At 37.5% G+C, this 71,706-nt stretch overlaps 3 protein-coding genes across 3 annotated transcripts; 1 reads left to right on the top strand and 2 right to left on the bottom strand.

The window, feature by feature from the left end:
• Nucleotides 1-19,118: 19,118 nt before the first annotated feature.
• Nucleotides 19,119-50,594, top strand: B4GALT6 (beta-1,4-galactosyltransferase 6). The gene is made up of 9 exons (XM_059859814.1): nucleotides 19,119-19,721; nucleotides 35,202-35,318; nucleotides 35,675-35,788; nucleotides 39,956-40,080; nucleotides 40,576-40,692; nucleotides 41,515-41,702; nucleotides 43,910-44,032; nucleotides 44,815-44,916; nucleotides 46,178-50,594. The coding sequence occupies exons 1-9, from the start codon at nucleotides 19,607-19,609 to the stop codon at nucleotides 46,323-46,325; spliced, it is 1,149 nt and encodes a 382-aa protein (XP_059715797.1). The 5' UTR covers nucleotides 19,119-19,606; the 3' UTR covers nucleotides 46,326-50,594.
• Nucleotides 50,595-50,932: 338 nt separating this feature from the next.
• On the bottom strand, nucleotides 50,933-57,376 carry LOC132334090 (transthyretin-like). Its single transcript, XM_059859828.1, has 4 exons — nucleotides 57,240-57,376; nucleotides 55,462-55,592; nucleotides 52,765-52,900; nucleotides 50,933-51,083 (listed from the first exon to the last, which is right to left on the bottom strand). The coding sequence occupies exons 1-4, from the start codon at nucleotides 57,306-57,308 to the stop codon at nucleotides 50,976-50,978; spliced, it is 444 nt and encodes a 147-aa protein (XP_059715811.1). The 5' UTR covers nucleotides 57,309-57,376; the 3' UTR covers nucleotides 50,933-50,975.
• Nucleotides 57,377-59,344: 1,968 nt separating this feature from the next.
• On the bottom strand, nucleotides 59,345-67,224 carry LOC132330997 (transthyretin). Its single transcript, XM_059853948.1, has 4 exons — nucleotides 67,109-67,224; nucleotides 66,217-66,356; nucleotides 61,529-61,664; nucleotides 59,345-59,607 (listed from the first exon to the last, which is right to left on the bottom strand). Exons 1-4 carry the CDS (start codon nucleotides 67,175-67,177, stop codon nucleotides 59,500-59,502), a joined length of 453 nt encoding a protein of 150 aa, XP_059709931.1. The 5' UTR covers nucleotides 67,178-67,224; the 3' UTR covers nucleotides 59,345-59,499.
• Nucleotides 67,225-71,706: the final 4,482 nt, after the last annotated feature.

Raw genomic sequence — 71,706 nt, 5'->3', positions numbered from 1 at the left:
CCATGCAAGTGATCAGGAGAGTCCTTTAATATGCAAATTATAATATCTGTAACCTGGAAGGAAAGAACATACTAGATACTTATTTTAAATAATCTCCAAATTATGAGTCTAATTCTTTAAAAAGAAATGACAACATTCTAATTAAAAATACATGTCTTTTTGTTCTAGAAAATTTCTAGGGTAATTTCAGAAGATGCTGAAAGTCTGAATGTTGTCGTGGCATATGCCAGACATTGTACTCCACTAATAACCAGCACTCAGCCTGATGGGAATAGGGAAACACAAAAGACTGTGAATCAGTGCTTCTAAAAATAGCCCAGGCTACCCCTTTCCTCCTCAAAAGAAATATAAAACCTTGAAAAAGATGAGGCTGAGAACAAGGTGAAGTAGCTGAATGGAGAAAAGCAGCTTTTGCAAAAACACACCACTTTTCTAGAAAGTGGTTCTTTTCTGCCTGCCTTGCTTGCCGTAAAATAAGTAGCCTCTGCTGATTTAATTGCTGGAGTAGGGTTGAAATGGTAAGTGAAGTCATATAAACCTAGAAAGATGCAGAAAATCACAGAAAATAAAAAGTTTTGTTTAGCTGAAATTGATTTATATAGAAAATTTTCTCTGCAGTGCTCTCATCTAAGAGATAATGCTGAGGAACAACTCTTGCTCCAGATGGGCATCTGTAGCTGAAGTTCATTTTCTGTCTCATAGACATTGAGGGTTGATTACTGAGTGACCATTCAAGCTCAGGACACACTGAAGTTTTAGTTCCCTATGAACAGATGAGCATATAAAATTATGTTTAAGAGCTTGCACTGTGTGACTGCCTTAAAATGCATCTTATAAAATTTTGTCAGTTAAAAAAATTAATTTCCTCTTTTATTTCAAGGCTACAGTTGATCAGTCTTTGATGTGATTTTCCTCTGCCTAATACATGAGGGTGTGTTTGTCCATTTACCATTCAGCTTGTGCAATACTTCCTCTTCATTCCACATGTGGCCTAATTGCTCACTGGCCACAGACTGAAGAAAGGAGGAAGATTGTGCAAGCAGGGTAACAGAACCTGGTTCCCTTCCCAACGTCAGCTGAAAGGGACTTTCCTTCAGAGGTTAAATAGATCCACTTCACATGGAGGGAGTTATTATTACTTCTCCACAGCACCTTTAGTTGATTTACACTTAGAAATTACAAAAGAGTAGGAATATATCTTTTTATGGAACCTAATTCTGTATCTATTTCAGGAATTTGAAAATACCCTCAAGCAAGTATGTTAAAAAACCCTAATTTTCCTAATGCCCCAGTTGTGTAACCAGTATGTTATCTTTGGCTATGTATACCTTTGTAAAAATGTTTTGAATGAGTGGCTGACAAGTCCCTTTATAAGTAATACTCAATCTTCTAAGCAGGCAGAATAATTTTTTTGTTCTTCCTGAATTTGCAGAAAGGGTAACCAAATTAAACACACATGATTGAGAAATGGTACTGCTGCTCTTCTCAGAGTTTCCATGGATGATTAGAGGAGAGTTATCTGATCCCTTTCATGGCTGGAAAATGCTAGAAATGCTAGTGTTACATTTTCATATAGGGTTAATCTGAATAACTGGTCAAACTGAGTGAAAAACAGCTTTATGACCTCAGTGATCTTCTGAACTATCCACAGATTCACCCACCCTGTTGCCTGGGGCAATACTGGGGACCCTGAACCAGAAGGAGTTTATGGATTGTTTTTGAGGACTGCTGGCTCCTCACAAATTCTACACCTTCAAAACAGGCAACACTCTAAACTTTGAACCTGGGGAACCCAGGTACTCTAAAACAGAAGCTTTTCAGTGCCCAATAGCCAAGTTTTGGACAACATGCAAGCAACATCCCAGATTAACATCCTAGACAAGAAAGGTATTAGTACATTTGGCACTGTGCCTTAAAACCACAGAGGGATTTTCTCAATTACTGGAATTGCCACTGGAACATTAATTGCACATTCCACTTTCATAAAATAACCAGTGTTTTTGCTGTTCATTACCATGGCCATCAAAGTTTATGTGCCATTTTGAAATCTCCTCTCTTGTGCCCATTGTGTTACACACTTCAGTAGTGCTAGGGCTCAGGTTAAACATTGCACCATCACTACTTTTCAACAGCTTCATTTAACAACAAAGGCCTAAAAAAACCATTGCACCTCCTTGAGCCAGTGGTTTTCTCCACCTGTAGTCCCAATGCCACAAGTGAATGTTTTTCACAGGATTTTGCCTGCCAATCAAAGAGTTTTTTGCCACACTTTCCACATCTGGGCATACACCTTACCTGCTTTTAGATTAAAAGTTTACCTGTGTCCTATTTGAAGCTGAGGTAAACTCAACCCTTGTCAAACTCAAACATGCAGAAACTTTAAAAAAAAAAAGTCTCACCTTTCAGAGAAGTATAACAATTACCTGAAAAGTAGGGAATTCATTTGTAGTACTATTGCTTTTACATGTAAAAAGCTCACACACGATATGGAACATCTTTATTTTGGAACAATCAAATACAGAAATAAATTATTGGATAACCATATTATTTGTATTTAGGGAATTTCCTTCAATCTATGCTTTAGGAAAATGGAGCAAACCCCATTTATTTGAAAAGAGGATTGTACAGCACTGAGAACAATATACTTTGTCAGCTGGTAGCATTTTTTTAAAGCAACAAAAAGGAAGAATGAACTTATGTGTGGGCTATTTTTTGAATACTTTATATATTTCTGATCTGCTCTGCCTTTTCTATTTGTAAAATAGAAATAACATTCCCTTGGTTTTCAGCTGTTTACAAGGGTGTTTTCCCCATGACAGGATTTTGCTGAACAATTTTTGGGAGATTTTCCTCCCTCTGAATGGCGCAGAACAGGGTTTAAAAAAAAAAAATCAAAAAGATACACAAGTGAAACCACAGTACAGTATTGTATAGTTCTTTTCTGAAAGGAAAAAGAAGGTTACAATACTTGGGACTTATTTAACTTCCTTTTGACATCAAAAGGCATCAATAAGGTCCTTCGCATTACACAAAAAATTCAAGACAAATTCTATTTCCTGCATTGCATATGAAAATTACGATTGCAATGAGAATTAAATTTCCTTTTAATAATAATGTAATAAATGTGATAAGCTGAGAAATTGGTCTTTTACTTCCTTAACATTGTGAAGTACAAAAGAGCAGACTTGTAGATTTGGGGTGAACCTAGGGAATTTTATTTTACTTCTCAGTGTACACAGTATCTCCAGTTACTCTCTTGATTTTTGCTAAAAACAAATATACATGTGGATGGATGTACAAGCACATTTTAATGCAATGACAAGCCAGTGGCAAATAAGGTAAGTGTTCTACAAGTTGCATAAGGATACATGGAGTTAGGATTAGCAACGTGATTCTAATAAATATTAATGAGGTATAATTTTTCAGTCAGCCTACAAGGCAACCTGCATTATTCTTTTGTAATTGAATTCAAATGACATCCTTTCCTACTGTCTTAATAAATTACAATATTTCAAATGACTCTAACCATTCAAACCATGTATTTGAGATTTCTGAAGAAAAAATCTGGCCTATATCTTGCTTAATAAAATAAGAAAAAATACAGTCCTGCAATTTTAACCAATTATTTATTCATTATCTCTTAATAATTTTCCTTTGGGGTATTTTTTTTCCTATGGATTATAATAAGGACAGACTACAAAAGGATATCTGACATACAACTAATGTAGAAGGTCCAAAATTTTAGGTCAGCTATCTGTTATTGGAATTAATAGTTAATTTTTTAGGTTGGTTTATTCCTCTTAACACCACCTTTCTAGATAAAGACTGAAATTTCTCTTCTAGCAAGAGTAATCAAAATTAGTTACCTAGGTTACAATTGTTCATTAATACGTGGAATCAAAATGACATTTTGTGTTGAGTCATTAACGACTGAGACTTGCTGCAAATAACTGCCATAGAGTACTCTAAGTGTGTCTTCTCTGCTTTAGTCACCTCGTATTTTATTAAAGAGTGTGTTGAGGCTGTGAAGAGTGACCTGTGACAACAAACTCAATGTTCTTTCACAGGATCTCTGCGACATTAAATTGAAATGGAACCAAATACTTGTGGCAAATAAAACATGCTTTTACAAATGATTCTGCAGGATGGGAATAGGTGGCAAATGCCATCTGAAAGCAACAGTGGAGATGTTGGGATCAGAAGAAGATGCTGTGAAAGAAAATCCTCATTCTATTGATAGAGCTGGCTCACAATGAACTTCAGTAATTGTGCAGCCATTGCCAACTATTACACATAAACTTATTTTGGCCAATTTTAGTTTCCCTTCATCCTTACCTTGGTCTTTCAGAAGGGTCTGATATTCTCGGCCATTTATTAGAAAAGTTAAAATTTCAGATGTAAAAATCTTAAACTCTGAAGATCCAATTAAATTTCTAATGTTTCGATAAGTTGTCTGGGTTTTGCAGTGTGCAGAAAGACAGAGAGAGAAAAAACTCCAAAACATTTATTGAAGACTACTTATTCATTCTAAGATATTTAAAATATTTCAAGATTCCAAACAGAGAAATATGAAACTTCATTTCCCTGTTCATGGAAGAGGCAAATAACATACACATGATTTGCATTTATGCAAGCTGAATGAAAATAATATTTAAATTCAATACTTCTCCCTCTGTCTGTCTCTCCTGTTGACCTACATGGTGTAAGGTAATGGAGACAGACTGCTGGTTTTACATTGATTATTCACTACTAAATGATTTCTAGCTTTAGCTTTAGCATCCTGGAGAAATGAGGTACTTCTGTCTCCTTCTATTCTATTTTCATCTTTCCAGTAAAAAGAAGGCTTTATTTTCTATATTTTTGCTGCTTTTGTACTTATCATGCAGTATTTCAATCAAAGAACACAGTCTCTTTCCAGAGATTGAAAGATGGATATCATATTTATCTTTGTGGGTTAATGCTCTTTTTATCTCTGCTGGAAAATACAGCACTATGTTAACAAGATGCTATTTCAGAATCCACCCTCATTTTGCTCCACAATACCTTTTCTTTCCTTTTCTCTTCCTAAAATGTGTAGCCTCTATCATAGGTTTTGTTCTTTCTCACTGGGAAGCATTCTGTAATAAAGATTATTAAATTTGCTTCTACCCTCTTTTTATTTTAAAAGGTTATTCCCTTCTGTTCAGACCCTATGACATTTTATTATTTTACAAACTGAAGCAACAGCAAATATTGACCCTTGCTAAAGAGTGAATTTCTGTTTGTCTTCTATAATCTGCTAAATAGGCTGATTGATCTTTGTGTTACTGGAACTCTGACATTGCACAGCAGCCAAGAAATTCTCAACAGTGGTTTCTGGTTTCCTGTCAGGAAAGCTAAAGCCATATGTCTAGGAAATGTCCCAAGATGCAATGTTTTCAGAAAAAATTTCAACACTTAGCATATAATTTAGGAAATGACAGCTAAACAGCATCTAATAAAGCATTCAGAAATGTAACTTAATGCTGTGCCCATCTCCGTGTGTGTTACAGCAATGAAATTACATTAATTTTGCAGGCCAGAATCTGGTGTCCTGCAAAAGGACGCAGTGAAGGCTAAATTACCCATTCAAGGATTAACTAATTACCCTATAATTAATGTCTGAGGAACAGATTGAAAGCTTTGTTAAAACATGAAGATGTGACAGTTGTAATTCAAACTTTGATTTTCACAGTTCCACAGCACTTCAGGTTTGCTTATTGAGAGCACAAGTCCAGATTTAATTGCTTTTTAACAACAACAACAACAACAACAACAAAAACATAGTTGAATTCTGCCTGGGATTTATTTTAATAAAATTAAAAAAAAAATCCTGGTTAATTTTTGACTTTTTGGTGGGATGGTGGTGAAATCATTAAAGGGAAACCCTTAAGCCCTTCTTAGTTCTGAAAATTTTTATGATTAAGAATTAAAGGATAACTTTTAGAAGTAGTAACCTCTCTGAGTTCACTGCCACAGATAAGACTGTAGTCCTGGCAGGAAAAAGTTGATTGGGGAGTAGGATTTAAAAGGAAAAAGATAATAATCTGAGATCAATATTTTTGTTTCTTCCACTCTCACATGTGTCTTTTAATGACTGGAATATAATCTTGTCAGAGAACAAAAAATTGAATCTGAGAGACTGAGATGTTTCTAGACATTTCAACCATTATCTGAGACCTAAAGTCTGTCCACTATAAAGGCAAAGGGCGGAATGAACCCTCACTATCACCTAACTGCTCCTGCAGCAACAAAAATTGTTTCCAGGAAAAAGAAAATTCAAAAAGCAAAAGCACATGCAGGAAAAAATCTGCTCTCTTTCTGCTTCCCACCACTGAAATGTCTGAAGCCATCTGTCCTTCTCTTGCCTGGACAGGCCATCTGGAGCAGAATAGATGAGACTTAAATCACCAGCAAGGCTGACATGCTCACTTTGTACCCTTGTAAGGAAATCAAATGCATTACAAGTAAAAATTGAGGGTTGAGAATTCCCAAACTTATTGAGAACCCCTCCCTTATTGTCAGTTTATTTTAGTGACAAACTTCTTATTTCCCCATTAGTAACGCAGTCCTGTTTTTAAAGAGAGACAGCAGTGTGTAGAAGTTTTCATAGCAATAGATATCTAACTAAAGGTTTGGAAACATGGTCAATACTACTGAACAAGGATTGGTTCAGAAAGAGTAAAAGAGAGGAAGGTCTTGTCTATGGTTGTGATGCTAGTAGAGCAACCACCTTACAGCACACTGCTTTAACCAGAAATCCTAAGCACAAACAAACACATACTATCAAAAGAGTCAGAAAATTCTTCTGAATTAAAAAGTAAGCATTTAAAAACTATAAATTTTAAATTTATCTTTTAATTTTAATAATGTAACTATTTAATGTCACTGCATCATTGGCATTTCTGTATCAGATACAGGAAGTTCCTCTGTTTTTTAATGGAAGTTTGGAAAACTAACCACAGTTTTGTCTGAAAAGTCATTGTACTTCCTCAGACTCAGGCAAAAGATGATTGCATCTGCAGCAGCTTAGCAGAATTGATACCTAGAGATGCTGTAGATGCCTGCACCCTATTACTGTATGCATGGCTCTCACTAAGGTGATTGATCAGACCTGCAAATCTACAGGAAAGAATTGCCAGAGTGTCAAGAAACTGTGTTAATTGAAGAGGCAGGTCTAAACATCAGGGTTTTTTCATAATAGACAAAAGAAGAGAATTGAAAGTGGAGAGGGACAAACTCTTTTGTGACAGGGATTTGGAAGTTTTCTTCTGCTGCTCCCCATTCCTTAGAAAAAAAAGACATCACTTTTCTTTCTCTGAATCACTCTGCTTTGCAGACTTGGGTATACCCATAGACTTGGAAGAAGGAGCAGTCGTTTGACACAAAGATGACCCAAGACTAACTGGTTAATCATGAATTTGAGCTTTGGCACCTAAACCAATGTCTAAACAGCAAAATGTGCTGACATTGCTGGGATTTTTTTCAGCTGTAAAACCATAAGGATTGTAAGCCTGAACTTTAGCCACAGCTTCCCTTTCTAAGATGCTCTTTCACAAACAACTTCATCTTTTAAAGTGATTGTTTAGACATTGTTTTTCTGTGTCTCCTAAACGTAATTGTTCAATCTGAACTGTTGTCTTTAAACTCTACTTAAATTCAGTAAAGCTGTAATAATTATAACCTTGGGTAATACAGATTGTTAGTTGCTGATCCTTTCAAAGAAAAATATTTAAAAATGAGCATAGGACTAATCTAATCACAGAAGTCACAGCATGGCTGATGGATTCCAAGAGCATAAACAATACTGTGTAAAAATTCTGTGAGTTATTTCGTCTGCTTCAAAATGTAGAACTTCATTCCTACTTTTCTGGTCCTGGGGGCAGGTTGTCTGATAACTTCCACTGAAATTTTGGCTCTCCATATTCCAGATCTGTGTGGCAGACTCATGACATAGCTCCTCTATGTGGAAAGATCTCTATTATGCCTAAGCCAGTAAATATTTCACACATTTTGGTTCAGAGCTAAAACATCATGAAACTCTATTCCATTAACCAAATGTTTATTTGCTTGATTATCTTGCTGTGATTGTTTAGGCTACAAAATGTTGAAATGCCCTAAATGGCCTAGCTCATTGCACTGTTCCAGACATAGAAGTTATTTCAAGAGGTGGGTGGATACATTTGCTTCACCGTAATTCAATTTCTGCGATCAGCAGGCTGGGAGTTACTAGAACCAGAAATTCAGACCAAACCATTGAATCCATCAGTAATTATTAAATGTATCTCCTCTGGCTCCGATTAATTTTTCTCAAAATTTATTTTTTTAGTGCATGAAAATATGCTTCTTTTTGTGTGCTTTAAACTTGCAGTCTGATCACTTGTTTGGAGGATTCCCAGTTTCTGCATTTGGGGAAAAAAAAAAGCAATAATCACACACTAACTGCTTTCTCCTAGCTGTTGGTTTCCAAAATGAAGTATCCTGACCCATTTAGTTTCCTTCACACAAAAGCCACCCACAGAGCTGCCTACCTTTATTTCACTTCTTGTTGAACTTTTTTAAACTATGCTTTTTGAAGGTGCATTTATCAGAACTGCAACCATGAACTTATCTATTAAAAAAGGGAAGTCTTTTTATAAAACACTTAAAAAGTATATTTCTGACTTAATTCCTGATCTATAAAGGAAACCTGTATGCACACAAACAACATAAATTCTCTGCAGGACTGCAACAGGAATGCAAATATATTTTCTGGATATTTTCATCTCTCCTTTCTGCAAATCCCCTATGCATCTAGGAAAAAGAGAATAGCTCACTAAATTAGTTTAGTGTTGACTCTTAAAGCATTTGGGACATTTAAACTCTTTCTAGACTTAGCTGAACATAAGGAGCTCTAAAATCATCAGCTAAGAATTTTGAACTAGGCCAAATCAAATGCAGGAATAAATAAAATGATAATGTGATTTTCAGGAAATTAAAGCAAGAAAGTATTTTCTGTTGAACCACAAACAATATAAATTAATAATTTTATTTTTTGTTACAGGACTATATACTTTCAAATGTTTTTGCTTCTTTCACTTATTTTTTACAACTGTCCATATTTACTAAAAAGACAATATAGGAAAAATAAAGAAGAAACAAAAAAACCAAAAAGCACTAGACATTTAAGTCATTAAAAGGCTGTGTAAATGTTGGGTAATTGTGTCAGTATTGGTTGGTCACTTTTGCACAGTTTCTCCAATATAAACTTTTTCCTGTGAATTTTTGTTTGCTTCAACAGAAGCTGACTTGCATTTTTTTTTCCTCAGTTACTTTTATTTTTGCTTTATTTCAGTGACAAACTTAGGAAACTTTTATTTAGGCAGTCAGCTGGGAACTCTGGGGATGGTACCCAATGATATAAAAGGGTAGCTGAAGAAATCCTCATGACAGAGAAAGAAAATGTTAACTCCAAAGTAAATAAAATAACCAATTTATCCCCAGTATAATAAAAAAGAACAGAAGGCTGTTAGTCTTTCAGTGTAGTACAAGGTAACTTAATAAGTAATCTTGCCCTCCTAGGCTGTCAAGTCCTATTCTCTATCATCACTAAAACTCAGATTTCTCTTCTAATACATGTTAGAAATAGATGCTAAGCTAGAAGGAACACTCACTTACATATATAGAAGGTATTATGAATAAAAAACCCTATCCCTATCACAAAACTTATTTTTCCAGATTGACTGTATGTGACAGAAGTGCCTTTGATTCTATGTCACTAATCCTAAATTTAAATATAATTTCATACTCATTCATTGACCTGTTTAACTCTCCCCAAAAGCATTCTGAAATGCAGAACCTATTTCCATTGCTTTTTTTTTCATTGTCTCTTCATTTCAGTTTGCATTAAATATTTACCATGTATTCTGTCAGAAGATCTTGGGGTAAAAAAGGAGACACTTGGTCAGAAAATGTTCAGATCCAAGATGATGTTGATGTTTTAGTGGATTTATTTAATTTTTGTTTGTTTGTTTGTGGTATTGGGTTTTGTTTGTTTTAATATTTATTCCTAAGTAAATTTAAATATTTAAATATTTAATATTTACTTAGTGGTTTTGTTATATTGAGAACACAAAAATTAATTTCAAAATCACAGCTCATAATACTTCAATATTTATTATGGTTTTGCCACAGGCACCTGGAAAAATTAATCTTAACAAGTTTTCACTTGTGAAAAACTCTCTGAGCAACAATACACAATTAGAGCCCCTAATTAGATTTTGGCAGACTGATTTCCACAGCAGTTTTCTGTTGCTCTTATTAAGTATATGGAGCTCCATGAACTTCATTTTTGTCACTGTGTTTCAGATCAAGATAAATTACCAGCATTGAGAAGTAAATTAAAATAGTCACATTTTTGCAAGATGTAGACACTCAAGCATGTGTCTACATCCCTACAATGGAATCAGCAGGTGCTAAATGTAAAACAGATGTAAATTCCTGATGTAGGGATTATTTTCATTTTTTCATTTATGCAGACCATAGAACTTGCATTCTCTTCTGTGACTGGGACCTTTAGGTACCAATACCAGCAATAAATAATGTGAATAAATGGCTGTCCTAAGGCTGCCTTAGAGTTTTGTAGGATATTTGTTCTTTGCTGTCTTTGGGATAGGAAGTGAATTGGCAGGAAAAACCAAACTGTTGGGCTTTGGGGGCCCTCAGATAGTGCTACAAACAGCCTCAGTTTGCTGTAAGTTATGTCAAATGCAATTCTTGCCTTTTTCAGCCTTAATTTTTGTAACAGATGCTATGGCCTGAGACTGGAAAGAAGGTCTTGTGGCAAAATGCATCACATCACCACTAATCCATAAACACACTTGGAAACATACTGCAAGGAAAGCAACCCTCTGAAGGAAGCAGTTTTTGCTAACTCTGACAGATATAGCCTAAAACTGTGATTCAAAATCTACTTTAAATCTAGAACTTAATATGATTTTTAAAAATGCAAAAAATCCAAACCAAACCAAAATAAAACAAAAAAGTAAGCAAATAAAATCCAGCAGTCTTTCAAGATCAGTAGTCTTTTTATGCAGCCTGGAAATTGTAGCCTGGAATTTTTAACTATTTCTAGAATTTCAGTCTGGGTCTTTATGTATCCTGCACAATAGATATATAATGCTCTTTCATGCCAGAACACCTTACTTCCCCAAGGAGTAACCGCAACACTGTTATAATATTTGATTTTTTTTTTTTAATTTTTATTTTTTTGGCCAAACATATATTTTCTCTCTGTTCTTGGAATTCTGAGAGGCTGGTGAATTCTTTGTCACAACAGAATCTTTAGAACTTCACTCGTTCTGAGAAATCAGCTGCAATAGCAATATTTGGGAAAGTGTTCATGCCCATGACTGAGCAAATAGATAATATTAAAGGCCACTATTTCTTTTCCAAAATATTGGGAAATTCAGTTGTGACAAAACAGTCCTGCTCTTTTTCTCTCAAGGACCAAGATAAATGAATTTTTTTTTTCCCTACATAGAGAATTTTTTTCCTAGGTTTGGGAAAAAACAGTCATCTTAGGAAAAAAGCACTATACACAGAATTTTATTTAAAAAAACTGATCAAATTAATGGTTACTTTAAGGATAGTCAAATAAATGGAAATTTTGTTGCGAGAAATGTAAGCAACAACAACTATGGCAGCATCACTATCTCTACACAACTGTTACTACATGACTCTCTGCATAAATGAGGTTGTATGCATGAAAATACACTTATTTATTTTTAGGCCTCCTTTATTTTTTTCATAGCATAAGCAGAAAAGTAGGAAGAGAACTCTTAAGAAAACTTTAGATTATTACTTAGGTTTGCAAGACAGTGAAGAGTTCTTCTGAGGACAGAAGCATTGCTTCAGCTCTTTAAAAAGTTCAAACTATTTAAACACTATCTCACAAACTAAACAAAGCTGTTATTAAGAACTTAACAAAACAGTGGAATTCCAACGACTGTAACCTTTGCTAAAGTTATCTGTGACTTATGCAATTTAAATGAGGCTGTGGCAGAAAGCTTAATCAGAAAACATCTGTCTTCTAAGACATAAGATTCTTGTTTCTCTCAAGTCTGTTTAACAAACTCTGATTGCTTTTTCCTAATTGCAGTAGAATGAGTGAGACCAGATTGTTTCTATTTATATATGCAAAGGAATTGCATCTCTGAGGATAAGATTTTAGCCACAAAAACAAAGCAAAGCAAAAGTCCTCAAGCCTTCCAGAAAATCTTCTATCAATTTATTCCCCCACTGAAGTGATTACCACCCAAACTGCATGATTTAGTTTTGTGCTTCTTTTTTTTAAGACATGAGTGACATTTTAAAAAGTGAGGTTAGGGAAGGAGTTCAAGAGTGTAAGCTTATACTGCAGTCCTCTCTTAGTATTTCTTAGTTGCTCTCCATTTCCAAAAATGTTCTAAGAAACAGCTATTAATCCAAATGCAGCAAATAGAGGTTTCAGACTAGTTCTGATGTGAGTAGTTCAGGCTGTAAAAATTCTGATTTCCATAATAAAAGTATTTGATGTTTGTTAATGATGATTATGTCTCCTGCTGCAATTATTTTTCACCTGTACAAGTTACAGAGAAATAAATCCCATGGTTTCCAAAACTACTTTTTTGTCAATCCTTTTTCTTACTGCACTTAGACAGTGATAAAATAATTTTTACTTGCACCTTATCCTTGCTACATAAAGGACTATGAACACCATCTAATGCCAGATATTGTCTTTTCCACATAAGATGCTTACAATACTATGGTATAGCAAATAGTTATATTCATGATGCAGAAAAAAACCCAAATTGCCTAAACTCAAGATGATAATTATAGAATCATAGAATCATAGGTAATCCTGAGGTCAAAGGGACTCATGGGGATCACTGAAGTCCAACTTCTGGCTGTGCACATGACAGCCCCAAGAATCAAACCATGTGGATGAGAGCACAGTAAGTTTCAGGCTTGAAGCTGTAGTACACAAGAAAATACCAAACTTTCTCAAAATACTTCCAATCCGACATATGATTTAATAGTGGGATTATAATGGATGTAATAAGGTTAGGTCTCATGGCCCAAAACTTAAGTGAGGTGTAAAATTTTTCGTTATTTATTGGTGTGAGTTTTATGTATTTGTGCTACACACTGATGAACGCTAACTTTCCCAGGGTCTAGATTACCCTGACAAAACTTAATTTAATCTTTAATCATAATTAGTCTTTATCATAATCTTCAAAAATCTTACACAGACTGTGCATTTTCTTGGAATTGTCAGGCCTCTTCTCGTGCTTCTTATCCCGAGCTTTTTAACTCCAGGCATTTGAACTCCTTGTTGACCTTACAAGAAGGGTTACTTATAAGTCACTGCGCAGGATTTTGGAATGCTGCTGCCCTGTATAACAAAGTGTGACTAATAAAAATCATGCTGCTAAATCCAAATAAATGAGAAACCAAAGGTATTTACAAAAAATACCAACAAAGTAATTACTACACATAGGATTAATAATGAAACCATGTTACGCTCATTTATCAATTTTTATTACTACAATTAAGGAAAACAGAAAAGACAAGGAAGAGAGCTGAAGCAGTAATGGCAAAAGATTTAAGAAGGAAAACCACAGGGAATATTTCATGTAATTCTCTGTAGTAAAGAGAAAGCTGATCACGGAATTTTGCCTGTGGCTCCGAAGGGGTTGCTTGGAGCTAAGGGAGGTTTGTTCCTTGACTGCAGCTCACAGGGGGTGTTTGGGGGACAGGTGGTGTGAGTAGGAAAGAGCTCTTGTAAAAAAATGTGAAAGAATCATTCTGCTTCTTGGGCTGTCAATTACAGCCTAGCCTAAATAAGGCAGTTGGGCTGGCTTAGCTAAAAGTGAAGACAAAGTGACAGTCAGCAACCAGAGAGCAAAGAGACATGACTTGACAGTTCCAGAATGTAAAGGTAGGGTTTAAGGAAGACAGAATGATGTTGGTATTAATGATTATACTTGCAGTAAAAAAGAAAAAAATGCAAGATTTTCAGGACTGATAAGGTACTTTAGTACTTTATTGTTGATGAAAAGTGTTTAGCTAGATAAATGACAAAAATTGTGACAAAAACAAGCAGCCGATCTGCCTGAAATATACAAACTGTGGAGGAAGCCAGGTGAAATTTGATGTGTGTAGGAATGTTGATTGGAGGAGAGAATCTGGAGACACATCATTATGGAAGAGATGAAACAGCTAGTTAAACAAGATTTTATGACAGTTCATTCAAAGACTGGGTACAAGAAATAAAAAATAACATGAGCATGTGGCAGTAGATGACCTGGGGAACAAAATGTGAATTTTTAATTTAGTATTGCAGACTGCAAAACTGGATATTACATGGGTGGCACATTCATATGTGTACTCTTTTAACAGCCAGCTCTCACAAATGATCTAAGCAATGCACCACTCTCTACCTCCCTGGATAGTCTCTGACACAGCTGCAGTGATGCTGGCATCAGGCTCAGTTCTTTCACTTGATGACAGCAGTAGTGTAAGATACTTTTGCTTCCCTCAAGGTCTTCTGGCATTCCTTCCTGCCTGATGTCTTACAGCACCCTATGTCCACAATTATAAAGCCACAATAGTGTGAGGCGTCACTCCTTCAAATGGGTTCCAGAAGCAACCCAGATAAAAAATCATTAAACCTCTCCTTCCTCCCCTATCCAAAAAAAAGTGCTTTTTTACTGCTGAGCAGGGCTCAGCAGTAAAAAAAAAAAAAAAAGTTACTTTTCTCCAAAAAAGTTACTTCTTACAAAAAAAGTTACTTTTCTCCAAAAGATCAGTGCCTTGGTTTTGTTAACAGAACATTGTCATGCACAACTGCGCCCATGCAGTATGGGAAACCTGTTAATTTTGCATATCCAGTTTCTATGGCAGCATTTGTTGGACTTCATGAAATACATGAACTTTTGAAATGACTGACAGATGTGTTTTTTATAGCAGCTTTGCATACATTGATGGTTTTGCAGCTGTTGCTCTGATGAGATCTTGTTTGATTTTGTGCTTGCCGATCCATAGAAAATTCACTTTGGAATGCTTAGATTGAAAACAGGAATGAGGAAGGAGTCCTCATCTTCTTCCAGAATAACTTATAATTGTTTAAGGACCTGCTGAAGAAAATCCATTGCAAGAGGAAACACAGCAGAGCAATACACATCCAATGGAACTTCCTCTTCTTACAATAAAAAGTGAAGTACAATATTGTTGATTATTCAAAGAAGGGATCTACATATTGTGCAGTAATCTTTTTATTGAAGAAAGTAATATTTAAAGAAGAGGCTTCAAGTATTATGATCAGAGCAGACACCTGTGCAAAGTCATCTACACAACTGTGAGTTATGCTGCTTCTCCTGCACTGTCCTGCTGCTGGAGATTCAGTTAAACATGATATAGCTATCTTCCAAAATTCCATTTTTTTTTTTGCTTCCACAAACACTTCTATATATATATGAGTTAATATACTACTCCACAGGTTGTCCCACGCTCATCACAGTAGTCTCTTAAACTCTTACAGAAGTGCACCTAACAGTCCAAGTGATCAAACTAAAATTCATGTTGAGCTGGAGACATGGCATTTGCCTTTACTTATGCAGAGACAGCGCTGTGCAAGGCACTACTTAATGTTCCTCCACATAAAAGTTAGGGCCAGTCTTAAGATTTCTTGTACCATGGATCTCACTCTTGTATCCGACAAGATTCTGTGAGCTGTCATCATATTTATCTTCTAATGCCAGCATAGAAACAGATCTAAAACTGTATAAAAAAATCTAATAAAAGCCGAATGTGGGAGAATCATAAGCCAATTAATACTCAGTTATTCCAGTTAGCAGAGTATATCAATAGCTTTAATACATAAAAATAAAGTAGCAATAATGCCACTTCACATATAAAAAAAAAAATTACTTTAATGTGAGACAGCAACAAGACATACAAATACAGTACATTTTTGCTCCATAAACCCAAGATAATGTCCTATATTACTGTCAGCTTAAGCTTCAACTTTAAATAATATATGTAAATAACTGTTCATTGTTGTATTCTTATGGCTAGTTTTTCATTCTGCTCAATAAAATAAATTACATATATCAAGTCACATAGCTGTTACTGGCAATTCAGAAACAATTTTGTGACAAAATACATCACACAATCTATCCCTCTATCTGGTACTGTAGCTGCTCACTCATCCTCCCCCCAGCAGGATCAGGGGGAGGGGGGAGAATTGGAAGGGTGGAAGTTAGAAAATTCCTGGGCTGAGATAGACAGCTTAGTAGGGAAAGCAATTGCTGTGCACACAAGCAAAGCAAAAAAAATGAATTGATTCACTGCTTCCCATGGGTAGTCAGGTGTTCAGTCATCTCCAGGACAGCGGGGCTCCATCATGTAAAGGTTACTCGGGAAGACAAACACCATCATTTCAAATACCCCTCACTTCGTTCTTCTTCCCTCCACTTTGTATACTGAGCATGACTTCATATGGTCTGGAATATCCCTTTGGTCTTTTGGGGCCACCTGTCCCAGCTGTCTCCTCCCTACTTCCCATGTACTCCCAGTCCCCTCACCATGGTGGCAGTACAAAAAGTAGAAAGGCCTTGGCTCTGTGCAAGCCCTGCTCAGCAGTAAAAAATATGTGTCTATATTACCAACCCTGTGTTCAGCCCAAATCCAAAACATATTGCCACTGTGAAGAAAATTAACTCCACCCCAGCTAAAACCTGCACAGATACCCATTGCAATAACATCCATCAAAATAAAACTGACAAGTCTGTGTTTCAGAGCTGAAGGAACAGAATTTCTCTCTCTCCTATGATAACCCTTACTGGGAAATCCTTCTCTATACTCTGCATCAGTGATAATCAGGGAAGCCCATGATGTGGCTATAGATTGTTATTGGGAGAACTGTGTTTCACTGTGCAAATAAATGTTGAACATCCAGCGAGATTTTGACTAAGTAAGCATTTGCTTTTATTTTTACTATTAGTTATTTGCATCACTAATTAACCAATTTGCCTCACTGATTAACCAATCATTTTGTATTTCTAGCCCTGATGTTTACATGTCAACTGACTCAAAGTTTTACATTTGTGGTTTAAAAATTCTGATACATCAGCCTGTGGAGTGTTTTGAAGAAGTTTGCCTGTGACCGAAGGAAATTATAAGGTTGCCCTGTCAGTCTAAAGGACAAACTCTACTTGACCACGAGCTGTGCTGGGTGAACAAAATAATTTCTCTCTGTTATTACTGAAACAAAATGAAGAGCATGTATTGAAAGGATAAGGGGAAATGGCCTCAAACTGAAAGAGAACAGGTTTAGATTAGATATTAGAAATAGCTAACAATTAATATGAGAGTGGTGAGGCAGTGGAAGAGGTTGTGAAGTTGTGAGTGCTCTTGAACTCTGGAAGTGTTCAAGGCCAGGCTGGACTGGGCTCTGAGCTACCTGGTCTGGTGAAACATGTCCCTGCCCCCGGCAGGATGGTCGAAACTAGATGGTCTTCAAGGTCCCTTCCAACCCAAACCATTTTATGATTCTTTGATGATTACTGAAACAAGATGAAGCCATTAGTAATATTTATTGCATAAAAAACATAGTGCAAGTATAGCAACAGAGACAAAATTGTATTGTGGGGAGTGGGGAAATTCTGCATCGCCATTCTTTTGCCCTGTGTCTGACTAAACTCCACACACACTAACAACACAGACCTGAATTCTTGTGCAAGTGGATCCTGCTGCTACATCAAGTGCGCCCAGGCATGACCTGGTCTGCTGCCAACCCCTTGGCACACATCTATCCATGATAGCATTCTCCAGAGGAATGGAGCAATTACTGGCTCAACCCTATCACCCAGCAACTTGTGGCAGACAAGTTGATTGCCAAAGCAAGAAAGAGCAGAGAATCGATATAGAGCTTCTGTTGCCAGCTTTTAAAAAATACCTTTTAAAAAAGCAATGGCCCTGGGAGTGAACTGGTAATGGAGTGTGTAGATCATCACATTTAAATTCAGCAAATCCTAAAGCACAAGTGTAGCCAAACCTTCAGGCAATGCTTCCTATTCTGCTCTATGGAGAACTCTTGGAAGACAGAAAGACAGAACCACATAATTGTTACTGTTGGGAGGGATCATCTTCCAGGCCAGTGTCACCTAGAGCAGATTACACAGGACTGCATCTAGGTGGGTTTTAAATGACTCTGAAGAGGGAGCCTCCATGACATCCCGGGGCACCTGTTCCAGCGCTTCCAGTATCCTGAATGTAAAGAGGTTATTCCTCTTTTACATGTTGACGTGACACTTGTGCTTTAGTTTATGGCACTTACTCCTTGTCCTGTCGCTGGGCACCCCGGGAAGAACCTGGCACCATTCTCTTGACAGCCACCCTTGAGATGTTCATATGCATTAAAGAGCTCCCCTCTCAGACCTCTTCTCTAGATTAAGCAGGCCCAGCCCCTGAAGCCTCTTATAAGAGAGAAGCTGGCAGCCCTGACTCCCGTTTCCAACTGCTCTGCATTAAAAGAGCTGGAAGCACGACATCCACCCGGGGCACAGGGGCAGCGCCACCTGAAGAAGGGAGGGGAAGGGCGGGCAACAGCGCTCGAAAGTGGGCACGGGCGGGGCAGGAACCCAGCCCCGCCAAGGCCGAGGTGACTGGACAGGGAGAAGGTATGCACGCCCGGCGGCCGGACACAGCGAGAGGGCCGGACGGGGCGGGACGCGGGGCCCGCCCGAGCCGCCTCACGGCTCCCTGCCCCCTTCCCGCAACCCGCTGATACCAACGGTGCGCGCGCACCAGCCAATCGGCGGCCGCGGGCTCGCTTCTCCCTCGCCTCCTATTGGCCCGTGGGGGCGCGGGGGCGGGGCAGGCGCGCGCTCGCCCGCTCGCCCGCCCGCCCGCCCGCTGCAGTCCCGCAGTGCCGCCGCCGCGCCGGGGCTCGCACGCGCCACAACCGCCGCAGCGGCCGCGCGGCTCCTCCCGGTGCGGGGCGGCACGGGAGCCGTGGGGCCGGGCCGGGCCGGGCCGGGCCGAGCTGGGCTGGGCCGAGCTGGGCTGGGCTGGGCTGGGCTCGGCGCAGCGCGGAGGTGACTCTGCTCGCCCGCAGCGGGGATGCTGCTGCTGCCGCGGCCGCCGCCGCCGCTAGTACTGGGACTGCAGGCGGGACAGCGGGTGGCCGCGGCGCCCGGCGGCATGTGAGCAGCGGCAGGAGCGTTCCCCGAGCCCCGAGGCAGCGCTAAGAGGGCCCCTCCCTCCGGCGGCGGTTCAGCCCGCCCGGAGGCGCAGCGCGGAGGCGGGCGGGCATCGCCGCTGCGCCCGTCCGCGAGGAGACAGCAGGACCGGCCACAAAGCGCCGCCGCCCGCCCTCCTCCGCACGCCGCGGCTCTGCCCCTGCCAGCCCTGCTCCCGGGGAGGGAGGGCGGGAGCTCCCTTCGCCCCCTCGTCACCTTCTCGCCGCCCGATCCATGGGAGGAGCGGGCCGCCTCCCCCTAGGAAGCGCCGCCGCGGCTCGCCGGGACTGAGCGGAGCGGCCGGCGGCCGGCGCGGCGGGAGGATGCCACTGCTGCGGAAGGTGCTGCGCGTCTCCAATCGCTCCATGCTCGCCTTCATCTTCTTCTTCTCCTTTTCCTCATCCTGCCTCTACTTCATCTATGTGGCCCCCGGGATCGGTGAGTCCGGAGCCGCCCCCTCGGGGAGTGGGGGTGAGGGCGGTGGTGGGGGGCGCGCCCGCCTCCCCCGGGCTGTTGTCACCGCGGCGGGGAGGGCACGGGCGGCGCCGGGCGAGGGGAGGCTCGGCTGTCGGAACGCGATCCCGCCCGCCCGGCAAGGGTCGGAGCGGCCGGCGGGGGCGGCGGTAACGTGCGCGGATCCCGCATCTTTGTTCTCCTGCTTTCAAACGCTCTAGAAGGTTCATCTGCCATCGCGAGGTAGGTGTATGCTGCCCTTGCTTCTCCGGCTGGCAAAGTGAGGCAGTAAAGCGGCTCAGCGTTTCGTCGTGTTACAGTGGTATGAATTGGGAAAGAACTGCAAAACTGCTGGAGTCACTTAAATGTATTAATCTCTCAGATTGTTAGTAACTGCATTAATAATAAAGCCCGTGTGAACAAAAATGAAGAACCAGTTTGAATATTTGTTTTTTACTTCTGTTAGTGGGATCTCTCTCTCTCTTCACAGGTTTTACAGTTTGGTAACTCTTCGACTTCTGAAGGAACCACTTCAGAGGGAGACAAACCTTTGATTTAGAAGAAGCTTCATAAAATAACTGTGCAAGTTTGTTTCTAAAGCAAACCAAATAAATGTGCTGGTTTCCTTAGTTCGCTCTTCAGTAACAACTGGGAGACCATCAAGCTTTTTCTCAGAGGATGACCCTTTTAGAGCTGGTTAGCAATACCCCAGAGCTAAAGGCAGTGGTATCCTGCATGGTGGTCTGTGGGATTTCCTTGTGTTGGGTGTCCCTTGATTAGGGAATGTTTTCCTTTTTCCCCAGGGAACATTGCTACATATTTTTGCGTATCTCCTTGCTTATCAGGTGTTACCTAAATACTTGCCAAATCATCTCTCTCTTCATCCTCAGTGCTTAAAACTTCTCTCTGCAGTCATTGCTACAAAATGTCCACACTGATGTGACCACTGAATCTTCAGGAATTGTTTCCTGTTGATGGTGTTTTTGTGCTGTTTGGCTCCCTCTTGTTCACTATCTTCTATTTAACTTGTAAACACTTTCAAGGTGCAGTTGTTGCTTCTATACTTAAACAGTTCTGTATAGTTCACCTATCATTCTGTGGTTTTCCTTTACTTATGTACTTCCTACAATATTGACAAGTCTGCCAATTATTCTTCTAGTTCAAGTAAATACAAAAATGTATATTAGGAAATATATAATATTTATAGGGTTAGAGGTCTAAATTTTCTTTTCTGCCAGTGAAAGGGATGTGATGTAGTCTTGTCTGTCAGTGTTTCCCTGCTGAAAGGGATCTGATGTAGTCTTCCAAGTGAGAATGATGCTGATGTCCACTTAGGCATCTTAGGTCTTTGAGATGCTGGTGCAGGACACATATATAAAGTAGACTTTAATTGCAAGTAATTGATATATAAATCATATATCAATTACTTGCAATAGCAGAGTGCAATTTCTGCATCTTTATAAGTCAAACTTACAACATCTTACATAATGTATGCAGCTGTAGTTTTACTTTGTTACTTAAATGTATCTTGCCAATGGGTACTTTGTTAGAAAGATCGTTGTCTCACTAAGCGAGGCTTATGCAGTACCTTGCTCAGAATCAGAGCCTTTAGTGATGAGACTTAAAATTTCTGACTTTATCCTTCTGCTCAGGTATTGGGAATTACGTATCTTTTCAGCTTCCTCTGTACCGGGAATGAAATGAAATCAGCAGTCTGTACCAAAAGTGTTCTTAGGGTAGGTTAATTAGATCTGATCAACCCTGAGGGAAAAAAGAATCATACTCAAACTAGTCTCTCTTGTTGTCTCAGACACAAATACTGTAGTTGGCCCTTTTGAGATGTGATTTTTCAAAAATCTTGGGTAGTTACATGAGTTTGTGAGATTACAGCTCTTTCCAGCCACTGATCAATGCTGTGCTGCCCTAACGGTATTCGGTGGTGGTAACTCATCCAGCTTAAGTCAAAACCAGGCAATAACGAACTTATTCCTTGCCTGTGGCACTTCCTAGGTCCATCTTGAAATGCTGCTGTCCTGTGCTGGTCTGAAGAATCCTGGGGAAGAGACTATAGAAAATGGTGAAAGGCAGTAGGAAAGTTTTACATCTCAGCCTATCAGCCTGCAGATGTAATGCTGATTTCCCAGGAATTGCTCCTTAAAATGTTACTTTGTGGAATGGAGAGAAAGGTCAGATACTATCTAAAAACCAACAAACTTCCTGTCAGTATAGTGAAAATGTAAGTTGTAAGAACAGAAGATTCTTAAAGCACTTAGGAACACCCAAGTTTACAGGCAGATGATTCATCTAATAATCTTATGCTGTATGCTCATGGCATTTACATGTTGTGATAGAATAGAATATTTCACTGTACTTGCACCTTTTTACTGTGTGTAATGAAACAGATGCATCTAAGTCAAGGCTGATTGTGTGTGTGGAGAGAAGGAAGGCTAAAGGTTGCTTATTGAAGCTCAGCTACCTTACCTGTTAGCAGCTTTTCATTAAAAATGTTCTGCATCTAAGTCATAAATGGTTGGGATCTGTCATAATTTATGTGTACAGATGTGTTTTACTGAAGATATTTTAGTTCACCAGAACATTTTCTTCCTCAACAAGCTACAAGGCACAATGTCAGAGAAGAAAATACTAGTTGTGTTGTAGGAAATTGGAGCTGCTCCGTGGCTGGCTTCTCTTTGTGGTAGTCAGAGGAATTGAAAAGAGAGGGAGAAGTTGGACTCCCAAATGTTTTATGGACCAGCAGTGTACTGGAAGGTGGGAAAGGAAAAATACATGAGTTATGCAGCAGAATGGTTTTGTGAGATGTCAAAGTCGATGGAAATTTTGAATTCTTACGGGCTAATGGAGTGGGAATCTCCCTTAGCAAGCAATTCATGGCTTATCAAAGGAAAAGACATCTGCACATGTAAGCCCTGAGCACTGGAAGAATTCTCAAAGAGGTCACTATCACATTCCCTCTGTCCTTCATCAAACTATTTAGAAAATAGAGTTACTGCATTTTTTTTAACAAAACTGCAAATTTTGTAACAAATGGAGTTTAGGTCAACTTGAAGTATTGACAATTTGTTTAGAAGAAAGAAATCGTAATTACTTATATTAAGGTATTTAATTATTTGTCTAATATTTTAAAATTTTCATTTGCACCATAAAACAGATATTGCAATAATATTATTGTTTTTTTGTTTTTTGAAGAGACCTCTCAGACTCTTAGTTCTTTGGGAAACAGAAGCTTTTATTATTCCATGTACTTCAGAATACAAGGGGAGGAAAACCACATTTTCATGTTTTCAGACATGGTTCTGTGTTTTGAGATGAAGACATACAGTACTGCAATTAATATAAAATATATATGGTTTAAATGGTTGACAAGAATTCATACACTACGTTGGGATTGTTTGTGTGCCTGCTTTTCCCTTTTCTGTAAGCACAGATGATTGGATGAGGTAGAGGTGATTGCAACCCCACCTCAGCACCCTGGTATTCTTTTGATAATCAGAGAAGCTGAAACACAAGAGCAGATTGATTTCTAGCTATTATTTAGAGAAGACAACTATTTTTCTAATTTTAATTTTAAAACATCCACTGTTTAATTCAGTGGATGTTTCAGAGGAAAACCTTAATAGATAGGATGGCAAGTTAAAATGGTTAAAAAACATTTAAAATGCTTAAATTTTAAAAATTTCATTTAAATGTTTAATGACACTTCTGTGAGATAGTCTCAAGTATTCAATAAAAGCAGATAAGAGGTGCTGCTTCTCCAGAGTGACCACTTTTGTGACAGTAGTTCATTTTGTGCTCCTCTGGTAAAAGCAGAAACTGAAATTTCTGATCTTGAATTAATAGCCTGTGATACTGCAACTTCATTGAAAGTTGCAAATATTCATGTATTAGTTAAAGGCTGAAGAGGCTAGATAAGAGCAGGAACATTTGGCACCAACATGGGGATTTTTTCAGTGTTATAGATAAAAGTAGTAATGAAAGGGACTCAAATAATTTATGTCTGGTCCTGACAGCCATCCAGAACCCATATGTAGGTTTGAGTTTACATTGTAGAAAGGATCCAAAGATTAGGAGAATAAGACAAATTAACAAGGCAATGGTGACCAAGGGAGAGCATTTGCTGGTCTAATTTCACTGTCAAACCAATCTGAGTATTGAAAGAGACAATTTTTTTCTTTTTTTCCTGTTTTTCCCATTTTCTCTCAGCATTATAACTGAAATTACATTGGACAGATCTCAGAAAATGATCTCTTATTCATCCCTGGGTAATTCCTTTCTGTCTTGTTGCAGCAGAGAGCCTTTGCCAGGTTGGGAGGAAGAGTATCTTAGAGCTCTCCATATTGTGGTCAATTGCAGTCTAGTTTTTCAGCCAGAGAGTGCTTGAGTACTGGAACAGGCTCTCCAGGGAAGAGGTCACAGCATCAGGCCTGACAGAGTTCAAGAAGTGCTTGGACAATATTCTCAAGCACATGGTGACGTTCTTGGAGTGTCCTGTGCCGGGTCAGTAGTTGCACTCCATGGTCCTGATGGGTCCTTTCCAACTCAGCTTATTCTGTGATTCTAGCTTGTCTACCTTGGATGTAATGACCTACGCAGTTCAAACAAGAACTGGTTATGAAACAGTGCAGTGATCAAAGAAGATGCAGTCTGCTTTGACATCAGTAACTAAGAATCCTGAAGGGTAAAATGAGTTTGAAGAGGAAAAAGCAGCTAATGTTTTCTCTCTTATGGTCTTCTGCTTCTTTTATTAAAATCTTGCTACTTTTTTGTCAGTCCTAACCAAAAGGCAGCTGTTCAGCCTGCATGGAACATGAAAGCGTCTTTATTGGTTTCAGCTCACAATTTTACATAAATGTATTTCCTGTTCTGTTACTAGTTTTCCTAATAGGAAGAATGATATCACTCCTTTCTGAACTTGTGCAGAAATGGAGAAGAGTGCTGAAAATGATATCAGCAGGATAAATGCTTATCATGGCTTTCAGGTGCTGAGCCCATAAATATGGGCACAGCCTTTGTGCTGGTATTCTTTGTTCCTGTCATTTGTGTGGCAGTTGTGGCATTTCTAAAGACTTGTTTGATTACAGAATATTTTAGATTGGCAGGGGCACCTGGAAGTCACCTGATCCAACCTCCTGCTGAAAGCAGATCCTACTGGATCAAATTGCTCAGGGTCATGTCCACTTGAGTTTTGGAATAAATCCGGGGATGAAGATTTTGCTGTCTCTCTGGGAAACCTGTTCCGGTGTCAGACAACTGTGAGAAAATTGTAATATGTAATTGTAGTATCCCACCTTATGTTCATTGCCTTGCTGTCTTTTCACTGACTACTTTCAAGTGTTCAATTTAGTCTTCTCTTTACAAGAATACTGTTTCTGTGAAGACAGCAAAAAAAAAAAAAAAGAAAAAAGAACCTTCCTCTTAGCCATTTCTATTTCAGACTGAGCAAACTCATTCCTTTTAATTTCTGCTTGTACATAATATGCTCGATTTTGGAAGGTTTCCTCTGGGCATGTTCTGGTATTAATGTTTGGTTCTTGCTGGGATGCCCAAACTGGACATGGTACCCCAAAGATGATTTTACAACCTGCTGAATTTTACAACAGTTGCTGGTGTGGATGTGCTGGTTATACTGTTGCCAGTACAGGGCCGGATACTGTTGACTGTGCTTGCCAAAATGATACGTGGCTGGTAATACCTTGTCTGTGGGTTTTGCAATAGAGCCTCTGTATAGGTTTACTGCAGCTCAAGGGCTGCAGTGAAATAGGACTAATACAACTTGCTCATTTCTCATGCTGTGTGGAAGCATCTGATAAAAGGCTGATGAGTTTTGCAGGGTGTGGTAGACGGTCATGTTTGTATTTTTCTTTTCCTATTATTGCCCTCTTTTATTTCTTTCTAGGGAATTATTCTCATGGGTCTCTTACAAGTTACTTGAGTAAATGAAACTTGTCTGTCCCATTGTTCTGTAATTTCTGCAGGGAAATGCCTGTACTACAGAACTGGTTGTTGTTTGGGAGCTATTTTCAGCTATATTCCATTATTAAAGTTCACCTGTTATTAAAGGCTTCATTTGGAGCAGGAGTATTTTCATTAGCTGCAGAGTTCTTCTTGCTTGCATTGCAGTTTTTCATGTCAGTTCCACAAATTATGATCAAATCCTTTGCCAATGAAATTGTAGTTTACTTTCTGATTAATAGGGCCTTTTTTCTCTTGTGCAGAGAGGAAATGGAGGTTTAAACACTCTGCTTGATCTCTGATTTCCAGTGATCAAATGTTCCTCAGCACTCTGACTAAGCGCTTGAGCTCCTTGAACCCACTGAACTCGGGCAGTATCATGGGTACATTTTCTGCCTTGGTCTGGGAGGTGCAAAGACTTTTCCATTAGGCTGGCCCAGCACAGTCATTCCTAGCACTTGATGCTGAATAAATTATTGTAGTCCTGTCATTCATGACTGTCTCTCACTTTTACCATCAGATTAACTTTGACTAAACATGCATATTTATTTCTGAATCAGTTCTGCATTTTTGTCTGATAGTTTTCCTAAAGCCCTTAGGTATTACTTGTTATTAGTCAGGGAACTTGCCTGCATAAGATTTCAATCAGTATTCATTTTGTGATGTTGTTCTTAGTCAGAAAACAGAAAAAACCCAGGTATTTATGGTGTGCAGCTAACTTCACAAGGACAAAGTAATTATGAGACCTCATGTGAAATGAGTTTTCACTTAAGCCAGCCAGTTATTTGAATGCATTCTTCTCATGGGTTGAGAAGGAGAGATTGTATACCCTGGGGACATTTATCTGAACTGTGATGCCTTACTGACAGGGCCAAAGCTTTAACCATTTCAGGGCCAAAGCTTTAACCATTTCCACATCTGTCTGTGGTGAAAGGTAGCTTATCTACTGCCTTTTGATTAATAAGACTGTTTCTACAAGTGACTATTTTTACTTGCTTTTCTTTAGCTCTTACTCTTAGGTAATCTTTTGTATTCAAATTATGCAATCGTATTATGGGGAGCAGCATGAAATAATTATGCTTTGTGTGGGATCCAGTGCTAGATTCTTGTGAGCACAGTGCAGAGATTGGTTTCAGGGCTTTAAAATACAAAAGATGCTTTTTTGCAAAGTATTACCAATGGTCAGTTCACTTTCTTAGATTTGTGCTTGTCCTTCTTTACCTTCAGTTCATTGTGCATTTATTGAATTATTCTAAAGCTTACTGTATAATCAACTAATAGCCTGAGAGGATAGAACAGTATCAAATATGTTAGAAATTTTATTGAACATTGTATCTTTTATCATGCTTAAAACTACTACTAAGGAAAGAAATTTTTATTCAATTTTTTCACTGTAAATGGAGATCCCCTTATTTGCTGTCTCCTAATAAACAGTGAACTGATATTTATCCAATTCCTCAGACTTGCAGTCAGAGTACTCATCCATTTGACATACCCATTGTTGCAGGGAATATACAGAGGTTGTCTGAAGTATTAAAACATCAATTTGGAGCTTCTCTGTTGCAGCTGATACAGATTTGTCCATCTGCACCATTTGAATGATCACTGTTAGCCACCAGAAACACTGGTAGCTTTTGTTTTTTCCAACAGATTGAGGTGATTTATGTCTTTCTAAAATATTTTTCTTATAAGGAGGTAAACACACACAGACTCAAATGCAGTCTCACTATCCCTGTGAAATAAGATTGGATTTATTATTATTTTACAAATAGTGCAAAACTGCTATTGAATATTGAAAAACAAATCAAGTAAAGAATATATTTCAAGGCACAAAGTTTTTTTCTTTTCTTATGCTGTTATATCTGTTTTAAAAACAACTTCTGATTAACAACAAATGTGTAAAAATAAATACAGTGCTAAGGAAGTTGTACACTTGCAATGGTATTTATTGATGTTTGTTGTAGATTTCCATTTTTGAATAAGAACTAGTTTACAGCAGTCTTACATTACTTGGGGTATTGTCCTTCACAGCTAAATTGTTTAATGAATCAGTTTCACAGACTTAAGTCATTATCCTGCAGAAAGTATTCTAGCGCTTGGAATTGTAACTGTAATATTTCAGAAACAATCTCAGCAATCTATTTACTGTTTATTTACATTACTCATAGAATTTAATCTTTAACACTTCTGTGTTAATTTGCCATGTGTGAACTCTGCCAATAATGTATTTCTAACTCTAGTATTACTGAGAGCAATATCCCATACCTTGAGATAAGAAGAGATCCATGTGGGACTTCTTCCAGAAATGCCCCCATGAGATGATTCTCCATTATTACTAGTGGAGACCTTTCTGTTAACCTGTTTGAATCCACACCAATTTTTATGCAATAGGTTGAATGTGCTTTTCAGAAGTCCCATGAAAACAGGTGTTGACTAGCAGATGAGTAACTTCAGGGGCAATGGTCATTTGTCAAGACCTATTGCCTGTAAAGCCATGTTTACTGCATTTGGATCTTGCAGAGTCCATGGGTTCTCTATGAAATGTTTCCTATCTGAGTTTTTCAGCATTTTTTTTTTCTGGAAAGGTCAGTGAATAATGTCGCTACAACTTCTCTGATGATAGATAATTTTTTTTTTTTAAAGGGGCATGTTAACTTTTTGCTAATTGCTTTGAAAATATTCTTGACATAGTGCTTTTTTCTATGTTGTTGGGTTTGTTCGGCTTTGGTTTTCTGGTTTTGGTTTGGCAGAATAAACGCTGCATTTGAAAATCAAATTTGTGGCCTCCAAGTTTGTTCATTTTTGTTTGGCATTTTAAAATAATATTTGGTAATAACTAATACTTTTCTATGTTTTTAAAGTCATCGCATCTTTAACTTCCTAGTCCTGTTCAGAATGTCAGTCATTGACCCAGTTTCAAACTCACTTATCCTGTTGTGTATTGTACTACATTGGTTGCCTCTAAATGCGTGGCATATTTTTTTGGCTTTTCTTTGGTGTACGAGTACAGCATGATAACTTACTAAGTTTCTATATAAAAATGAATCTTGTGCTTTTCCTGTGAAGTTGTGGGATGATAAACTAAATGTAGTTTTGTGAGAAGTACTTTGATTTTTGGTGTACTGCTTGGAAGGAGCTTGATTCCCTAATGGAGAGTGATCTGTGAATGATACAATTTTCTTTAAAAAAAAAAGGGGTAAATAGTCTTCAAGTGAATACTTAAATAACAAAAAGCCACCTGATATAAAATGTTGAGCAATTTTTACAGATTTTTTTATACTTTCAGAATTAATTCATTGCCCTCCCCAACAGTCTAACACATAAAACTATTAATAACTAGTGAGCTATAAAAATTTGAGAGAAAAAATGATTCATCTGATACTTTTAATATGTCCTCTGAAATACAGGATGATCCCTTTGATGCCCTAATATGTGTTATCAGAATGAGTTTTAAATAATGCCCTAAAACTAGGACTTTTGATTACTGACATGTGGCTGTGTGTTCATGATAGCTGATGCAGATTTTGACCAATTGATAGGAAAACTTCATCTGAATTAGTTATGAGCTCTGAGCTCACACTTGCAGTTGCTTGGGATGGAACACTGAGTATAGTATTGATTCCAAGGTGTACTATATGTGTGTGTTGTCTTATATTCCTCACTGCACTTTCCATCTGATTAATCTGTAAACTGTGGACAGCCTGGATTCTATGTTTCTGGAGCCAAAAATTCTCTTTCTTATTTATTATGAACCATGTATAGTGAAATAAGAAGAATAGGAATAAAATTGCTTCTAGGTTTTACATTGTTAGATGTTTTCTTTGGTTACGTGTGAAATTTTGCCTTCCTGGTTTGTGCTTTGCCTGGCACTGTGACAGTAATGGTTGGTACAAAAGCAGAAAGACAGAAGTAGATGAAAAATCACAGATTAGTTGAGGTTTGAAAGGATCTCTGGAGATTATCTAGTCCAAACTCCCTACTCAAGAAGGGAGCCAATTGCTCAGGCCCTTATCCAGAAGGCTTTAGAATATTTCTGAGGGTATTCTCCACAACCACTGAGAGCAACTTGTACCAGGGCTCCATCCCCCTCACAGTATAGAAGTGTTTCCTGGTGTTCAAGTGGAACATCCCGTGTTTCAGTTTGTGCCCACTGCCTCTGGTTCTGTCCCTGAGCACCACTGAAAAGTAGCTGGCTCTGTCCCTTTTTGCACCTTCCCCTCATAGACATTGTGTACATATACACCTGCCCTTTGTACACATTAATGTGACACCCTGATCTTTCTCTTTGGGGCTCAACAATCCCTGCTCTCTCAGCCTTTCCTGATAGAAGTGATGCTTCAGCCCCTTTGTCTTCTTCATGGCCTATTGTTGAATGGTCTCCAGGATGTCCATGTTCTCTATTCCACCGTGGAGCTCAGAACTGGACACTATACAAGGTGTGGCTTGAACAGTGCTGAATGAAGGCTGTGAAGGATCACCTTGACCTGCTGGCAGCATTTTTCCTAATACATCCCAGCATGCTGTAGGCCTTCTTTCCAGCACATTTCTGGCTCATGTTCCACTTGATGTCCACCAGGACCTCCAAAGCCTCTTCTGTCAAGCTGCTTTCCAGTTGGATGCCCCTAAGCATATTTTGGTGTCTGGGGCTGTTCTTCCCCAGATGCAGAAATTTGCACTGTTCCTTGTGAACTGCATGAAGTTTGTGTCAGCACATTTCTCCAGCCTGCTGAGGTACCTCTGGATGGCAGCATGGCCCTTTGGCATATCAGCTACTTACCCCATTTTTGTGTCATAAATAAACTTTGTGAGGTTTTGTCCTACCTGTCATCCAGATTATTAATGAAAGTGTGAAACAGGAATGAACCTGGTATTGACCCCTGGGCTACATCACTGGTCACTGACCTCACCCTTTGGGCTTGGTCAGTCAGTTTTTGATCCAGCTCACGGTTTGCTTAGCTAGCCTGTACATCAACAGTTTGTCTATGAGAGTCTTATGGGATACAGTGTGAAAGGCCTTCCTGAAGTCCTGATAGACAATGCCCCCTGCTCTTTCCTTATCTATCTTTCATAGAGAAAGGTTCCCAGGTGGTTGACTGTTTCTGATGATTTTCTTGTCATTTATGTACCTGAAGAATGGTTTCCAGGATTAGCTGCTCGATCACCTTCCCTGGGATCAAGCTGAGGCTAATCAGCCTGAACTTCTCTGGGTCTTCCTTCTTGAAGATAGGAGTGGCATTTGCTTTCCTCTAGTCCTCAGACACTTCTTCCACTCATCATGATCGATCAAAGATGGTCAGGGATGGCTGTGCAGTGATATCTGCCATCTCCCTGAGCACTTGGTACATCCCATAAGGGCCCACGGACTTAACCTGTGCCCTGTTTGCTTAATTCTTCTACCAAGGGCAAGAGTACAACTTCCTTGCTCCAGACTGGTCTCAGGGAGTTGGACTTTCTGAAGACTGGTATTGTTAATAAAAATTGAGAAAAGGTGACATTGAGTATTGCAGACTTATCCGTGTGTCTTTCTCACTGAGCAATGGGTTCAAGTTATCCTGAATTTTCTTCCTATCACCTATGTACTTATGGAAATGCTTCTTGCTGTCTTTGACATCCCTGGCCAGAGTCAGTTCCATTTGGGCTTTAGCTTTCCTAACTGCATCCCTGGATGCTCAGGTGTTTTTTCTGTATTCCTCCTGCATTCCCTGAGATTACTTCCTCCCACTGTATTATTTTTGTGTTTGGTTTTTTTCACAGGAGGTTTTTGTTCATCCATGCAGGCCTCCTGGCATTTTATTTGTTTTCATAGTTGTTGACCTGGATATCTCATAAGCTTGAAGGATATTATCCCTGAATATTGCCCAGCTTTCTTGCCCCTATCTTCACTTGAGGGCTTTATCCCATGGGACTCCACCACACAGATATTTGAAGAGGCCAAAGTCTGCTCTCTTGACGTCCAGCATTGTGAGCTTTCTTTTGTGTCTTCCAACCCATGGATCCTGAACTCCACCATCTCATCATCTCTGCAGCCAAGGCTGCCTTTGATCTTCATATCCCCAGTGAACCCCTCCTCCTTGGTAAGTATGAGGTTCTGCAGATCACTTCCCCTCACTGACTCTGGCACTTGTGGCAGGAAGTTCCCATCAGGGCATACCAGGAGCCTGCTGGAATTTTATCTGGCTGCCTTCTGTCAGTCATTTCCCCAACCCACTGGAAAAAAAGCTGTGTTTCTCTGTTGCTGTTTTGGCCTGTGTGGGTTTAATACTTTGTTGCTGTTGCTGCTGTCTGGTGTAACGCATGAGCTGCTCTCTTTGTCACAGCTCTTTGCCAACCAACCTGTACCAGTAGATGAGATTTGTTTTTAGGACTAAATTAATATTTTTAATTTTTGCCTGATGTTTTAGCTTCTGATGTAATTAATTGGCTGCTGCTACCTAAGCAGCTGCTGAATAATAGTGGAATAAACTGAGGAGATCTCATCTCCTTGTAACTGTGATTGTGCTGGAGAGCCAGGTAGTGGGAAAAAGGCTGCCCAGAAAGGACAATGTTTCAGTCCCTATTCATTCCTGTTGTATTTGTGTAAAGTTGGATAGTGTGTTGACAAGCAGCTCAGCAAGAAAGAGGAAATAGACTACAGGAATTACTTGATAAAAACATGGCAAGGTTGGATCTTCCTGGCAGCAAGAGCAGCTCTTGCATACTTAAGCCAAGGTGGCAGCAGGTTTTACCTGATTGGGTTTTTTCAATTATGTCTTTTCATGATGTCTATTTTGAGACAAATGCCTTTTCTAACTTTCACAAAGGTCTTGTGTGTTTGTTCAAATTTTCTCCTCTGTGTCAGAAGGGGTAAGTACTTCACTAAAGGGAAGATGTGGGTGCTTTTGCAGAAAATCTTGTTTTTCCAACGTTTATGTCTACATTATCTGGACTGCAATAACATTTCCCATAAAAACTGAGAACTTTTACATGGCCTCTTGGTTTTGTTGTGGACTTGTTTGAAAATTCTTACTCTCAGTTCTTTACTATATCAGGTTCCTAAGACTTTTGCCCTTTTTATTGTTTCCTCCATTTCATTCCAGGGGAGTGAGCAAGCAACTTAGTGGGGTCTTAGCTGTTAGCCACATCAACCTGCCACGCCTGGTTTATGTGAATGATCCTTCTATAAACCTGCTGAAAGCTCTATAAACCTTCTACAGGGTTAAAAATTCAGGTGACTTTAGCTTTTGGTATCACATTAAAAAGAAGAATAAAGCACACAGTCTTCCAGAGATTAGCTCTGAAATCAGTATTTACTAACAGATTTATATTAAAAAACCCGCTTTATTTTAGTGCTGGAATAGGAAGATATTGAAGAGAAGAGCTATACCTATGGGAGAAAAAAATTTATTTGGGGAAAAAGATTATACCAATTTTAAATATATTAAAGTTTGAAGAAAGAAATTTTTTGTTAGTTAAGAATTTTTTGTCCTATTGAACAAAAATTGTCCTTGTCCTATTGTCCTTTCCTATGTTTGAAAGGCAAATATACAAATGGTTTTACTTTCAGGAAAACCTTGAATTTTGAAATTGTTTGTTTGAAGGTAAATAATTGTTCTTGGAGGAACAGATCAAATTGCCTTTATTCTGATTCCAAAAGGAGGAGGTTTCTTGAGTTACTTCATATATGAGTTCATGAATTGTACTGATTCCTTGAAATGCTTAGTAGAGACGCCCTAAAAATCCCAGTATCTGAATGGAAAACTACAAATGGAATGAAACACTTGGAACCACTTGCAACCAATGTGTTACTTTATGTGAATGGGGTTAAAATTTTGAGAAGTTTTTGTGTAATTTTTGTGTAAGGAAATCTGAATGTTATCTGTTGTCTTGAATCCTGGTAAGAATCTTTCTTCTGGGATTTCCTACTTGTTGTCAGGCCAGTTTTGTAGCTTTTTTGTTTTGTTTTGCTTCTGTTTTGGTGGTCAGAAAGTGTTGAGACAACTTCAGGATTGTAGTAGCTGAGTAACTTTTACACTCATGTAAACTCATGTTAACACAGGCAGTTAGTCATGCTGGCCAAGGGTTTAGAGAATTACATGCCATGCACAGCACCTGGCATGTTCAGAGCCTCTCTTTTAGCTGTCAATATTCCTTGTTTTAACAAGGAGTTCTCTGAAAGCCAGCCAGGACAACCCCCCCATTCATTCATTTAAAAATTAAGACATTATTGTGGCACTTTGAAATACTATTCCTTGAAAAATTAAGCTGTTTTTTTTTTTTTTTTTTTTTTTTTTAAAACCTCTGTCAGTGTTGGTAGTATTGTTTGTTAATGTGGTGGAATTAATCACTGTGTTTACCTCTGGAAATGCCCCCAGTCCCTTATCCACAGCTCCCCGTAGCTCTGGGCTCTCTGTGTCGGGCTATAAGAAGTTATTGGTTGATCTGGAGTTACTTGTGGCATGCCACTGGTGCTGGGTCATCTGATGGAGTTCCTGGGATAATTTTCTAATTTTCTTTATCGCTTTACTTGTTTTTCATCCCTGGTATGTTTAGTTCTTTCCCCCAAAGATGCAGAGCATTTTTTTTTCTTGTTAGGGTGGTTACTAGTTACAGGGAGGCAAATATTCCCCAGACAACTGGGTGCTTAATGTAGGTGAAGTGACAGATGATCCCTTTGACCCTCTTTGCTACCTTCTCTAAAGGAAATTTGTCCCTCACTTTGCAATATTTTTTTAGCTCTTTGAGTCCTGGGTAGGCATTTGCTCACTTAGATATAAATGCAGCTTCAATTCTACCTTACTAACTTCTGTTGAATACAAAGAAATGTCTTGAGATCGTATTTGGGGCTTTGGGTGCAAGACTGAGACAGAGAAATATTTCATGCTGTTGTTGTTAGTGAGTCACTTAATTGCCCAGAATGTTGATTTACTCACCCTTGATGCCTATAATAAATATTTCATGTATAATTATAAAACATTAATACTTTGAGATTGGCAGAGATTTGTAACAGTTGTATAACAAAGCAGCTGTTTGGAGTGAATGAATAAACCGTGCATTTTGACTGGAAGTTGTGTTAACTAGTGAGTAAAAAAGGGACAATTTTATGGGACTAAAAGATTTTCTAGACTTTTGTTTGTCCTATATTTCAAAGATGTTTTTGTAGATCTATATATGAGACATGTATCTACATATGAAAATGTTTTATTGGTAAATTAAATTTTCTTGTCACTCTCAGTTGCTTTTTGTTAGTTAAAGAGAAATGAAAGTGTCGTATAAAATGTGTATTGATAGTCATTAGGTTTTTGGTTTGAATAGAGCCATGGTTATGAATCCATTTTATTATTTTCTATTTTTGCTATTAGGTTTCATTGTGTGGACCTTCATCTCAAAAAATTATTGTTCACTGAGCATGGATTCAGACACAGTAAAAAATGTTGAACACATTGTAGATGTATGTTAGAATAATTTGGAAATACATTATTTTAATGCAAATTCAAAATTGCTTTTTTGTTTTTTCAGCAAACACGTATCTCTTTATGGTGCAAGCTCGTGGTATAATGTTGAGAGAAAATGTAAAAACAATAGGACACATGATAAGATTGTACACTAACAAAAATACTACATTGAATGGCACAGGTAAGAATACTTTTAATGTATTTTTTAAAAGATCTCTTTTTTTAATTAAAAAAAAAAGCCAATCATTAATGACATAGCTTGATTATGAAAACTTAGACCCAAATTCTACTTCTCTGAAATTGAAGTCAAGGTAAAATAGTTACTATTTATCAGTTCACTTCAGTAGGAAATATTTCTGTTAGCTGTAACAAAGATACTTGTGTTTAATTATTATTCCTCTAGAGCAATAAAATGCTTTTTAAATCATGCTACTAGGAATTTGATAACTAAAAATTAATGCTCTCACCTGCATGATGATAAGTTACAATTTCAGTGGATAACATAGGTTTTTACAAAAATCAATTCTTCTTTTTAAGATTATCCTGAAGGAAACAATTCTAGTGACTGTGTTGCTCAAACAACAATGTATCTTCCAGAGAACTTCACCTACTCTCCTTACCAGCCTTGTCCAGAGAAGCTGCCTTACATGAGTAAGTTTTAAAGTGACCTTAATATTTATCGAGTAAATTAAATTGTATTTTAAACAAAACACAGTTATTTTAATACAAAATATAATTATAAGGAGTCTAAGTATCTAACAGAAATTAATGAATAAAATACATCAGATAAGGCACAATGATGCTTAGCAGAAGTTTACCTGTCACTAATGTGTCACTGAAGTTTTGGTCTCTTTACTAATCACCTTTACTAATTTGAAATCAAATAATTGAACTACTGACTTGAAAGAGAGAAAATGTCACATAGTTTCTGAAGTTATTTGTAATGCATTCCAGAATTCTAACCTCTTGTCTTTTAGACATGGCTTAATCTGTGGGCCGTCATTCAGTACAAGCAATTAATTAAATATCTAATATACCAGTTCAGATCCATATCATACAAAAAAATGTTGCTGGCAGCTGAACTGAAATCTGATCAATTTTTCTTCAAAGAAAAAGAATGGATTTTATTAGGATAATCTAGATTCCATTATAATATTTTTTTAATCTCAACTGAGTTTATCTGTTGAAGAAAATAGAAACAATGCATTACCTGTGTTTCTTCTCAATAATGTTAGATTCTAAACTTTGTTTTATATTTTAAATACACAGACATGGAGCCAAAAGTATAGATCAGTTGCTGTTGCTTATGAAACTAAATCATTTAGAAAACTGTCTTAAGCCAGGTAGTAATTAGGCCCATGGTATGATAATTTACTTATTTCAATCTCTTTTCCTTCAGACATAGGACTTTTCAAAATCACCTTTTTGTATATTATTGAACATCTAAACAAATAAAACCAAATTATTTCAATAGCAAATTTTTAGCTACTTTTGGAAACATAACAAGTTCAGCAAATGGCAAATCTGGATAAACAGAGAAACAAGATGTGGTGTTTTTGCTGACTGAAAAATGCATATGGTTAGTATGTTCAATGCCCCTTTCAGGAGATCTGTCAGTTTGAATTCTGTCAGATTAGTTCAAAATGAAGTAATTATACCAGTCATTTCTCTTTAGGTCTCCTTGTTGCTGCTCTGCTTTTACCATCCTTTTTTGTTGGTGTGGTGGTGTTTTTTTTTGTTAGTAATTGCTCTGTACTTTTATCCTGTTTAATTTAATAGAGAAATAATAATTTTAATAGAAAATAATTCTCTGGATAAGTTGCTTTTCAACCAAGGGATATGTGTTTCCCTTTTTGATTTCCATATACGCTATTTTAATAATCATCCTTCTTTCTAATTATAATCTAAATAAAGCATCTCTGAAGATCTTTTAATTTAATGAAATGTTGTAGGAAGTGTGAAATAGCCAGGCAAGAAAGAGGCTGGAATCATGTATACTTCGACATGCTTAATTAGTCTAAGGTTATTATAGATGTCAACTTTTCTTCTTTGCATCAACTTGCCAAATTTATATAATGAAAGAGGCATGGTAAAATCATATCTAGTCCCAAGTACATATGCTCTTAAAATAGGAACAGCTATTGCCTTTTTTGTATGACTCAGTAGAACACTTGTGGGGCAGCGCTGTTGTAATTTGTAAGCAAAACACCTCTTCCTCAAGATAGAAGCAGTGCAAGAATTTGTCTGTCTGTTCCTTTGGAGATAAACTGATAATCCCAACCTTTCTAGACTGCATAGTTTCTAAAGCTCCTGTCATTCTTGAATTTTTTGCATTGTAGACTGTCCTTAATTTGATTTCTTTCTAAAGCATCATAACTGGCTTAAACCCTGGTTACAAAACAAATTAGTTTTGGAAAACTCCTTTTTTTTTTTTTTTTTTTTTTTTCACACAGCAGCAGTTAATATGTTCCAGGATGAGATTTTCTGGTTTTGTACAATTACATTGTGTTGGCTCACATTAGTGTGCAATCCATTATGAACTGTAAAACTACCTGGCAGCATAGCCAGGTATTGCTTGTTTTGTTGTGCAAGCTTCATTTTTCCTTCAGCAAGAAACCATCATTTATTATTTTAAATTAATTTTACTTTTTTGGTTTCTGTGTCTACCTCATTTGTTGAATTTTTTTTTTTCTGATTTTCTTCAAAATGTTTTTTTGCTATCTCAGCTTTCTTATTTTGTGGGTTGTATAAATATGTTTTATTTCAGCCTGCTAGACACTGATGGAACTAGTGAATAATAAGTGCAGTTATTTACAGAGATTCTTTCTCCTGCCCCCCACTAGTGATAGGGGAAAAAATGCTGATTTCTAATCACTCATCTCCTGTGTACTTTTGATAGTACCAATACTTCAGGTTTTACTATAGCTTCTTTTTAAACACCCTGGATGGAATTTCATCATGTCCCATGGAGTTAGAAGCACCCTTATCTGAAGGCTTTATCTAAATACTGTTCTACCATTTGATGTTTCTTTCTAATTTAAACTCTGTAGTCATCTGATCACATCTGAACTTTTCTCAGAATACTGAGGTATCTGAATCACATCACGTGCTATTTCCTTCCCTTGCTGGTGTAGCAATTGACCTTTATTTATCTTTATTTTCCTTTTAGATTCTATATTTGAACTGAAAGGCTCTTGTTGATTTTCTGTCTTTTGCTAGTTGAAATTGATTTTTTAAATTTTGTTTTTAAGTTTTAAAAATTTATTTTGTATGTGTTTATATACTAGTCCTTTGTTGATTGACCTTGATTCTATATTTCGTAAGATTTCTTTTTTGGGTTATTGAAGAGGTTCAGGCACAACCATTATGATAATCTAAGCTTATTTTTAAAGAATTATTTTTATTTTTAATTATTTTAAAATCTTTATTAAAATCTCTGTAGGACTAGCTTGTTCTAGTGTCTGTCTATACAGGTTTTTTAGCAACTGCCAGATTTCCTTTTTTCCTAAAATAGTTAAATTAGTATGGGTTTCTTTAAATCATCTCTTGAAATAGCTCCATAGTGTACTGTTGTTGATAATTTTTCACCTATGATTTTACATTAAAAAAGGTTGCCTTCTTCATTTGCAAGTAGTGCTATATTTAATCATATCTCAAACTAAAATAGCTCTTGCAGTATCTTCTGCCTTATTCTGAAAACAATACTTATTCCTAGTATGTTCCAAAAATTTCAGTATTTTCAAACGATTTACATAACTAGTCAATTTGGTGGCACAAATGATCTATTTGGCACAAATAGGATCTTTTGTGTATGGACACATGGGAGAAAATGGGAGTGATTTTGGGCTGACTTAAAACCATCCCTCACCAAAACACTTAACTTTGTAGACAAAAATAAGAATAATGTTTTATGGTGTTTGCCAGAAAGTACTTGCAATATTTTTATGTGATGATTTTGATGTAGTAGTTGCTGAAGAAAAACTTGAGCTTCTGGTTAATGAGTATTACATTAGTCTTCTCCCCAGCTTTCCTTGCTTCCTTCTGTTGCTTTTGAGGGTATTTGCTATGAATCATTATTTCCAGTTTTGAACTTTTTACTCATGCATAAGCTAATGACTGATGACTTTCAGCTGTCAACTAATGTTAATATTTTCTCATAGTAGGTACTAACCTGATTTTTTTCAAATCGTATTGTGGTCTTAATTCAATAACTTACTGAATTTCACTTTCATGCCTTTGCAAACGCTTTTCCCATTGAGGTCTTTAGTTCTACCAATGGTAATTCTCAGATCCACCCCATTGCTATGATTTGCTTTGAAGTAAATTGCGGTGAATTAGTGGATGAAGACTTTACATGAAATGTGCATATCCATCTAAAATTAAAGTTGAGGAAGTTTGTTGAGTGTCGTGATGATATATTTTCCTTTAAGGTGCAAGTGGAGCAGGAAGGCACCCAGTATTTGAGTAAAGGTTCAGTAGTGCAGATGATGTAGAATTGTTAACAGTGGTACTTGAAATGAAAAGCAACCCAAATTTTCTGTAAGAGATGCAGAATTCAAATTACTTTGCTTGTTCTCTGTCCTTTGAAATGACAATTTTGTTTATAGGTTTCATGGAAGGAATGTTTGTTTTTGGAAACACTAAAACTTCATTCTGTAAGAATTAAAGATTAGGAGGATGGTATAAATTGTTTCTTTTTCTCTGTAGGTAGTGTAACTACAAATTTCTGATGCCATTTGTCTGTGATATTCCTTGTAGGGTTAGGTCAATTTTCTTAATTGAAATTAATATATAAGTTTTATTTTTTCCTCTCTTTAGGAGGCCTTATTGATGTTAATATGAGTGAAATTAGTTTTGATGAAATTCAGCGACTGTTTTCAAAAGATTTAGACATTAAACCAGGAGGACACTGGAAACCAAATGACTGTAAGCCACGATGGAAGGTAAGATGCTGATTTTCTGTTTTGGTTTATTTTTTTCTTGTTAGTTTATAAGAATAATTTACCATTGCAAGCACTGAGTCTTTGGTGCTATATATGTAGTATCTTATAGTATTTGTAGTATGCCATCTGTGCTCAAGAAGAAACTTCAGCTAGGAGAAAAATTTGAAATGGATCATCAAGAACTTTTAAAGGTTCATTAGCTGTAGTTACTAAACATTTCATCATATGGATGCAAATCTGTCCTATGTGTCTATTGCTTGAAGTACAACTAGAAGCAAGTGAACATAAAAGGAAAATCTTATTTATGTTTTACTCAATTTTTTTTTCTTAATTATTCGAGCAAATTTCCAGCTCACTTCCTAGAGAGAACCAACATGTAAAACACTGAGCCAATTTAAATGTAAAAGTTGAAAAGCCACAGGAAACTTGAACTGTATTGAAAAATTTAAATTTTAAAATGCTGATATAATAGCTTTTTTTGTTGTTTTTCTGAAGGTGGCTATCCTTATTCCTTTTCGGAATCGTCACGAGCATCTTCCAATTTTTTTCCGTCATCTGATACCCATGTTGCAGAAGCAGCGTCTGGAATTCGCCTTCTATGTTGTTGAACAGGTAACAGCATCTACTTGAAAAGTGACCTCCAAGATTCCTTACTAAAAGGGGTTTGGTATTCTTACCAAGGTTTGGATGAATGCAGAATTTAAAAATTGTTACTCTACTCTTCTACTCCTTTAAATAAAAAAGGAAATCTCTATTACCATTCCTCATCTTGAGCAGTGGGCAGATACACAGTGCTTTTCTTCAAATATAGCCTATATAAGGTAATATAGAGGTAATGAGATGGCCTCTTAGAATCTATTGTAGTTGTAGGTTTTCAAGGCAGCAAAGTAGGTCAGCAGCAGTGTTCCTCAGGGCTCAGTTCCAGGGCCTTACGTTCAGTGGATGCAGGAGCTGAATGCGCCATCAGCAAGTTCCTGATGATAACCAGCTGGGAGGTTGTGGTTGAATTTTAAAGGATGGGATGCCTTGCAGAGGGTTCTAGATAAATTGGAGCACTGGGCAGTGATTCATGGGGTGAAATTTAATAAGTCAAAATGCCGGACTCTACAGCTAGGTTGGAGTAAAGCCAGGCACAAGTGTAAACTGGAGAGTGCCTGGAGAGCAGCCCTGCCCAAAGGGATCTGGGGGTGCTGTTTGGCAGCAGGAGCCAGGCTCACTCCTGGCTCGCAGGAGACAGCAATGTGTGCCCTGGCAGCCAGGAGGGCAAACCCCATCCTCAGGCGCAGCCAACCCAGTGTGACCTGCTGGGCAAAAGAGGCATCCTTGTCAATTTTGTGTGTGTGTGTGTTTGTGTTAGAGTATGTTCTTCTCATAGTAGGGAATTTTTTGTTTCCTCTTGATTTTTACAATGTCTCCTTTGTTTTCTGTGTGAAGACAGGTACACAACCTTTTAATCGTGCAATGCTCTTTAATGTTGGCTTCAAAGAGGCTATGAAGGATGCTGTCTGGGACTGCATAATATTCCATGATGTGGATCATTTACCTGAAAATGACAGAAATTACTATGGGTGTGGAGAAATGCCACGCCATTTTGCAGCAAAGCTGGACAAGTACATGTACATGTAAGTAAATAGTTTTATTCACATTATTTCTTAAATACTCAGAAATATTTGAAAGTATGAATTTTATGACACTGTATATATATATACACACACAGTAGGTGAAAACAACAAAGCAGCCTCCTACTATGCTACTTATAGAAATGAATAGCTAATAAAAGAAAGATTTAAATTTAGTTTCTACATTTGATGTGTTACTAATTAGAAGATATTATTTATGATTTTCAATGTTGAGCTTGTTGCAATGATGTTGATCACAAAATAAAAAGTGTTTGTACGTCAAGGGGGAAAATCTTACCTAACTTACTAGAAATGATTTTTGGCTGCATAAACACTTCTACTGGCTGTTACCAAAGAAAAGCCGATAATCTGCAGCAAAATATCACAGGAAATGTGTCTTTATTTTCTGATAAATGTACACTTTCATTTCTGTTTCATACTGCTTTTTTAACTGAAGATTTTCTTACTGCTAGACCATTTAGTATATTGGCTCTCAGTCTCTATTGACATTTGGTGAATGTAGTGGGACCTGCAGTTTTCTTACCTCTTTCTCTTCTGTCAGTTTACATTAATAATGTGCCACTTGCTTTTTAACACTCTGCTATCTCATGACATTCTTGGAATCACTTTACAGAAAGCTGGAGCTTATTGCTTGCTGCATGTATGTATTTGCTATCCTGGACTTTTTTTTTGAAATTAATCAACTTGACAACCTGGTCAACTAACAGATGAAAACCAATGCCTTGAAACCATGGCTCTGTGCCTGGACTTCAGGTTGTCAACCAATCAGCAGTTAAATGTTTAAAGATTTAATGTGTATTTAAAAATAAATTAACACCTATGAATAAATAAATAAGAGATTTCATCTGTCTTTGTATGCACTTATAAAACACTTAATGCGTTTATATAATGTCTATATAGGTAAGTATTTACAAAATTGATACATTTTGTATAAACAAAACTAGATTTATAAAATAATAAATAAATAAACCTCAAAAAGTCCCATTAACTGTCATATTTCAGTTGGTTTTGGTTGGTGGTCTGGTTTTGGGTTGGCAATATTTTTTTGTTGGCTATTTTGGAGGTATGTATGTGGGGTTTTTTGAGAGGCAGGAGGGGGGTTAAAACACCTGCTCTTTCAGTTACATGTTGAAAAGCAAATATAATGGCAACCTTCTCCACATGCTATAAGATTTGGTTGAATCCTGTGTTTCCACAGAGATCAGAAATTACATGATTGTCTATTTCTATTTTCTTTCCCCTTGCATTCTGGAGTTATTCAGTGTGGCAATTGTGTCCTAAGCAATGGTAAATCTTTTTGTAGATGGTCATAACTCCTTGAAGGTTCCAGATTTGGAAGTGTCTCCTGTGAGAGACTTTTGTTTTATGAAATTGTGTGCTGCTTCTGAAAGAAAGCTACTTTACTGTAGCAGCTTCTGGGTTAAGGATGCAAGTTAAAATTGATGGAAGTAAATAGAGATACTTATATGTTTTAATTTTTTTTTTTTTTATTGACAGTGTTTGGAAGGCTGGTAATCACATTGTCTGGGGCATAGAATGTTAGATGGATAGGGTGTTCATGTTGGCCAGCTGCTTATTACTTAATTATAGGTGTTAGCAAATACTTTTGCTTACTGACAGGAAAGCCTGTAGATCCTTTAGATTCAAAAGTTTGTATTTTAAAAACTGGAAAATGATTTTTTTAAATCAGCATGCCACTCATGGTTTAATATGTAATGTTAAACTGTTTCTCTCAATTTTTAAGAGTTCTGTAGAATATAGCCATAAATTAAAATTATTTAATTGATGTATTACTGATTTATAATTTTTTGGTAGATTAAAGAGGCGTTTTTCAGTTAAATAATGTCAACATAAATAGTTTGAGGGCTTCACTTAGCACTTCAACTATGGGTCTAAATCAGCCATGTGAAATTCCAGGTATACTTTTGTTTCATATGTGTGATACTAGTTGCAGCTACAGTTCAGGAGCACCTTTTATGCAAATCAGACACTACTGCAAAGCTTTTGTTCAGCTTGGTGTATGTTACTTAATTCTGGCAATCCATGAACCAGTTTCCCTTGGTGAATACATTCAGCCTCTGATCATGTCCTTAGCTTGGGGCTCTTGCCTTTTTGGAAAGGTATTGTTCAAAGAGAGGCCTACCTATCAAAGTTCAGCTAAAAATATAGAATTTGTCTTTTGTTTCCAGCCTTCCATACAATGAGTTCTTTGGTGGTGTAAGTGGCCTGACAGTGGAACAATTCAAGAAGATCAATGGTTTTCCAAATGCCTTTTGGGGATGGGGTGGAGAAGATGATGATCTTTGGAACAGGTGGGCTTTGAGTGCTTAGGTACCATCCAACCTTTGAGAACAATTAAGGGGTTTTTTGTTCTGTCACTTGTTAAATTTTTGTAATTTGTTTTAAATGGACAGGTTCTACATAGTTTGCTTCAGAAATATCAGAATATACCATTTGAAGGAAAAAGTATGATGTTGTTTTTTATTGGCCTGGGGGCAACTAGTAGTTTTTTAAGATCTAGGTCTTGTAACAACAGATATAACAACAGGTAGCCATACTAAGCACATTACATCACTCTCACTGCTAACGTGATGAAATACCACCCCACAGACATGTAGTGTAAGCACGAGTTTCCTGTCTTAGGGGCAGTGTTTGAGACAGAGTTTAATTTGTGAATGTACTGTTAGTGCCAGCCAGAGTGAGCAATGGGACAGCCCTGCTCATGGCATTGCCAGCTGCTCACAGTGAACAAGTAAACTGCTCTAACTGAGCTGTTGAAAGTGTCTGCACCAGTTTATAGATAAAGAGATACCTTTTAAAGGACAAGTTTGTTTTTATACTTTTTCCTTGCTATTTCCATGCTTTTATGCTGGAACAAGCAGGAAATATTAAATATGAAATTATTATTATTTTGCACTTTGTTTTGCCAGCTTTTTTAGTTGTTGGGTTTGGAGTGTTTTGGGTTGTTTTAGGAAGGGAATGTCCATGAACATAAAGACTTAGCTTTAAAATATTTGATGTGTATTTTTCACTTTAACTTGTATGACAAGTTGTAAGAAGATATTTTTACAAATATTTATGTGTTATACTGCAGGGTTCACTATGCTGGATACAATGTAACAAGACCAGAAGGTGATTTAGGGAAGTACAAATCCATTCCTCATCATCACAGAGGTGAAGTCCAGTTTTTAGGACGGTAAGAAAAAAAGAGAAATAATCAAATACCACAGCCAAAGATGTAAATTTTTTTTCTTGCACCCACACATATGAATAAGCAGTCAGTTCTTATCAGTGTTATTTCCTCTTTGGTGCTAAAATTTGTATTTTCTTAAATACGTTATGTTTGCTGCTCAAATATTTTTTATTTAACTATGAGAGAGACTAAATTTGTGTGTCAGAAGATATTATCATCATAACCTTTGATCCATAATGTTGTTGTTCCATAATAGTTTGGGCATTAGTGCTGGCAGGGCTCCATTAGTTGGCTATTTTGGATATTTTGCAAAAGGGAGCAGTGCAGCTAGGGCAAAGGACTCCTGCATAAAAACTGACTTTAAAAGTCCTCAAGGATTGGTTTCTTCCTTCATATTTCATTATTTTTTGAGATACAGGTCTTCTTATTTCCTTCATATGTTGATTTAAACCTTTTGTTTTGGGGTTCCGTTTGCTACAAAGATACAAAATGCTTAAACTGGCCAGTAGGTTCTGGCGGCCCTGGAATGGAATAGAATGCAGCAGTTAAACTACACATAAAATTTAGACGGTGAAACACAAAATAAAGGGTTTATGATAAGTGTTTTCAGGTAACTAGAAATACTGCTCAATTCTGTCATCTTTTTCTGGGAATATATTTTTTCTCTTTTATTCATAGTTTTGACTTATGAATAAAATTATAGACATGCACAGTAGAGATGAGTAAATCAGTTATAGGAAATGAAAATGTATATATGGATAACCAGGGGGAGGAGAACTTTTTTTTAATCACCTCAAATTTAGATGTTTGCAAATGCAGGAGTCTCAAGAGTGAAATAAAAATAATTTCAGACATTTAAATGTATAATAAAGAATAGTGAAGATTCCTAAATCTTCCCTGAACTCCTTAGTTGAATTTTATAGCAAAAGAACATGAAGAAATTGAAGAATTTTTAAAAATCTGTTTAGTTTCAGACCGTAAGAAACTTACGTATTGAATGCTTCCTTTGTTATTTAGTCCTAATGTTAACTTGTATATGTGACCATAAAATCTAATTGTATTAAAAATCTTTAAAAGCTTGTTTTTAAACCTAAGGTAGGTTATTTGGTAATTTCAAGGATCTGGAAAGTAGTTTCAGAATTTAAGGTATACTTGAAAATTAAATGACTGTCACAGTCATTGACAGTCTAACACCATGTCTAACATCAACTGAATTGTTTCTTGCAAATGTTTCTCATTTTTCTTCTTCCAACTCCTTCTGCAGATACAAACTTCTGAGGTATTCCAGAGAACGTCAGTATATTGATGGGTTGAACAATTTAGTATATACTCCTAAAATACTTGTCAGTAGATTGTATAAAAATATAACTGTTAATCTCCTACCAGAACTCGCTCCTGTTAGAGACTATTGATGGAAGTGGAATGACAAGAATCCTACCAGAATAAACTTTTAACACTGGAAGCTACTGATAAACACTGTAAAACAAAACAAAACCAACAGCTTAGAATTAGTTTTTTGACCAACTGATGATGCATATTTGGGATGAGAGGTGGTTGTATGTACCATGTGTTTTGATCTGAAAGAAAAGCCAGCAGCTACCACTCAGATGTTTACAGCATGAGACTACTGTTCAAGCCTTCATTCTTCACATTCTCTATCTTAACTACTCAACTATATAAACTGCAGAAACAGACTTGTAGCTTCTCTGGAAGAATGGACAGAGGCCTCTTCCAGGAATTTTTTATACTAAACTGCCTCTCCTCATATTTAAATGAATGCTTTTGTTTCTTTTTAAAATGTGTTTTGTAAATATGTGATGTAAATTAATGTGTGTACATTGCTTTTCAATTGTTCAATATTTTATGCTTCAGTATGTATTTGAGTGTGTTCTTGTTTGAATTCTATAGGAATGTTTTTATTAGCATGAAAGAACAAGTGTAAAATGTAAGTATGCTTATAAAAAGGTTATACCTTATGTGAAATGAAGGAAATATTAATTGTTGGCCAGCTATGACTGTAAACTGTTATACTAGTTTTGAGCTCTAGGCCTTCTGCATATCTATTTAGAAAAATCAAATTCTTATATGAACCTGCTAGAAAGAAAGCTTTTGATTTTATTTATTGCCAGCAAAATTGTATGATACCCTGCCTGCCATCTGAATCGTATTTATATGCATATTGCATGTGTATTACAGAAAATCTTGCAGTTGTTGCATATTATGATCTACAGGAACTCTTAACTGTATCCAAGTGTGCCACTAGTGTCAATGTCAGGGATTTTAATGCCTAAAACGATGTGTCTGGGTGCATACAGTATTTTGGTATTGTTCCTTTTTTTTTTTTTTTTTTTTTAATTCTAGTAAGCAGCACTTTTATTCCTCCAAAACCAGAAGAGCCAAAAATGTGTCTTCATTGGAAGAATATTAAAGTTAGATTTTTAAGAGAATATTAAAACATAATTCTGATAGTTCAAATGCTTGCAGTGTGGGATTCTCAGAAGCACGGTCTTGGTCGCGCTGTTCTGCTGATGGGGACGGTGATGATATAAGCGGAACAGAAATCAGGCCAATCTCAAGTGCTTTTTAAAATTCCACTCATAATATATTATTCAATATAGCTATTTAAGGGCCTATTCTGGTAGAGTGCTGAGTGCTTCTATGATGCGCTGAGGATCCTCAAGTCGATGACTGTCAATGAGATTGAGGTTGCACAGTCCCGCTAAGGATTGGTCCTGTCTGTTTCTCTATTTTTGTGGTGTTAGATGTATGAGTAACTAACCTCTTATCTTCTTATTTTCTCTTTGCTTGTAATGTTATGCTACCTAAAAGTATCCCACTGCTAAGCATTATTATCTTTACTAATATTTTTTTACATCCCTTGTTAATACAAAGGAAAAGGACCAGGTCATTTATTTTCTATGTTAATGCGAATATAGTGACCAAGATATACTAAACTGTTTTGTTTGTCACAGTTACTCAGCTCTTTAGGAACCAAAGACTGACTTCTGCTCCCATAAAGAATGGAAAGCAGTATATATAATAAGGATTGTTTATCCATAGAGTGTTCTGTAAGAGTGTTGACAAAGATTCCTAACTTTAAGTCATTCCTATATGTTGGTTTCTTAAATTACTGCCACAGATAGTGTGGTGCTTTTTATATTTTAAGTTTGTTTGCCATAAAGACCTTTTATTTCTTTGGCATCCCAGCAGCAAATTTTGCCCTTAGCCATCCTTCAGTAACATTATGAGCTTAGCTGTAGGCATCCCAAATATTTAGTAGAAATTTTATTATTTAATTTCTAAGTTGAGAACAATTGTAAGGGATATTTAATACCATACAGGAATTACCTTAATGTCTACCAGTTAATCTAACATGCTTTAGGAATGATGTAATACAATGAAAATAACTAAAAGCATAAAGTGAAGAAAACATCCTTCAAAAGCATGCTTAAGTGGTTTGCTCACCTCCTGATAGATTTTTCTATAACTGGGTGCATAGAACATTCTGAAGCATATGGAGAAAGCCGAGATAATACACTGTATGAACAATTATATCTTCAAAATAAAATTAGTCTTATTTCATAGCAGACGAATACAGTTCTTTAAGAACAGTTGAATAAATTTTTAAATCCCTCATGTAATTTTGAAGTGATTTCTGGTTTTCAGTACAGGCGTACCTACAATTTCACACCTACAGTTATGAAACATGCTTTGGTATTGTAGGTCTGTACTGTTTTCTGAAGCATGCTTTTGTTCCCTTTTCTTAGGCATTCTGTGAAATTTATGTGCAATTTAAAAAAAATCTAATGCATATATATGTATATATACTTACATATATACATACTATATTACACATATGCTGTGGCTGAACTAATATAACTTTACAGCTTTAAGTGACTGATCATGTATGGTCCTAGAAAAATGTGAATTAAACCAGTATGTGAATGGATTGTGACATATAGCTGAGTTCATAAAAATTTTGCATTTTGGTGCCCCAAAATGATGGATGTTAAATTATGAATTGTTGAACAACACTCTTCTCTAAATACACTTTATCACTTTGTTGGGAAGTTTTAGAAGTTGCCATCTTAAATTACATCAAAATAGTGTTTGTATACTACCTGTCTGAACTCAGTACTCTTCTGTAGTGAATTTTAACATAGACAGTGCCTTCAAACAAAATAAATACGATGCAGAACTAAGAGTTGTGCACATTCCTTTTGATAATTTCATGGTTCTTGTAAAATGTAGAGAGAAGCCAATCACATTGGCTTTTGTATTGCTGACAAGGCAAATAAGGGATGTCTTCAAGGAGTGAGCATGGAGGGAGAAGAAGAAGGAAGTATTTTACAAGATTCTGAAGGTCTTGCAAATTAGCAAGTAAAAACATTACAGAAATATTAAAAGTAGAATCTGGTTAATATGCTAAGATATTCTCAAGCCCATTTTCTATACTTCAAATTTAAGTAGGAGAATATAAAATATAAAGTCAATTTTTCAAATAGGCAGTGTGTTGAAAAGCAAGTGCAAAATGTCCTTTTTCTTGGGTCTTGCCACTCTATTTTTCTATTCTTATGCTTACTAATTGCTATAGTGGGTTACTAATGAGCCAGCTGTTTAAAAAAATTAAAGGATCCATTGCATATCAGCAAGCGGAAGTGTACTTAAGATTATTTTATTTGTAGAGGTATGTAAGATAGGCTCAATGAAAAAATGCACTGAAACAAATGCTGGGAATTTCCTGTGTACTATCATAGTTTTGGGTTTTTTGTTGTTCATGAAATGTTTGTACTTTTTTATCATTGTCTTTTATGAAATATAATGTTCTAAAGATTGTGTTGGTTTGTTTATTCTGAGATTCTGTGGAAAAGACATTAACCCTGTGTTTTGTTTCTAGATAAAATGCTTGTTTTTCTAGTGCTCAATACCCCAAAGTAACAGCAAAAAAAAAAAAAGGACACACCTGTCCAAATTCATCAGATTAGGCTGTGATGAGATCAAGCCTCAGGCTAGCAGGGCGTTTTCCCTTTCTTTGTGTTTATAGGCTTTCAGCTGTGGGTTTTATTAGTCTAAGTGACTCAACCTTTTTGCATACTTTTCCAAGACAGGGTTGCTCTTCTGTTGAATCCCCTAATGGTTCTACCCTATTTAGGAATTACTATAATGGGAATAGAAGGATTAATCCATATTTTTCTTGGCATTAAATAGGAACCTGATTTTCTCAGGATTCATCAGTTATCCTAATTTTTGTTTGCATTTTACAGCTATTATGAAAATGTCTGATGGTTTGAGGTATGCAAGTAATTCTGGGGAGTACTTTAACTTGGGAAAATATTTGCAGAATTTTCGGCAAATACATGAACAAGTTTCTTCCAGCATATTTGAGTGATATACTTTTCTGAAACACAGGCTTCTGGTCTGTCCTTGAAAATGTCACAAGTTATGATATATTGGAAAACAGGAAAGAAGACATTTTAAGAATCTGCAGCCTGCTTAGCATCTTTAAATGTTGTTCTACTATGCTCTCAGCTTTACCTGCTTTCACTTCTATGTCTCCAAAATCAGAATTGAGAGGTGAGTTTATCTTGATAATTATGTGAGGCCCTGAGTGAGTAATGTCATGTGATTTCATCTGTTATGGGCTTCATTAATAAAACATAGGAGATGGTAGTGGTGGACTGTATTTTCTGTCTTGCTTTTCATGAGACACCTTTCACAGATGTGTTTTGTTCAATTCCTTTGCAAGAAGAAGTTTAGTTTATCAACTTCATGGAAGACTGGTTTATTCTCAGAGTCCCCATAATGGGATTTCAATAAATTTTTTCCTGAAGTTTTTTCAAATCCTTAACTTTTATTCAGAAGGGCAATACTGACAATACAGAAATGCAGAATACTTTTATCCAGAAGAGTGTTTGAAAACAAAGTCAATACACTTTCTTCCTAAGGTTAACAAAGTGAATAAAAAACTTACTGTTAGGGATTTACTATGAAATCTAAAGCTGTTGCTACATTCAGATATTAAGTTCTTATCATTTATTTATTTTCATGCTTAATGTCAGCTTTTATTCCACTGGCTCACTAACTACTGCTGTGGTTGAGTAAGAGAAGGGACTGAGGACAACAGCAATCTTGTAACGCCGATTACCAGCATCATTAGCTGTGAACACCACCTGGAAAAAAAAAACCAAATATGAGACAAAATGAGAATAGGTAAAAGCCTAGATGGTCATTGTGATCATTGCACGTAACTTCACATGAAACTTCAGAAGTATTCTCACTCTGAAATGTGACTGCTTGTAACACACAGTTTTTCTGCTGGTTAAATACCCTTTATTAAAAGTATAATTGTCACATTATTTAAGACTTTATTCAATTTATTTATTACCGAAATTGGCATTTCCTTGTTGGTACTCATAAATAACAACAAGACTTTTTTTCTTGTTTCCTTATGAAGGTCGTCTATGAACCCCATTGATTTTCTTTATTTAAAAAAAAAAAAAAAGCTAGCTCATTTGCTCATTCTTTCAAGTGTTGGAATGCTTTTGTTGCTCTTACCATGTTCTGTACTTCAAGGAACAGAATTAAACAGTGCTGCACTAGCTATCATTAAACCAGAGTATAAAACAATGAGTTTCTTTAGTTCTGATTCAAAATCTAGTAGTTAGAGAAAGACTGTATTAGTTATCTGGCCACAGCATGATAATAACCTTACATATGAATGATTTACCACAGTCCTATTAACATCTCCCTGACCAGCACATCCTGTCCTTTGATTTCTCACTCCACATAATACATTATTTTGAGTTGTGAGATGAGAGGTGTCAGCTTTTAAAATAGACAGTTTAATAGCCTTCTATGATGCACGGCTTGTGCTCCTTTCAACATTAATAAAAAGATGCATATGAAACAACCAGTGAAGTGAGCAAAATATGTTCCCTACTGAGGATTATTTTTAAGAAAGGAGGCACTGTAGATTAAATTAATTTCCAGTCAACCATTATCTTGATATACAATCAATTCACTTACATGCTGTAAATCTTTCTTCTTCCCTTTTTTATTTCAGTTCCCACAGAAGGCAAGGCTATCTAGCCTTCTAACCTTCATTATTGTCTAGTATAAGAATGTCATCTTTCATTTCTTAGAAGAGAGAGAATTTAATCCAAGCATTAGCCACCTTTTCTTCACGGAGACAAGGAACAGCTAAGCAGATCTATCACAGTCCAAAAAACAACTAACACAGAGCTGCTGCTACTGAAAGGTCATAGGAAAGCACTAATGCTGTTGAGGGGAAGGAGACAGTCCCCAAATCCCTCAGCAGTACCTGGTTTGGAACACTGTCTTCTAACCAGTTTATTTGCCCCAGGCAAATTAAAGAGGCATCTTGCACCTTTTTTTTTCTGCTGTAGGCTGGGGCTCCAAGCATCCAGAACATAGTACATACTTTAGTTTCTTTAAAAATCTAAATTATGAACTTTGTAGCTATGAAAATGTTGTCTCCAAAAGACAGATCAATGCTTTTCCCAGGGGACTTCACATAGTACTCCACTTGTTGTCCCTCAAACACTTAGAAAAATCACAAAAACAATTATGGGCTTAAGTAGAGGTAGAAGGAATGAAAACCTCTCCATTAATAATGCATTGAGGAGCTTTGAGACTTGTGGGGAAGCTAGTAACTAGGTTCTGTCATGGCTGTGTTCCTACATCACTTTGAGACTGTGGATTTAAAGTGTTAATGTGAAAATATTTTAAACTGAAAATAAAGTTCAGCATTTGCAGTTAGTAACTGAAGTCCACACATATTAAGTATCTTTATTCTTTACAACTGAAGTAGACGAAAAAAGGAATACTCACATCAGCGTGTTGGTGGAAGGGATTCAAGCCCAGACTCTTCCAGTAAGAGGCTGTATCAAGCTCAAGCTTGTATAACCCTGCTACAAATTGTTCTTTCGTTGTAAGCTCTGGGAGACCTCCTTTTTCATTGGTTTGTCTGTGTAATGGTAGAAGAACACACGTTTATAGTTTGGTTAAAAGCCTGAGAAAGATGCAGTTTTTGGCAATTGAACTTGAGTGGTGTGTGGCTTAAGTAATAGGATGAATACTTCTATTGATCTGGAATGGCTTCTGTCCATCTGTATTATGGATGCCTCAGAGCTTTTCTTGGCATTTGCTACTTCCACAGTGACCACAGCAGATGGCTGCCTGCCATCTCATTAACTCTACATGGTTTGGGGGAGAGCCAAAAACTGGCATTATTGTTCATAGACTCTTGGCAGAGTCTTGGAGTTCAATTAAATGAACCCACTCAGAAGGAAAACTTCACCACTGCTGTAAGCAACGTGGAAGCTCCATGATGCACTCACTGTGCAGCTAAGTAGGGTCAATGTCCTGATTTTTCCATGGTTTTCTTTCTTATTTAAATGCATTGAGTTGTTTTATCAGTATAAATATTGTTCACAGTTGGCTATTAGAAATTTCAGTTCTGCTATTTGAAATGACCATAGATCAGCTAGCAGTGAAGCCTCATGGAATTCCTTGTGGTTTGTATTGGCCTCAACAAACAGGCAGTTTTGTTTGATTTGAAGATACTATCAGTGTTATCTAAAGCCCTAGTAATGGTATTATACCATACATCTTTGAAGACCAGCCCATCTAGGAGTCCAGAGGCAATATTGAATGCTGTCTCTCAGACATGTTCCTTTTTTGAAGTACCTTACTGTGAAATAAGTTTTGTAATGCTAGGACGTTTTTTATTAAGTAGATTATTCACAAATAACAGAGCTGCCAGTGCCTGATTTTGGTATGTAAAGACCACTGTCTTTTGTTCTAGCTGCCAAATTTTTTCAGAACATATTTTATTCAAATTGCATGCAGAGAAAAATAATGTCGTTGTGCAGTGCAATACTTAAGATTTGTTTTTTCATGTAGCTTAGAAAAGAAAGTATAGAATACCATTTATACCTTAGAAGATGCTCCGTAGTCAGTTAAGAGAAGCTTTTTTTTGTCATAGACTGATCGTTGCTAGATAACTAGTCACTTCTCCAATAGGCATTTTTAGATAATATCAAATGCATCTTTGATTGAGAACAAAGTCTTTGATTTTGTTACAGAATGTCTTGCTAGCATTCAATTATTTACAAATTATCAAGGTGGGAGAGATCGATTTAGTATTAGCATGACTTTTGCTTACCTTATCTTGAGGTTACTTTACTCCTTGTTTCAAATGTTAAATGTGTTTTTGAGACTTCAATCAACATCCAGCTGTTATGAGTATCTTTATATAGAGTCTCTAAGCTCAGAAATGAAGATAAGTGAGCTGAACACTCTAACTGGAAAATTTCACGCGTTTACAGTGATAGAATACGTGTGAAATTGTCTTCTCCCTTGAGGGAGTGAGGCAATTTAAGCAGGACAACATGAATAGATTGTTTTCCCCACACTATACAAGTATGTGTAGCCTTCACTGTACCTATATTTTTCAAGGACACATGAGAGCAGTGTTGCTTGTGCCAGCCCACTGCTCCGTGACACCAAAGAAGCATTTGAGCAGTTTCTGCAGAAATTCATAGAAATGCATCTGAGTCTGGGATTCCACTGTTGAAGTTCATGTGCTATGCCAGCTTTAGCCCTTGAGAGCCCTTTCTCACTATTTTTTAAAGGTGTAACAGACTGTTAGCATACCTGGAAAGGTCTCAGGGGAAACTTTGCAACTATCATGAGCAGCTTATTGTGGAAGTGGAATATTGCTTGGTGAATAAAGGATACTCATTCTGTGTATCCCCTAAGAATTTTTGTGATTTAATTTCAGGCTATACTTTAAATAAAAATTGCTTTTAATTTTTTAAGTGTTAATATTTACTAAAATAGAGGGCAATTAAAAAAGTCATCTGCATCTTAAATTCTACAATTATATTGTTTCAAAAGACTTGGCAATATTTATATATCTGGAGATTCTTTTTTATTATTTGAGGCATGATTGCTTCTCTGTGGGGGAGAAGGTGAGAAAGATTTATCCCCAAAGTTTCTCCTTTTGGCTAAGTCCTTTATCTTGAGGTAAAGAAGGCTATCAAATATGATGTGGTATAGTTCAAATAATTTTCTTTTTAAAACTATGGTGTTGTAAGAAATGAAAATCCATTTAGAAAGATGGAACTGGCCAATAAAGGTGTGATTCTAAACCAGAGTTTTGGTTTCAAAATGTAAGAGTCTATCTGATACTTCTGGTAACAATGCAGCAGTTCATTTCTGGGTACTTAAAGGTAATGTAGACCTTTGCAACGAAATTAAAGAGAAGTGATGACTGAATTAAAGGACAGTTAAAAATACTTTTTTGTGTTCATAAGATTTATAAAGCACTACAAACCCATTTTTGTAGTTGAAACTGCAGTACATTTAGAAGAGAGTCTGCAGCAAGTTAATTCAATTGTGTGTTATCTTTCCTCTGAGCAAAACAGACATCTCACTTTAGAGAATATGGAACTGCTCTTTCAACTATTTGGCCTCTTCCCATTGCCTTTCCCATCTTTCACTCATTATTTTAGTGTGACCTACTGTGAATTTAACAGTTCCCAAGATCCATCTGCAGCTCCTTTATATAATTTAACTGCAACATTTGAAGCTGGACTTCCTCGGACGGAATCCACGACTTTTACAGAAAGAGGATGCTTGGCATCAGGAGGGTCCTGCAATAGGAAGAGAGAATTTTTGTGTGGCAAGAAGGGTAAGTGACATTGCATCATAAAACAGTAAGGAATATTATTCTTCAGATCTACAGTAGAGACCACATTTTCCATGAGAATATTGCTGTGTACTGAGGAAACAGAATCTGAAGCTTTCAGGGGGCTGGATATGATAGAGCCAGGAAGGAAGATTGCAGGAGCTGTTGGTCATGTAGCCATGTACACCAAGGAGGCACTGCAGGTGTGAGACCACATTTCTCTTTCTTCTTTGGCATGGCTTAGTACACATCATCTCCAGCATAAAGTTGCAACTAAATTGTGGCCTCAACAGGAAATAATTACATCCTCAAAGGCAGTAGGAATGTTTAAATATCTGCCAACTCTTCCCCTGTGTTTTGGACTGGCAATTTGAGCACAGCTTTCTGCATTTGAGAGCCTCTGATACCTGGTTCCACAGAGCTATCTCTGTTGCCACAGAGTTGCAGTTCTGCTGTAAACATGATAAGCACCACATTGAATCAGATTAGTCAAGCCTGGCAGCTACACAAGGACAGGAGAGGAAAACTTTCCTTCCAATACTGAATGGCTACAGTTTCATCCCAATACATCCATCACAAGTAGTGATTATGGCCTGATGTTTTACCTTTTCAAAAATAGAATTGAATCAGTGCTTTGACCCCACCCAATTCTGCAGATTAAGAGTGAGAAAATAGAGCTTTGTAGAAGGTGCTAATCAGGGATGATCTCAAAATAGCAGTCACTGATATCCATTTAATCATTGTAAAATTAATTGTGATGTAGATGGTTAAAAATTAAGAGCCCTCTCTTTCATGCCCTCTTACAATCTGGGATGTTCCACAGGCCAGGAACCCTGTCTAGTATCATACCAGTGTATCAGCATGTATCTACACTGCCTGTATGCCCAATTCCCCAAGATCCCTTTCTGGAATGCAGTGGCTCCTCACTGGTGTTACTCGCCAGGCCTTGGCAAGAAGGGCTGCACTGCCACTGCTGATTTCCTGACTATTGCACCCTGGGAGTTCAATGGGGCCCTAATTCCTCAACAGCCTTAGTCAGGTACTATTTTCCCAAGGATCAGAGTTGAGAGGAAAAATGAGTAGTTGAGGAGAGAGAGAGACAAGGCTGTTGTAGAATTTCAGGCTGAAGCCTCTGAATCTTTAGCTTGCTTTCCTGGGATAAATGAGCCCTCTGGAAGAAGAATCCTGACTTTAGCTCTGCTCTTTACTTACAAGGGATTAAGCTGTACTGGGTAGAGCAGTAAGGCAGAAGTCTAGAGAAGGCCTTTCTCTAGAAATGGATTTTGCAACAGGAGATGAAATTCCTCATGACACAGCTTGTTCATCATGTTATGAGTGCTCAAGGTTGTTTGTCTAGTGAATAAGATAGCTTTTCCTTTCTTGTTTAACATGTTGTTTTTCATGTAGTTGCTGCGTAAATGACAAATGCTACTTCTCTACCTGTAAAGTCCTCTCACTAATCACTAGAGAAGGAGAAAGAAGGACAAGAAAAGAGTAATAGCAGAGAACTACAGTCAGTGCATATTGTAAAATCAAAATAATAATGAAAAAACAACAAAATAAAATAATTGGGACTACATCAGTAGAAGGACTTCAGTCCTTAGACACTTACCAACGGTGCAGCTTCAGAGCAAAGTGCCAGGCCAGCTAAGAAAACGAGAAATGCAGAATGAAAAGCCATTTTGCCTACCACTAGGAAGTCTGTGTCAGTAAGCAGAAAATGGTGGGAGCTGTGATTTTATATCAAGGCCTCTGAAATGAAGCTACTTATCAGAAAACCCCTATGACTTTCAGCATGTAGATTCATACTATTTACTTAGTAAACAATGAGAAAATAAGTAACCCATACAAACATGAACCTTGCCTGTGAAAATAAGTCTTTTCTATCCTTGTCTGTGGAAACATTGTGAACATTGCCTAGTTCAACTACCGCGCCAATTTTCTTCGAAGAAATGTCTATTTTGTATTTTTCCCTTTTTATTGAGGAATAATGCTGTATTGAGGAATAATTGCTGTATATACCTGACAGAAACACAAATTTTATGTCAACTCAGCAATTTCAGTGAGAAATTCTCTGTGGTTATGGCTTGGCTTAACTGAGTCAGCCATGCTGATATATTAAGAGATTTCTCTCTGTGTTGCTCTCCTCCCCACCTCTAATAAAATGTAGGTGGATCATCTGTGGGCTACTTCTTTACCTTACACTTTCACTAGGAAGAAAAATATATTACTTTTGGTTTTCAGCATGGCATCAAGATACCTACACACCAACTTCTGAAGCACATTTAACAGTATTTAAAGTTGTTTCTTGTCCTTTAGATTCAGTACAAGCTCAGGACTTTCCCCATATAACTGCAAGTCTACTCCTACCAGAAGCATCTGGTTCTATTGAGGGAAATGTGGCTTCTTGAAATTCAACTTTGTCTTTCTGATCTTTGCTCAGACACATGTACACAGACTCTTTTACTAGGTTTATCCTCTCATCAGATGGATGACTACAAGCAGAGTAGTTGTAGTTTTTTTCCCTTTGATTTTTCTCCCGAGTGTATCTATATGAGCAAATTTAAGTCCTTTTTTGTGGGCTTAGCATAACACTTCAAATGAAACCTACCATTTTCAAGCTCCAGAAATAGCAGGATCCCATGAAATCTTCATACTTTATGATGGGTGCTGTTTTGTAACTGTTTGCATTGCTTACAAGAGTTGTGTAACTATGGTAGCATCTAGAAATCCCTGAAAAAGTAACCAGTGGAATGTTAAAGGCAAGCTTTTGTAACTTGCGAATTCGCGTGCTGTGCCGTCATCCCAGCAGGCTCTGGGTATAAACTCCAAGGTCAGCGGCAAATGAGTGCTGCAGGTTTCTGGCTGGCATGATTTCAGTTTCTTTCTCTGTAGTTTATGTAATCCAGTTAGAACCAATTCCTCTGCTTCAGGATATTTTAAATACAATGCAGAAACCACTGCTAAAGCCCTCAAAGCCTTTAGTCAGTTTATCAGCAACTTCATTTGAATCACAGTCACTCTACAGCTTACCTTTTCCTATTTCTAAAAATATGAAGAGACTATTAAGATGATGCTTCTCTTTTTGGACTTCTTTTTAACTATGGCTACAGATTCGACTTATTAGGGATTTAACTGGGATGCACCTATATAGGGTAGCCAGATGTGTTATGTCAAATAATTGCTTTAATATCAAAGACATTAAAAAAGTGCTAATTGAAATTTCTTCAGTACTAACTAGATTGATTGAGCAGCCAACTTTCCTCTTGAGACATCAATGTGTTGAGGTTTATCTGAAGTTTTAAGTAAAGGTACACAGGTTTTAACTCTTTCAGCTCTCTGGTCATACTTAATTCAATGGTTTCTGCATTGTTTGTTCTGCTACTAGGCATTCAGAATTTCACCTATTCACCCTGTGACCTGATTGAGAGTGGGACCATATTTTCTGTGTGTAAACTTGGACTAGCACAGATGACTTTCTTATTTTGAGTACACTTATTTGGTGATTTTTTTAAGGTAACAGAACTATATGGATTTCCTGTTTTGAGCAAATGTATTTGGTGAGGCTTCTTTAAGGCAGTGGAGGAAGATAGCAAAACTAAATCAAGTGTCATCCCATACGTGTTTTTCAGATGTCCTTTGCACTTTAATTTAAATCATAATACTTTAGAAAACAATAAAAATCCACTAATTGATTAAAAATTGTTTTAAAGAAGTAATATTTTATTGACTTGTCTGAAGTTTGCCAGGTTACAAAATGGAAAAAAACCAACTAATGTAGCAAAAAGTTATGCATTAGCAATAGGAAAAACCTTCCTCCTAAAAGCCTATGATAGTTCTAGTGGAGGAAAGTGTGAAAAGACAGTACATGTTTATTCCTGGGGATCAGTGACAACAGCAGTGGTTGAGTAGGAGAAAGGGCTGAGGAGAGCGGCGATGGTGTAGTGGCGGTGACCGGAGTCGTTAGCAGTGAACACCACCTGGAAAAGGGAAAACTCGTGGTCATCATGGACAGCATACAGCCAAAGCAGCTCATTAACAACTAAGCAGCACACCCCACTTCATCTGCAGAGCACTTTGCTGGTTCTGTTCAATGTTTTTACCCTTCTGAAGGGTAATGCTTCCCGTTACTTTGGGATTGTCAAGGACGAGAGGTTTGTGAGATTTGGGCTGAGGTCCGCAGAGAGCCTCAGCTGTGGTGAAGGTGGATGGAAATACTTGCACCTGAGCCAGGCAAATTGCTTTGTGATGTGGAATAGGAGGGTAAGGGGGAGGTATCTCAAATGACCAGTAAGAAAGACAGGAATGAAATTCCACCCAGGGAATTTAAATACAACCCCTGTGTGACGTGGCCAAACAAGGCAGGCAGCTGGAGCCCAAAGCTATTTTCTGTACTTCAGTGCCCCCTCCTGTTTTTAAGATCATTGGTGATGGGTCAGTTTTTGCATTAAGAACTGAGTGGCTAGACTTGCCAGAACAAGGAGAGACCCTTGCTTTAAGACAATTCAAATCTGTTGCTCTTCTAATTAGTCCAAAGGGACTTGGGACACACAATTCCCAGGAAAGTATTGTCACGTGAGTTAAATTCCAGCTTTCTTTAGCCCACTATTTGATCTATTTTCTAAATCATGAGGCATTTTCTATAAGTGGACTAGAGAGATCTCTCCTATGACCAAATTCTAAGCTGCTGGGCCGTGAGGACTGTAGGCTTCAGTTACCCTGTACACAGTCAGTCCCTGAACTCTTCCCACTTCCCAGGCTAGCTTGTTGGCCTCTAGGCTATTATGTCAAGGAAAAGCTTCTTCAGCCTAGCTGGAACAATCTCAGTCAGGCACTTTTAAGCACCTTCTGAGGTGTACCCCTTACAACTTTCAAACATGCAAATGGTTAGGTAATAATTTGGTGGGTTTTTTTTACCTAAATCACCCAAACTGCACCTCAGACTTTATGGACCTGGGACTCAGTCATTTTTTAGTCTTCCACTAGAGCTCCATGAACTTGTTTGAAATGTTCTACAACAACACCTGTAGCTGTTCCAGACTACTTAAATTGCGGAAACTTAACTTTAATGACAGATTTAGCCTGAAGAATTTAAACAGATTTTGGATGTGCTAAGTAAATGTAGTAGAATATTTACACAATAGTATTAGAATATTTATACAATAAATCAGTGTAGGACTGCAAATGGAGAGACACGACATGATCACATTTCTGGCCTCCTTGTGAAATTTAAGTATCAGCGAAATAGTCAGCTTTTCCTTTCCCACTATGGTTATGTCTTTACTTTTTTTATACCTTTTTTTTTTTTTTTTTTTTTAAGTTGTAAATTTTGGTACTGAACATCATTTAAAAAAGGCACACCAGAAAGAATAGTTTTTTTCCTGTAATTACATGTCATATTAGAATTCAGGGATTTTCATGTGACTGATATGGGGCAAATACCTCTCATTTAAGCATAGCTTATTTCCTATAAATTAGGGTGTCCAAATCTCTCCATTCCTTCAACATCAGCAAAAGCAGTATGGTTTCTTTTTGTCTTTTTTTTTTTTTCTTGTTTGTTTTTATGAGCACTGTCTACTATTGAATAATGTAGTTCTTTTCAAGCAAGATTCCCTGCAGGCATGAGTGGGTGAATGGGCACAACTACACTTTGGAAGAGCTGTGTCAGCATTTGCAGGGAAGTTGGCTCCTTCGTGTGGCTTAGCTGGATATTTACTGCCTCCATTTGCCCAGGTCTATGTGGCAGTGAACCACTTCACTGAGGGTTGCTGCTCCTTCAATATTAAAGGGCTGTGTTTGCTCTTTCCGGGTGATGCCACTACACTGGGAGTGTGTACTGGTTATCAGTGTGTACTGGTTATCAGTGTGTACTGGTTGTCAAGGATATTTGCCACTACTCACATCAGCGTACTCATGGAATGCAGAAAGCCCAAGCGCCTTCCAGTAGGAGCTGGTTTCAAACTTCACCATGTACCTTCCCTCTACAAACTGTTCTTCTGTCGTGAGATCATGAATCTCCCCATACTCTGTGGTTTTCCTGTAATGATTAAATATCTATATAAATATTTTATACTATCATTTAGACGCTAAACAGAGACAGTCAGTGTGGAATATTAAATAACAGAGGTGCCAAATTCTACATTGAGCAGCCTAATAATCTGAAATAATTCCTTCCCTCTATGTAGTGTATGTTTCCAAACATAGCAGAGTCTGTCCTTGCTACCAACTCAGCCATATACATCACAAATCAAAGCTGGCTGGTTTGAGGTCCCTCTTTTAGTATCATGTTTAACTTGTACCCAATGTCCTCTGGAACCAAAGGTTACTGTCTTAGGAGAAGGAATGTCATGATGACAGGCAAGATGCCAAATCTCAAAATAAAACTAAGGAGGGAAGAGGAAATTTTATTGGAAAATTATTTTGTTTTCCAGTTATTACCACTGAGGCTCTGGAGTTTATTCCTATACACTTATGTGATTTTATGTGACCCTTAGTGACAATGTCTTGATAAAGTAATTTAGCATCATAAGATTTTAATAATTTGAATTACAATGCCTTGGTCAGAGAGCAGGGGCCTTTTCCACTGGGTACCATATAAATGAGCAATAGGAATTCCAGCTCAGAGCTTATGCGCTCAGCTCAGAACAAAAAACTGTGGACAGAGAAACTCCAGTAGCAAGAAGGAAGTATAGCTGGCACTGCACCCTATTTGTTTGAAAAGGAGGCTTTTCAAGCTTTGTATGACAGCTGTTTAAATATTTACATGCTTAGATCCTAACCCCATTTATCTCTTTTCTCTCCTTTTACTTAGTTTCTGATTTTTTAACCTTTTGTATTTGTTTGTTTTTGTTGGGGCCTTTTTCTGCTGAAAATATTTATTTGATATTTATAGCACTTCATAACCACATGATTTAGTTGAAGGAAAAATGAAGAAAGCCTTGACTGGGAAAACTAGTGGAACTTTCCTGTCTTATGGCAAGGAGTAACTGTCTAGGCAGAAAACAAACTTGAGGAGGTGGAGAGGAAGTGGAGAAAGCAGCGACATGCTGCTTATACGGGACAGGATCAGTTGTGCTATTGGTCTTTTCTTTCCCTGTCTCTTTCTCCTCCTTCACCTTAGTTGCAATCTTTGGTTAATGGTGGTAAATAAAAAAAGACTGAATGACAGCATTTTTGCTTAAATTAAGAGGTAGCAGGATTGAAAATCCCATGGTAATTTTCATTTTTCTTATTTGTCAAGACTGACAAAATCTCACTGGCCCAATATGAGTGTAACCAAGTGTATCCAGGGCAGACTGAACCTGCAGGGAATCAAAATCCTATTTGAAACAAGTATCACAGTCAGTTTGAAAGTGTATGCATCTGTTTTCTTTTAGTTTAATTAGAAATTGTTGGTTTGATCTATATTGCTTTAATAAAAAGAGAAAGAATTTATTTGTGAGTGTCCTTAAAGCTGTGAAACAGAATTACTGAGATCCTGCAGACGTTAGCAATCCATGTACTTCTGCCTGTAATCTGGGTAGTCTAGACAAGCAACTAAAAGGAAAAATGAACAAAGATTTTCCTCAAAATCTTTGTTCAGAAAAACAAATTAGTTTTCGTTTGAGAAAAGTGTGGATGGAGCTGGAATGGTGCTTTCCCTAAGGGGTGCTGCTCCACAGTGTCAGATGTTAACCATCCAGAACAGCTGGGAAACTGGAAACAAGAGCTCACTTGAAAAGGCATGCCCACTACCAGAAGTTAATGGCACTTTCTTTATTTTAATTATTAAGTGGTAGCCATTCAATGCAACTGGTGTCACAAAGAAGCCCTTCAGCATTACTGCTGCACTGACAGCCAACAGGACAGTGTGTGATTCAGAGCCTGGAGGGGATTAGCACAAGGCAGGGATGCTCAGCATTCAGCACTGGTAGCAAAATGCTGTGATTGCTTCTGAACAGCACTTGTATTTCTGTCTGAGTGGGGCACTAAATATAACATTGTTCCTTATTCTTAACAGGATGTGGACTGCCAGCATCTGCTGTAAGATGGACAGCTAAATTAAAAAGCTGTGCCTTTCAAGTAAAGTTATTATGGTGCCAGCCCATACTGTGGTCCTGAGCTTCTTTTTGACTGCCTGGACCTTAGTTGTATATTGTGACCAGGTTAAATCTACACTGTCTCTACAATGATGTTTATGAGCTCTTAGGACATACTGCACTGAGATAAACTGTGCTCTCAGATGCAGACAGATGAGGAAATATCTCAGGAACACTAGCTCTTATTTTGGAGTAAAAAAAAAAAAAAAAAGGGTTGGGGAACCACTTCAAAATACACAGAAGTCTTTTCTTTCATGACTTGTAACCTAGGTCACATGAAAACTGTGTGTTCGCTGACTGTGACTCTTGAACCACATGATAGGTCCTAGTTTTCCATAAACTTGTGAGGAGTGAGAAGATCAAAGCTAGTGATGGGAAGAGCTCATATGGAATCCAAATCACATGTTCTGTGCCCGAAACCCTTCCCCAGTATGTCTTAGCTCAAGTTATCTCTTCTTGCATATTTTTAGCTAGAGTCATTTTGAAATAAGCATCTTAATAAAGTCAGCTCCTACTGTTCTAACTCCCTTACTGCCCCTTAAACACCATTTCTCAAATTCATCAGTTGCTAAGTACATTTGCTTAATTCCATGAAGTGTGCTTGCAAAGTAAACATAAGAAAACAAAATGGTAAAAAAATAACTACAACAGACATTTGTACAAAATGTAACTTGCCTACATGTATCTGCTAGGTATTGTAACTTCAAAATGTTATTCACCTGATGGGAGTATTTACAGATTGTGTTCCTGGATCTGTTCATATTTTCAGCTGCTTCAACACAGGGATATTCTGGCTTCCCCAAAAGAATAAAATTGTAATTGCATATTAAAACTTGGTTCAAACAACTGTCATCACCTAGAGTCAATGGTATCACTGAAAGCAGCCTTGGTTGTGATGCAAGTCAGGAAAAATGTCAAAACCTTTACTTGCAAAAAAAGTTGTGATTTAATATTCCTTCACTGCCATCCCCCAGCAAAATGGTTCTCACTTGCCTAGGGTTAATCTTCTCAATTTTTGTTTAAGAAGATGTGATTAGATTTTCTTGAGTGTACTAACCTAAAGTGTCAGCAGAAGCTGCCTAAGAACTACAGGAATTGTCTCCATGGGCTTGTTGAGAGCACAGTTGCAAACTGAACAAGAAAACACTGTTATGCCCCAGAAGTGAGGGCATTTAATAGTGACATGACATTTCTCCTATTCTTCTGTAAATTGTATTTTGTATTAGCTGTTAAAAAGTACTTGATGAAACATTTGAAATAATTTGGTTTTCTAACAATGAAAGGAATGCTCACTAGGGATAAGATGTTATCCTTGTCTCTGCTTTCCTTGAAAAAAATGTGTCACTTTTCTTGGAGTTTCTCTGTTCATTAAAGTATATAAATCCATTTTAGGAGTCATTTGTTCCTAGGTTAACACTCAGCACTTGGGAGTGGAGTTTGTTTTTTTCAGTCTTGTAAGCTTTCTTGCTATTTTTCAATGGGGAAAAACATTTTTTAGTTTTCATTATATAAGAAGAAACCATTCAGATGGAAAGAAAGTTATCTCTCCTTACAGTCTTCTCTGGGGTTTTCTTTATTTTTTTCCCCTGCTGTTTATGTGTAAATCAGGCTATAAAAATCCTAGTAAAAAACAGTTAAATGTACAGTTGACTCCTGTTCATTCTTGTGCTTATCATTCTGTGCTTGAATATTCTTCTGCTACTGGAAACTTCTCTTGAGTTATTTAAAAATCTGATTCAACAAATTTTTGCAATGCAAGTTAAATGTCTAAATAGCTCAGCTACTTGAATTTTAGTGATCTATGTTCGTCTGTTACTCGTACACTTGTCACAGACTGAAGGGATTATTGTCTGACCCTCTGTGATATCCTAAGGTATTTGTAAGGATGCTAGGTATCTATTGGTATTGATCTGTCATTCTAGAAAAAAACATTCAGAGCTAGAGAAATGGCCTCAAACTGCTGAGATTTTGCTTCTGTGTTGTGTTACAATAGTACTGTCAAAAACTTTCTGGTCAAGGAATTTCTTCCAACCAGCACATTTGATACACAGCAGAAGATGAATAATGTAATCATTATTTACATGTGTGCAGACAAAGCTTACAGAGAGGATTTTGTATGTGACTGCTGCAAATAAAGCTCTATATCCATTGCATATGAAGACAGGTTAGTCTGGATTACCTACAAAATGCTGGTAAATAGGCTTTTTTTTTTCTTTCTAGAGAAAGGGGAGATTATACTGAAGCTAGGAGAAAAAATAAACATCAAAACTAGTCCTTTGCAAAAATAAGATGAGCATCTGAACATATTTTTGCAATTAACATTTCAGTCGCAGATAAGTTCCACTTAAATCTAACAGATTTGAGATCAGAATTCATGTGCTGTGAACACTGGTAGTGTGGCACATGCATCAGAAAACATATTTCTGTTTTGATCAGAGCTCCATTCCTTTAACTCCTCAATTGCTTGCCCAAGGCACCTCGAAAATGGCTCCAGAAGACCACACAACTTACCCAACAGCAAAGTCCTGCCAGGTTCCATCTTCAGCCTGTTTAAAAACTTTAACATTTACATCGGATGCAGGGCTCCCTCTGACTGCATCCAGCACTTTCACCATAAGAGGGCATTTGGAATCAACGGAGCCATGGGAGACCTTGGGGAAAGGAGGAGAAGTTGTATAGGAACTGTTCACCAAGCCTGCAAAAACCTTCTCCCAAAGAAAAGATAGATTCTAATTGCAGAATTACCATTCTCTTAAAAGCAATCTCTGCCAATGCTATTCAAAGCTAATTTCCAAACATCTATTTCTTAGGCAGAATATCTTAGAGCTTTATACTGATACTTTATTACACACACACAGATTGCTTGATCAATATTTAGAGTTGCTCTAAACGGCTCTAGGAAAATGGTATAATGTTATACCTTTATAATATGATCACAAACATGAAAATAGCAAATTCTTATACGTGCAGACAAAGTATGTTATCTAGGGAAACCAACAAAGAAATACATATGATATCCTCTCTTAGACTTCATTACATTATAAGGAACCCTTAGTCATACCTCAAAAATATTTTTTAGTGCTTTGGAGAAGCACTTGTTTGATGAAGCTGCCTCTTTATTGTGGATATGGGATGTGAGTCATGAACAGATAGAAACAAAGCAAAAAAAGAAGTCACTCCACCTAGATCCCTGACCCTTCCATAATACCTTAAAATAGGTGGGTAAATTACAAGAAAAGAAAAAAGTTTTAAGAATTCTGAAGAATACTATAAAAACCCCCCAGAAATAGCATTCTGACAATCCAATGGTTACAGAATTTCATGGATGAGGAGGATGCTAGTCATCTAGAAAATTTAGATTATCATTCTTGTAATGATTGAGTTTGAAAACAAAGAAACTCACCAGTGGTGCAGCTTCAGAGAAAAATACCAGTCCAGCTAAGAAAACAAAGAGCACAGACTGAAAGGCCATTCTGCTTGCTGTTAGTGAGCCTTGGTGCCAGCAGCCAGGAGCTGAGGGGATTTGGGGTTTTATAGCCAATCCAACAACAAGACAGGCTGCTTATTGGGTGCCCATATGACTCCAAAACTGCTGATTCTGATTATTTGCTTAGTAAATAGCCCAATCCTAGAGTCAGTCCATTGCTTCATGGCACTGCCATTGAAGTCAATGGAAGGACTGCAGGATCACTAGAGAAAAGAAAATAAGTAACGGACACAAACATGACCCTTGCCTGGGGAGATTACACTCATAGAAAGCCCTCCACAAAATAACACAAATGACCTTTGTTTGCCCAGAAATCCAACTAGTTCTAGGAGAATTTCTTTATCTTGCCCTCAGGTTGGGCATGATAATGCCCCAATGCTTTCCCTGCACCTGCCCCATGTTTCTTCTCAGTATATTCAGTGCTTTCTGAGGATCAGATCCCACATATGGATGCAGACTCAGGACACGGGTGATGGAGTTTGTTCATAGTCTGGCTCAAGCAGTGCTGGATTCCCAATCAGTCTCCCTGCTTGTTGGAAAGGAGCAATGTCTCTGTTTTGAGGCACAACTTAGATGGGATCTGACACAATCTGTCACCCACCACAAGCTTCCAATTATTCATCTCAGCCAACCTTTAGGTAGACACCGAGGTCTCCTCTTAGTCACTTGGAAAAGACTTGTAGGGAGCTGTCCCTCTGGGAAGCTAAAGGTCTCAGAAAAATGAAACGAGTCCTCTCTTGCACCATGTACCCCAGAAAGAGCCAGGGCAGCCAGCAAAGGCTGGTAGCTTTTGTTAACATCTGGCTAAGGTTCCAGTTGCCAAACTTTTATTATGCTGGGAATGTTATTGTTACATGTATGTTTGTACATTTCTACAAATGTACAAATATACATTTCTGAGGTTTTTCAGGGGTGGACTCAGCCTCAGCCTAAGCTGGGAGAAGTCATCTGGGGGAGTTGGCATGGTATTGAGCTGATTTTGTTCAGGTCCATCACATAAACTGTCCATACTGTACCTTGTGCTAGTTGAGAGACAAAGAAACTGCCCTGTTTTGCAGTTCCTTTTCCCCACATCCTAAACAACCCTGAATCTACACATTTCAGGAGCTGGCACTCATTTCACAGTATTCTAACAAAAAAGCAGTTTTCTTGAATAAGATTATGAAGGAAGTCTTAGAGAGAAATCACGGATGGTATTCTCCAGAGACTTTCATGCCTTCAGGCTGCTTTAGGCAGTTTTTGTCTCTAGGCAAAGTTGATTTTTGAGAAAAAATCTATAATACAGTAATCTCCTGCACTGGGATCAAAGTGCCCTTTGTCCTTACAGCACAGCAGTCTGATACGTAGGTAACATTCTACACACACTTTGCCTGCACGTAAAAGTCAGTGCAAGGTGCCCAGCAGTAGCAAACCATGCTGCAATCTAATGCTTGGGGTTGTATTCAGATCTTGGAAAGTTAAATGCTGCTCCCAGATCTGTGCAACAACATATTACCTCATAATTTTGTTCTCGTTATTTGTCAATATTTCTCTGAAGCAATGAAGCTTTGTATGTCTGGGAGAGAAATTATCTGTATTCTAGGGCAAGTAGGCTGTCCTGTGTTTTGCTGTCAGCTGTTCTGCAAGAAGATAATGCTAAGGAGTTAATTATATTGGCACTTGTCTGCATGAGAAATTGTTCTCCTATGGGAAAATTACTTAAGCAATAATGATTTTTTTTTCTAGGTTTTCCTGCAAAGTAGCAGTTTCTGAAAAATCAGGTCTACAGGGATAGTACATTTCAGCTGTCCATATTATTTTGCTTTCCTCTTTTATAACATTGATTGACCTTTTGGCAGCTGCTTCTTCGAGTGAATAATGAGCATGAAAAATTCTAACCCCAATATGATTTTTATTCCTTGTCCTTCATGTGCTGTTTTTGTTTTCAACTCTCAACATCCCATGCATAACCCAGACAGGGATTCTTTGACTACTAGCAGGGACACCAGTTTGAGTGGAAAATTAGACTTTGTGTGGTTGTGACGGTCTATTCACACATTTTGCACACAACTAGATCATTTCTATAAGTTCTAAGATACAGGTGGACTCAGTGAGAAGGCAAAAAAAGAGTATCTACTACATCTCAACTCTGACCATGAAGCATCCAGAATTTATAGAGAATTCTATTAAAATCCATGCAAACCAATTTAAAATTACTATAGCCTAGTGAAAGCAATGCTAGGTGATCTTCCCCCTTCCGTTGTCAGCCTCAACTTGGTACCACAATGTGGTAGTATTTTCCATGAAATGCATGTGTAGAATCAGGGATTTGGATCAGCTGCTGGAGAAGGATGGGTCTCCCTTGGTAGAGAGCCAAAACATGATTGTGGGAGGGAAAAGAAGAAAGAGGATGGATAACTGCTGAGAATCCAGAAGGTGCTGACTGACTGTTGTCTGTCTGTTGTTAAATGTTCTTAAACATTTTCTGTCCAACGGGATTCTGAAACTTATATACTGAATAGCTTATCCCAGATACAAAATAGGAGAAGGTGAAATGAAAAGAGGCCGAGCTCTGAAATGTAAGTGGGGCTGGGAAACTCTAGGCCTTCTGAAGGAGGAGGGAAGCTGACATGAAGAGCTGGAGAGAGGGCAGCTCCCAGAGACTGCTAGCAGGATACATGCCCCAGGAAAAGTGGTGCAACACCGAGCCTTAACACAGAGCAGAAGCATAAATGCCCTTTTGTAAAAAAAGGGTAAACTGAGTTACTGAAAACTCAACAGAAAGAGATATTTAGGAATCCTGGCGTGGAAGAAGCTGCAGGGTAACATAGCTAAAACAGAGATAGTGTGAGGCTATATAGTGCAAGCATCTGGGATCCAGGGGACTTGTGAAACCCAGAAGACGGGGGGCTCACCCAGCATACAGGGTTATTAGGGTGCTGGAGAAGAGAACAGCCAAGAGTCCCTGGTGTACCCAGTAACCTCAGCTTTATGGAAGCCAACAAGTGTGAGACCACCAGTTATGGAAAAATTTAGATAATCTTCAAATATGTGAATGCTTTGAGGCTTATCTGAATCCCAAATCAATTGAAGTTCATCTCAGAAGAATTAGGATTAATGCCTATTTCTAATGAAAGTGTGTTCCCTGCTTGGAAGCATTACAGTGCTCAGGTCAAGAGCAAACATGTCCTATGGCTAATACTCTTGTTTATGTCAAGGATTTTTCCCACTATGCTATGGTATTTTTCTCTCTCTTCTATGTAGTCTCACACACTTAGGCTTGTTTTACACAGATAATCTCCTTATTCTCTGCAGCATTCCCTTCTATTTGACTTTATTTAGAAAGCCAACTGCTTCTACATAGCAAAATGCTCAGACAGGCTGGAATACCTGACTTTGACCATAAGAACCTGTAAGCTTCTCCTGTGACATTGGAATGAAGGGGCCTGATAGATGGTAAGCCATTCAGTAATCTGGATAGAATTCCCAAACTCCCTGTTTGAAGAATTAATGAATTCCTGGGCTCTGAAAAAATCCTTTCTATAATATAGAGACCTATATTATGAATGTGACACCTTTTTTTCACTTCTCTGGACTAATATTCCATAGAGACTTACAGGAAAAGACCTGAGATTTACCTCTCAAAGGAGTTCACATAAATTTTCTAGGTGAAAAAAGAGTCAAGACCTTTGTGAGTTTTTACTTCAGGTGTCTGCCAGCTCAGTTGCTGTGGCAGAGCTCTGGCACTTAAGGAGAGTGCTCAATGCAGCAACTGCTTGAAGCCACTGAGAAATCTGGTGCTTTTACTATTTGCTAATTATATAACATTCCCCCTCTCTGCAAAGCCAGAGATAATGCTTTTCTAATTAATAAATGTGCTCAGGGAGGTTCATGTTTGAGCTTGAATTTCAATCTGTAAAGAATGGTATTAAAAATTGTGGCATTCCAGGTATGTGTGGTGTTTGCATGTTTAGCAGCCTTTTTCATTTTAATTTTTGCTGAGGAGTATGTCTGTATTTTGAGTTTTAATGGTTATTAACAGATTTTCACAGGACTAACACTGCCCAGTTATTTGGAAGCAAGGAAACACTACTGATCCTATGCAGAAAAATAAGGAAAACATCCTTATTTTGTATCTTAAATCAAAACCAGTTACTTCAAAAGTGAGGAGGTGGATACTGTTAGCAAACAATTTTGAAGACAGATGGGTTGGTTTGGTCTTGAGGTATAAAATCACAGGGTTTTTTATAATTTCCAAGGTTGTGTTTGAGGAGCATCCTGGGACATAGCTCAAAGTCCAAACAAAGAGACATATAAATAGATGATTCTTGCTTTAGGGCATTTGTAATGTATGAATTCACCTGCTCATCTCAGCAGGCTCTGAAGCATTTAAACTCCAAGGTCACTGGGCACTGATCATTACTTCTTCATTAGCTACCCCTATAGGTCTTGTGATCTCTCAAAAACAAACTTCCGTTATTCAACTTTAATATTTATTCATGTCTACATACTAATCTATCAGTCTAGACAAGTGA

This window comes from Haemorhous mexicanus, chromosome 1 (assembly GCF_027477595.1).
Source record: "Haemorhous mexicanus isolate bHaeMex1 chromosome 1, bHaeMex1.pri, whole genome shotgun sequence".
Classification (NCBI taxonomy): domain Eukaryota; kingdom Metazoa; phylum Chordata; class Aves; order Passeriformes; family Fringillidae; genus Haemorhous; species Haemorhous mexicanus.
This window is presented reverse-complemented; position numbering and strand designations above follow the sequence as displayed.

Bases quoted from the DNA above. Each gene is read 5' to 3' on its own strand.
- B4GALT6 (XM_059859814.1), top strand. From the start codon at position 19,607: ATGCCACTGCTGCGGAAGGTGCTGCGCGTCTCCAATCGCTCCATGCTC. The intron at 35,319-35,674 runs GTAAGAATACTT...CTTCTTTTTAAG, and splicing joins TACTACATTGAATGGCACAG to ATTATCCTGAAGGAAACAAT. The intron at 44,917-46,177 runs GTAAGAAAAAAA...CTCCTTCTGCAG, and splicing joins GAAGTCCAGTTTTTAGGACG to ATACAAACTTCTGAGGTATT.
- LOC132334090 (XM_059859828.1), bottom strand. From the start codon at position 57,308: ATGGCTTTTCATTCTGCATTTCTCGTTTTCTTAGCTGGCCTGGCACTT. The intron at 52,901-55,461 runs GTAGGTCACACT...ACCATTACACAG, and splicing joins TGGGAACTGTTAAATTCACA to ACAAACCAATGAAAAAGGAG. The intron at 51,084-52,764 runs GTGAGTATTCCT...TTTTTTTTCCAG, and splicing joins CCTTCCACCAACACGCTGAT to GTGGTGTTCACAGCTAATGA.
- LOC132330997 (XM_059853948.1), bottom strand. From the start codon at position 67,177: ATGGCCTTTCAGTCTGTGCTCTTTGTTTTCTTAGCTGGACTGGTATTT. The intron at 61,665-66,216 runs GTAAGTTGTGTG...TAATCATTACAG, and splicing joins TGGCAGGACTTTGCTGTTGG to GAAAACCACAGAGTATGGGG. The intron at 59,608-61,528 runs GTGAGTAGTGGC...TCCCTTTTCCAG, and splicing joins CATTCCATGAGTACGCTGAT to GTGGTGTTCACTGCTAACGA.